The sequence below is a fragment of the Stomoxys calcitrans genome, chromosome 1 (assembly GCF_963082655.1).
Source record: "Stomoxys calcitrans chromosome 1, idStoCalc2.1, whole genome shotgun sequence".
NCBI lineage: Eukaryota > Metazoa > Arthropoda > Insecta > Diptera > Muscidae > Stomoxys > Stomoxys calcitrans.
Window position 1 is genome coordinate 49503953 of NC_081552.1, and position 72089 is coordinate 49576041.

A 72089-nucleotide genomic window follows, 5' to 3' on the forward strand; every position below is an offset into this window, starting at 1 on the left:
TCATAGTTTATAGGGCCAATACCCCAAACCGGACATATATGAGAATATAGCACATTGCTGATATATTTTTAGGGATTAGAATTTGGGCGACCACCCCAATCCCCAAAACACCCCTAAATCAGGCATAATTACCCACCATGACAATGTGGGGTTTAATTGAAAGGTATTGGGGGGTAGAACATGAATTGATACCCATTTTCGGGACCAATTTTCTGGGGGTCTATCACTTTCCTAAAATACCCTACAAACAGCAATTTTTTAGTGACCATCGCAGTATGGGGCTGAAATAAACGCATTTGGGAGTAGAATACGAATTTGATATCCAAATGTTGGACCATGTATTTAGGACATCATCCCTTTCCCAAAACACCCCCAAAGAGAAAAAAAATTTCGACCATACCAAAATGTGGCTCAGATTAGAAAACGAATTTGATAACCTATTTTGGAGCCATGTGTTTGGGGGACGCCTCATCCTGTTAACTCCTCTTGGCAATATGGGGTTTAAATATATGGTATTTGAGAAAAGAGCACGATGCTGATGTTTTTTTAGGGCCAAGTACCTTGGGGACCACCTTTCCCCCGAAAACACCACAAAACCAGACATCATGAGAATATCGGGCTAAAATGAAGTATTTTATTGAAGTATTTCTTACATCCAAAATTCGTAGACCAATAAAGATCATATGGGATTCAGATAAAGGCACTTATATTGTTAAACTGTTAGTCAAGCTATATATTGGGTTGCCCAAAAAGTAATTGCGGATTTTTTAAAAGAAAGTAAATGCATTTTTAATAAAACTTTACACTTTTTTTACACTTTTTTTCTAAAGCAAGCTAAAAGTAACAGCTGATAACTGACAGAAGAAAGAATGCAATTACAGAGTCACATGCTGTGAAAAAATTTGTCAACGCCGACTATATGAAAAATCCGCAATTACTTTTTGGGCAACCCAATACTATTTTCGCAGCATGGTATTTCACTAAAAGCTCTTTAATTGTCGAAAATAAATATTCCAAGGAAACTTTTGTTCCATATAAAGTAAAAGAAGGCGCAGCGGAGCGGGCCCAGGTCAGTTAGTGTTGTATAAAAATAAAATTTTTTTGACTTTTATGAAATTTTTCAAAAATTAATTAAAAAAAATTTCTACAAAAATAAAAGTTTGGCAAAATTTGCTATAGAAATAAAACTTTGAAAAAAAATTTATAGAAATACATAAACTCGGCGTAATTTTTCATGAAATTTTGTTTTCTTTGTGTCAATAATTTTTTGATTCTTAAACTTCCAATTAAAATCATCTATCTTATCAAAATTTTTCTCATAATTTGTCCTCGCTTTTTCATTTTGAATGTTTGTTTTATTAGATGCCTTAAATCATGATTACGAATGAAATAATTCTTTTTACAAAATGTCATAAATTTGAAAGAGCAAAAGATTAACAGCAGCAAGGGACAAAAGCAAAAGAAAAAAAAAGCATGCATTTTTATTTATTTGTCTCAAGAAGGAGGCTATGAATCAAGCAACTGCAAACGACAAATAATCTGAAAGAAAATGCAAAAGAGTTGCATGTCCCATAAATAAACAGAGCGAACAGAAACCTAAAAAGGGCAACATGGTCAACATGGTATGCAAAAGTTCCAGGGCCATTAAAGGACGAAAAGTTGCAGACGTAGAATACACTCTGCATATTGCCTTGCCCTCGTAGTTGATGTGGTTAAGAAGAAACAAAATAGTGACAGAATTTTAAATTAACCAAAAGAATGTTTTTTTGTTTTTGTTTTTAATTTTCCTTCACTGAGATTTCTTTAATTTTAACGTAATTCCCATACACCTTTACCACATGCCACATGCAAAGGGAATAAAATTGATGAAACGAAAACTTTAATATGTGGGACGATATGAAAAAACTATCTTCAGTGGCCATAAGTCAAAGACAGGGAAATTTTATGTTGCATTACAGCAAGCCATTGCAGCATACAATTTGAATGGTGGCTGGTGATTGCCAATGTTAAGTCATGCTTGTGTGCTGCTTCCAAAAGTCCCAGTCATCTTCCCATATCTTCAGTCTGAACGTTAACTCGGTGACCCACATGGCAATGATGATTTAAATATGGTGTCATATTACAATGTGAAAATTATTCCTTCACACGTCCTTTAGTAGGTCCTTTCTTTTAACTCCGACTATAAGAAAGCATCTGGGCATTACTAAGGAGAGATTGAAAATGCTTCTTTACTAAGACAGTGGTCTTAAAGAATTCGAAAGGAGGCTTAGGAAATCTAAAGTTTTGTATGAAAATTATATTTTAAGCTAAATTTCTATAGACCCAAATAAAGGTTTGAAAAAAAATTTCCATAGAAAAAGAATTTTGAAAAATTTTTACGGAAATCAAATATGAAAAAAATTGGCAAAATTTCTATTTCTAAAAGATTTTATAAAATTATAAGATTTTACTTAAAATTTCCACAGAAATAAAATTTTGACAATGTTTTCTTTAGAAATAAAATTTGCGTAATCTTATGAGAAAAATAAAAATATTTTTTCTTAAAAATAAACTTTTTGAAATATTGGGCTTTTGTGAACAGCAGGCGGTGGGATTTGTCTAATTTGCGGTATACCCATGAAAATGCTGTGTAAGTATATATCTTCTTACCGCAATTGATGCGGTGTTATGACCATCACACAGATATGAGTGGCGATCGTATGAATATTCGTTTGCTTCATCTACCACCGCATTAAACCTGATTATGACGAAAGGTGGTTTACTTATATACCCGAGTTGGAAGGTATCCAAAGTACAAATTTCGGCTAAATCAGACAACAAGTGTGCCTGTTATGGGCCCAAGACTTTAATCGAGATATTATCGGTCTATATGGCAGTAATATCCAAATGTGGACCGATTTGGGCCAAGATCCAGAAACATGTCGTAGAGCTCAACACAACTAACTGTTCCAAAATTCGGCGATATCTGACAATAAATGCACCTTTTATGGGCCCAACACCTTAAATCGAGAGATCGGTCTATATGACAGCTATGTCCAAATCTGGAGCGATCTGAATCAAATTGAAGAAAAATGTCGATGGGCCTAACATAACTCACTGTCCCAAATTTCGGTTACATCAGACAATAAGTGCGCCTTTTATGAGCCCAAAACCTTAAATCGAGAGATCGGTCTATATGGCAGTTATATCCAAATCTGGGCCGAACTGGGCCAAATTGCAGAAAGATATCGAGGTGCCTAACGCAACTCACTGTCCCAAATTTCAGGAAAATCAAATAATAACTGTGGCTTTTATGGGTCCAAGACCCTAAAGCGGCGGATCCGTAATATGGGGGCTATATCAAGATATAGTCCGATATAGCCCATCTTCGAACTTAACCTGCTTATGGAAACAATAATCTGTGCAAAGTTTCAGCTCAATATCTCTATTTTTAAATACTGTACCATGATTTCAACAGACAGACGAACAGACTTACAGACATGGCTAGATCGTCTTAGATTTTTACGCTGATCAAGAATATATATATTTTATAGGGTCGGAAATGGATATTTCGAGGTGTTGCAAACGGAATGACAAAAAGAATATACCCCTATCCTTCGGTGGTGGGTATAAAAATAAATTTGCGGTGCATAGCAAATGTAATACACCACTGCAGATCTCTATTCGCTGCAACCTTAAGGGGCTTTTTGGAAAACTTTTCATTGAACATTATGAAGCCGGTTCCTAGGGATATGTATCCTTCTCGAATCTTCGTTACACATCTGTTTTTATACCCTCCACCATAGGATGGGAGGTATACTTATTTCGTCATTCTGTTTGTAACTACTCGAAATATTCGTCTGAGACCCCATAAAGTATATATATTCTTGATCGTCGTGACATTTTATGTCGATCTAGCCATGTCCGTCCGTCCGTCCGTCTGTCTGTCGAAAGAACGCTAACTTCCGAAGGAGTAAAGCTAGCCACATGAAATTTTGCACAAATACTTCTTATTAGGGTACGTCGGTTGGTATTGCAAATGGGCCATATTGGTCCATGTTTTGATATAGCTACCATATAAACCGATCTTGGGTCTTGACTTTTTGAGCCTCTAGAGTGCGCAATTCTTATCCGATTGGAATGAAATTTTGCACGACGTGTTTTGTTACGATATCCAACAACTGCGCCAAGTATGGTTCAAATCGGTCCATAACCTGATATAGCTGCCATATAAACCGATCTTGGGTCTTGATTTTTGAGCCTCTAGAGTGCGCAATTCTTATCCGATTGGAATGAAATTTTGCACGACGTGTTTTGTTATGACATCCAACAACTGTGCCAAGTATGGTTCGAATCGGTCCATGACCTGATATAGCTGTCATATGAACGGATCTTGAGTCTTGACTTCTTGAGCCTCCAGAGGGTGCTATTCTTATCGGATTAAAATGAAATTTTGCACGACTTGTTTTGTTATTATATCCAACAACTGTGCCAAGTATGGTTCAAATCGGTCCATAACCTGATATTGCCGTCATATAAACCGATCTTGGGTCTTGACTTCTTGGGCCTCTAGAAGGCGCAATTCTTATCCGATTGGAATGAAATTTTGCACGACGTGTTTTGTTATGGTATCCAACAACTGTGCCAAGTATGGTTCAAATCGGTCCATAACCTGATATAGCTGCCATATAAACCGATCTTGGGTCTTGACTTCTTGAGCCTCTAGAGGGCACAATTCTTATCCGATTTGAATGAATTTTTGCAAGAAGTATTTCGTTATGATATCCAAAAACTGTGCCAAGTATGGTTGAAATCGGTCCATAACCTGATATAGCTGTCATATAAACAGATCTGGGGATTTGACTTCTTGAGCTTCTAGAGGCCGCAATTCCTATCCGATTTGGCTGAAATTTTGCATGACGTATTTTATTTTTACTTTCAACAGCTGTGTCAAATAAGGTTCAAATCGGTTCATAACCTGATATAGCTGCCATATAAACCGATCTGGGATCTTGACTTCTTGACCCCTAGAGGTCGCAATTATTATCCGATATGCCTGAAATTTTGTACGACGGATCCTCTCATGATCATCAACAAACGTGTTTATTATGGTCTGAATCGGTCTATAGCCCGATACAGATCCCATATAAATCGCCCTATGGGCGCAATTCTTATACGAATTGGCTGAAATTTTACACAGGTCTCCAACATATAATTTAATTGTGGTCTGAACCGGACCATATCTTGATATAGTTTTAATAACGGAGCAACTCTTTTCTTATATCCTTTTTTGCCTAAGAAGAGATGCCGGGAAAAGAACTCGACAAATGCGATCCATGGTGGAGGGTATATAAGATTCGGCCCGGCCGAACTTAGCACGCTTTTACTTGTTTTTCTTTACTATTCTTTGAATAGAAAGCATTAAACATTGGTTTAAAGCCGGACAATGTTCTGCAAGATATATTTTTAATAAGACATTTTCTAAACACAAAATTTTAAGAACATTTTCTGAGACATTATTTCAAAGAAATTTGTAAAGACAACATTTTATTGATATTTTTCTTAAAATTATCTAAAGACAAAATTTTAACGAGATTTTGTTTAAAAAGACAACATTTTCTTAAGATAATGTTTTTTATAAAACTTTTTTTTTAAATTTTAATGACATTTTTGTGAAAAATATTATTGAAAAATTCTTTAAGCACAACACATCGATAAAATTTTCTTTAAAAACTATATTTCCATAAAAGTTTCTCTAGGAAAAATTTTCCTGAAATTTTGCTTCTTGTATTTTCTTATTTTTTCTGTTTCCAATTCAAGCTCGGTGTCATTCTGTTTTTATACGCTCTACCATCGAGAAAATTATCTCGACTCCGACTCCGGGTAAAATTGTTCGACTCCAAGACTCCGACTCTCACTTCGACTCCGCAACCCTGCCCCTATCATATGGCGGTGGGTATTAAAGTGGCGCAAAAACAAATGAAACAAAATTATGATGAAATAGTCCCTAGAAATAAAATGTAGAACATTTTTACACCTACCACCATAGGATAGTTAGAGGTAAACTAATCCAGTCATTTCGTTTGTAACACCTAAAAATATTGATCTAAGACCCATAAAGTATATATTGGGTTGCCCAAAAAGTAATTGCGGATTTTTCATATAGTCGGCGTTGACAAATTTTTTTACAGCTTGTGACTCTTTAATTGCATTCTTTCTTCTGTCAGTTATCAGCTGTTACTTTTAGCTTGCTTTGGAAAAAAAGTGTAAAAAAAGTATATTTGATTAAAGTTCATTCTAAGTTTTATTAAAAGTGCATTTTCTTTCTTTTAAAAAATCCGCAATTACTTTTTGGGCAACCCAATATATTCCTGATCGTTTCGACATTCTGAGTCGATCTAGCTATGTCCGTCTGTCAAAATCACGAAAGCGGTTGAACGCACAAAGTTATCTGATTGAAAATTTGCATAGATACTTATTATTGCTGTAGGTCGTTAGGGATTGCAAATGGGCCATATCGGTTCAAATTTGGATATAACTCCCATAAAAACCGATCTTCCGATTTGATTTCTTGAGCCCCTGGAAGCCAAAAATGTTGTCCGATTTAGCTACAATTTTGCAGATAGTATGCTGTTATGACTTTCAACAACTGTGTCGAGTACTGTCCAAACCAGTAATAACCTGATATAGCTCCCATATAAACCGATCTCCCGATTTGAGTTCTTGGGCCCCTGTAAGCCACAATATCTGACCGATATGGCTAAAATCTTGCAGATTGTGTTGTGTTATGACTTAACACAACTGTCTCAAGTACATCGGTATATAACCTGATATAGCACCCATATAAACCGTTCTCCCGATTTGACTTCTTGAGCCCCTGGAAGCCACTTTCAACAATTTCGCTAAGTTCGGTCCAAATCTGTCTATAACTTGATATAGCTCCCATATAAGCCGATCTCCCGACTTGATTTCTTTAGTCCTTACAAGCCGCAATTTTTGTCTGATTTGGCTAAAATAATGCATAAAGTGTTCTGTTGTCTTTCAACAACTTTACTGAGTTAAATTCAAATCGCTCTATAGCCTGGTATAGCTGCCATATTACCCAAATTTTTCCTACTTGGCTTAAATTTTGCAAGTAGTGTCCGAACAACTGCGCCAAGTACGGTCTTAATCAGTATTTAGTACTTAACCTCATATCAACCGATATCTCGATTATCCTTGTTCGGTTCCAAGAAGATTTAATTTTTGCTGGTTTGAGCGAAGATTGGTATGTAGAATAGCGAATCCATTGTGGTGGGTTCCCAAGGTTCGCCCGGCCGAACCCTTAGCTTGTTTGTGTTTACATTTTTCTCGATATTTTGTATTGTTACTAAAAAATTGCTGTGTTACTCTGTTGTCTTATCGTCGAAAACAACTGTCATGACACTATTTTTATACCCACCACCGAAGGATGGGGGTATATTCATTTTTTTGTCATTCCGTTTGCAACACATCGAAATATCCATTTCCGACCCTATAAAGTATATATATTCTTGATCAGCGTAAAAATCTAAGACGATCTAGACATGTCCGTCCGTCTGTCCGTCTGTCTGTTGAAATCACGCTACAGTCTTTAAAACTAGAGATATTGAGCTGAAATTTTGCACAGATTCTTGATTTGTCCATAAGCAGGTTAAGTTCGAAGATGGGCTATATCGGACTATATCTTGATATAGCCCCTATATAGACCGATCCGCCGATTTAGGGTCTTAGGCCCATAAAAGCCACATTTATTATCCGATTTTGTTGAAATATAAGACAGTGAGTTGTGTTAGGCCCTTCGACATCCTTCGTCAATTTGGCTCAGATCGGTCCAGATTTGGATATAGCTGCCATATAGACCGATCCTCCGATTAAGGGTCTAAGGCCCATAAAAGCCACATTTATTATCCGATTTCGCTGAAATTCGGGACAGTGAATTGTGTAAGGCCCATCGACATCCTTCGTTAAATTGACCTAGATCGGTTCAGATTTGTATATAGCTGCCATATAGACCGATCCGCCGATTTAGGGTCTTAGGCCCATAAAAGCCACATTTATTATCCGATTTTGTTGAAATATATGACAGTGAGTTGTGTTAGGCCCTTCGACATCCTTCGTCAATTTGGCTCAGATCGGTCCAGATTTGGATTAAGGGTCTAAGGCCCATAAAAGCCACATTTATTATCCGATTTCGCTGAAATTCGGGACAGTGAATTGTGTAAGGCCCATCGACATCCTTCGTTAAATTGGCCTAGATCGGTTCAGATTTGTATATAGCGGCCATATAGACCGATCCTCCGGTTTAGGATCTTAGGCCCACAAAAGCTACATTTATTATCCGATTTTGATGAAATTCGGGACAGTGAATTGTGCAAAGCCCATCGACATCCTTCGTTAATTTGGCTCAGATCGGTCCAGATTTGGATATAGCTGCCATAAAGATCGATCCTCCGATATATGGTATAAGGCCCATAAAAGCCACATTCATTATCCGATTTTACTGAAATTTGGGACAGTGAGTTGTGTTAAGCCCTTTGACATATTTCTTCAATTTGGTCCAGATCGGTTCAGATTTAGATATAGCTGCCATATTGACCGATTTCTTGATTTATGGTTTTGAGCCCATAAAATGCTCATTTATTGTCCGATGTCGCCGAAATTTGGAACAGGGAGTTAAGTTAAGCCCCTTGACATACTTCTACAATATCGCACAGATCGGTCCAGATTTTGATAAAACCGATATCTAGGTTTTAGGTTTTGGGGCCATAAAAGACGCATTTATTGTCCGATGTCGCTGAAATTTGAGACAGTGAGTTTGGTTAGGCTCTTCGACGTCCTTCTTCAATTTTGCCCAAATCGGTCCAGATTTGAATATAGCTGCCATATAGACCGATCTCTGGATTTAAGGTTTAGGTCCCATAAAAAATGCATTTATTGTCCGATTTCGCCGAAATTTGGGACAGTGCTTTGTGTTAGGCACTTCGACATGTTTATGCAACTTGGCCCAAATCGGTCCAGATTTGAATATAGCTGCTATGTAGACCGATATCTCGATTTAATGTCTTGGCCCCATAAAAGGCGCATTTATAATCCGATTGCACTGAAATTTGACACAGTGACTTATGTTCGGCTTTTCGACATCCATGTCGTATATAGTTCAGATCGGTATGAGGTATATGAGTATAAGGTATGAAATTTTCACCGAATTTTAATGAAAGTTGGTTTACATATATACCCGAGGTGGTGGGAATCCAAAGTTCGGCCCGGCCGAACTTAACGCCTTTTTACTTGTTTTTTTTTTTTTACTTCATTTTCACTTTACCATATATGTTATTTGAGGGACTGATACTATCGCTGTTGCATTCATTGAAGGCATTTTAGCAATTGCAAAAACTGTCCCCTTCTTTACAATACCTGCTTTGCGTTCTTTAAATCCTTGCCAGTGTCATTGGTCCATGTGTGTCTGCGTATCGCTGCATGCGTTTCACATTTCTCAGTTTGATTTACATTTGCCTTATTTCGCTTCTCTCTCCGCCCTGGAGAACTACAATATATTCGTTGCACACACTGAGGCCAAAGTGAAAAGTCTTGTTATTGCAACCAAAAGAATTCAAGTACTTTGAGGGGTCTCTGAATTACACATTTTCTTTGCAACCACGGAACTCTTTCGCTCTTCCTGTCGCTGCTTCAGCCACATTTCTTGGGTGTTTGTTTACTTGAGATTTTTCTTTTTGGCACTTTGGCCTTGCATCTTTGCTGGCAACCATTGTTGTAGTTGTCGCTATGACATATTGTTTGTTTTTCCCTGCCATATGCTGATTGCCATTTTAGCTCAGTTGGACTGCAACGTTGGTTGGTTGGTGATGATTGCAAGATTACCCAGTATGCGCCAGTATGTGCGTGCGTTTGTTGCATCCTATAACGTCATGCATTAATTTGTGCTGTAATGCATTAAAAAATTAATACATCATCATGTTGCACATTGCGTCTGCTTTTGCTTTAGCTGCTGTTGATGTTGATGTTAAGCTTCAATGAAATTGAGTAATTATTTAATGGGCTTAACTTTCAGACCATGTGGCCCTGTTTAAAGTGGGGATTTTAAGATTGAATGCTATTCCCGCCCCACTCTTGTTTGGGGGGAAATAAAGGACTATCAAGCTATGCGGCTTTGAATGTCTTGATGGGCTGTGTAGTGCGGTGATGCAGAACTTTAGCTAAAATAAATGTTAAAATATTTTCGAAAATTTTTTAAAATTTAGTTTTTAAGCTTTTTGAAACCAATTTCGCCGCTATAATCCTCTATTGTTATGAAAAAATTAAGTGTTATTTGGACATATGCATTTGAGCGACATATCGATACGGATGCATATTATCATTATTTTGACATGTGGCAGAACTTTAGATAAACTTTTAAAATATTTTTTGTAGTTTTTGTACAGTTTTGTACCCTAGGATGAGGGTGGAGGGTATAAACACATTGAAATAATTGGTCTAAGACCCCATAAAGTATATATATTCTTGATCGCCAGAAAATTTAATTTCGTTCTTGTCATGTCTGTCCGTCAGTCTGTGGAAAGCATGCCAACTTTTGAAGGAATAAAGCTTGGCGCTTGAAATTTTGCAAAAAATATTTCCTATTAGTGTAGGTCGGTTGGGATTGTAAATGGACCATACCGGTCCATGTTTTGATATAGCTGTCATGTAAACCGATCTTCGATGTGGACCTCTTGAGCCTCTAGACGGCACAAGTCTTTTCTGATTTCGCTGAAATTTAGTTTGAGGTATTTTGTCATGACTACTAATAACCGTGCTAAGGTCCTAATCGATTCATTACCTGATATATCTACCATATAAACTCATCTCCCGATTATACTTCTTGATCCTCTGGAGGACGCAATTCTTATCCAATTTAGCTGAAATCTGGTACAACGACTTCTCCTATGACCTCCAATATGACTGCCAAATTTGTTCGAATCGGTTCGTTACCTGATATAGCACCCGTATAAACCCATATCCTGATTATACTTTTTGAGCCCATATATTGGGTTGCCCAAAAAGTATCTGCGGATTTTTTAAAAGAAAGTAAATGCATTTTTAATAAAACTTAGAATGAACTTTAATCAAATATACATTTTTACACTTTTTTTCTAAAGCAAGCTAAAAGTAACAGCTGATAACTGACAGAAGAAAGAATGCAATTACAGAGTCACAAGCTGTGAAAAAATTTGTCAACGCCGACTATATGAAAAATCCGCAATTACTTTTTGGGCAGCCCAATAGAATGCATTTCTTATCATTATCCTCTGTTTGCCTATGAAGAGATGCCGGGCACAAATACTTCTTATTAGTGTAGGTCGGTTGGGATTGTAGATGGGCCATATCGGTCCATGTTTTGATATAGCTGCCATATAAACCGATCTTGGGTCTTGACTTCTTTAGCCTCTAGAGGGCGCAATTCTTATCCGATTGCAATGAAATTTTGCACGACGTGTTTCGCTATGACTTTCAACAACTGTGCCGAATAAGTTTCAAATCGGTTCATAACCTGCTATAGCTGTCATATAAACCGATCTTGGGACTTGACTACTTGAGCCTCTAAAGGTCGCAATTATTATCCGGTGTGCCTGAAATTTCCACGAGATGCCCGGACTACCTAGGGCTTTGAAATTTTGCACAAGATCCCGATAACACATCAGCTCTAACCATTTCAAATTTATTTCTCCATCCTCATATGACATATTTTTTTAAAATCATTCACATTATCTTCCCAACATACTATCACCTGCAACACCGATTTTGCTTGTGTGATAGCCTTGTCATCTCACGATATGGATTAACCCATAGGATTTTGGACGTCCCACCGATAGTTTCGCTGTTCCACAGTGTTACATGCGCAATCGTCGCTCACGCCTTAAACTCGGACTGCGTCGCCACAAAAGACTTCGGATTTGCCAAAATTATTAACGACAACCCTCTGGCCTCTGCCGCCAAATCTTCTGCTATTTTATTCCCCTTTACTCTAAAGCCCGGCGGAGGCCACGGTAGCGCAGAGGTTAACATGTCCGCCTATGACGCTGAACGCCTGGGGTCGAATCCTGGCAAGACCATCAGGAAAAAATGTCAGCGGTGGTTTTCCCCTCTTAATGCTGGCATCATTTTTATACCCTCCACCGTTTGTAACTATTCGAAATATTCGTCTGAGACCCCATAAAATATATATATACTTGATCGTCGCGACATTTTATGTCGATCGCAATTCTTATCCGATTGGAATGAAAATTTGCACGAAGTATTCTGTTATGATATCCAACAGCTGTGCTAAGTATGGTTCAAATTGGTCCATGTTTTGATATAGCTGCCATATAAACCGATCTTGGGTCTTGACTTCTTAAGCCTCTAGAGTGCGCAAATCTTATCCGATTGGAATGAAGTTTTGCACGAAGTATTTTGTTATGATATCCAACAACTGTGCCAGGTATGGTTCAAATCGGTTCATAACCTGATATAGCTGTCATATAAACAGTTCTGAGGACTTGACTTCTAGAGGGCGCTATTCCTATCCGATATGTCTGAAATTTTGCATGACGTATTTTATTCTTACTTTCAACAACTGTGTCGAATAAGGTTCAAATCGGTTCTGAACTTGATATAGTTGCCACATAAACCAATCTGGGATCTTGACTTCTTGAGAAAGAGAGATGCCGGGAAAAGAACTCGACAAATGCGATCCATGGTGGAGGGTATATAAGATTCGGCCCGGCCGAACTGCTATGTGAGAAGTTTGCCTCTGTTCCTTAATGGAATGTTCACGCAATACAATGCTGATCGTACCTTTCTCAAAGAAGTCGTTAGTCTCCTTCTTATATTTTGTGACTTTACCGTCTTGTTATTATTGCCCCGATGGGCAATAAAGATATTGATGCTCGACGGCCTCGAGTTTACACCTTACCAACTCACGCATTCCGTGGTGACCCAGATCTCCGCCTGCAGGACCGTATTATGGCTCGGCAGTTGGAAACATATTTCAGCCCCTGGGTTCTTAATGTAGAACGCAGGCAAACTCTATCCTCTAGCTTTGATGCATGCGTGTAGCATAAATTTCACACGGCAACACCAGAGATTGCGTCAATCCTAGACTGGGACGATGGACACAGTGCCTCCACTCGCTCGAGTGGACTATCCTCGGATTCCGGCCCTATTACGAGCGTACAGTTTTTCTATGAAGTATCCAACACTTCTTCTTGGTACGGTGCCGAATGTGCCTCTCCCAAGTAATTGACCTTTTCGGATATCGAAATCGTTTTGTGAGGAAACGTGGGTCGTTAAATTTGCTCACATTCCTCTTTCTTGCAAACAGACAGATTTTAGTCTTCTCTGGGTTACAATAGAGAGGCCAAGGTCTACTGCAAATGAAATGCAAATACAAATTTGCCCATGAACATTCCATTAAGGAACAGGGGCAAACTTCTCACCAATCAATGCATGCTGTCCGATTCAAGTTTTAAGCTCAATGATAAGGGGCCTCCTTTTTATAGCCAAATCCGAACGGCGTGCCGCAGAGCGACACCTCTTTGGGGAGAAGTTTTTACATGGCAAAGTGCCTCACAAATGTCGCCAGTATTAGGAGGGGTTAACCACCGCTGAAAATGTTTCTGATGTTCACGTCGGGATTTGACCCATCATTTGACCATCGGCATAATAGGCGGGCATACTAACCTCTGCGCTACGGTGGGCTCCCCTAGGTCTACTACTACTAGTAAATTTAACATGAACATTAAGCAACAAAGGATATGAGAGAAATCAATGAGAGCAGTCCGATTACATTTTAAGCTCAATGATAAGGGGTCTCCTTTTTTATGCCGAGTACTAACGGCGTACCGCTTGGTAGAGAAGTTATATCATGGCAGGATACCTCACAAATATAGCCAGCATTAGTAAGAAGATAACCAACGCCGACAATTTTTCCGATATTCAAGTCGGGATATGGACCCATGCTTACCTCTGTTGTCTTTGCTCTCACTTCTTTGTCTTCTACTAATGTTGCAGTTTCGACCAGGGGTTTGAGAGAAACTTTTTCATCTTGTCGACCTGTTCGCAGTAAAGCTTTCAGGAGGAACGTTTTGCCACTCTGATCTTCTTATTGTTGTCTTCGAGCCGTGTGTAAAACACAACCCGTCTATTGGACGCTCTTTTAACGATGTGCTCTATTATAAAGTCCCAGCGAACCAAATGTCGGATGTCAAACAAATCTGAACAAATTGTAAGTTGTTTCGACAAGTGGATATAGCTTCCATATATAAGTTCGTCCGATTTGGACTAAAATTTCAATTATATTGTCATTTGTAAAGTGATTCACACGAAATTTTGCACGACGGGTTCCATTATAAGCCCCGATATTATTGATGAATTTCATAGAAATCGGCTCAGATTTAGATATATCCAATTATATCGTCAAATTGCAATTATATCGTCATTTGTATACCGATTCTCACGAAACTTGGCACTAGTGATTCTCTTACAAGTCTCGACATTATTAGTGAATTTCTTGGAAATCGTCTGAAATTAAGATATAGCTCCCATATATACGATATAGCTCCCATATATATGTTTTGGACCTGTATTGCAATAATTTGGTAATTTGTAAACCGATTTACACCAAAATTGGCCCAAAGATTCCCTTATGACTCCCAGTATTGACAGTAAAGACAGAATTTCCATTATTTCTGTACCAACCACCACAGAATGGTAGTATACTAATTTAGTTATTCCGTTTGTAACACCTGGAAATACTCGTCCATAAAGTATATATATTCTTGATCGTTTCGACGTTCTGAGTCGACCAAGCCATGTCCGTCCGTCTGTCTGTCAAAATCACGATAGCGGTCGAACGCGCTAGCCGCTTGAAATTTTGCACTTAATATATATGTAGGTCGTTAGGAATTGCAACTGGGATATCGGTTCAGATTTAGATATAGCTCCCAGATTTAGATATAGCTCTCATTTTAACCGATCTCCCGATTTAACTTCTTTAGCCTTGGAGCCGCAATTTTTTCCGCTTTAGCTGAAAATTTGCATGTAGTATTCCGTAAAGACTTTCTATAATTGTGTCAAGTACAGTCCTAATTCTAAACAAGTAAAAGCGTGCTAAGTTCGGCCGGGCCGAATCTTATATACCCTCCATCATGGATCGCATTTGTCAAGTTCTTTTCCCGGCATCTCTTCTTAGGCAAAAAAAGGATCAACAAAAAGACTTGCTCTGCTATTAGAGCAATATCAAGATATGATCCGGTTCGGACCACAATTAAATTATACGTTGTAGACCTGTGTAAAATGTCAGCCAATCCGAATAAGAATTGCGCCCTTTGGGGGCTCAAGAAGTAAAATAGAGAGATCGACTTATATGGGAGCTGTATCGGGCTATAGACCGATTCAGATCATAATAAACACGTATGTTGATGGTCATGAGAGGATCCGTAGTACAAAATTTCAGGCAAATCGGATAATAATTGCGACCTCTAGAGGTTCAAGAAGTCAAGATCCCAGATCGGTTTATATGGCAGCTATATCTGGTTATGAACCGATTTGAACCATACTTGGCACAGTTGTTGGATATCATAGCAAAACACGTCGTGCAAATTTTCATTCCAATCGGATAAGAATTGCGCAATCTAGAGGCTCAAGAAGTCAAGACCCAAGATCGGTTTATATGGCAGCTATATCAAAACATGGACCGACCGTTTACAATAACAACCGACCTACACTAATAAAAAGTATTTGTGCAAAATTTCAAGCGGCTAGCTTTACTCCTTTAGAAGTTAGCGTGCTTTCGACAGACAGACGGACGGACGGACGGACATGGTTGGATCGACATAAAATGTCGCGACGATCAAGAATATATATACTTTATGGGGTCTCAGACGAATATTTCGAGTAGTTACAAACAGAATGACGAAATTAATATACCCCCCATTTTATGGTGGAGGGTATTAAAAATATATTTCAGAAATCGATAAAACAAGTCAGAGAACACATCCGTATTCATTAGGACTCAATATCAGATTTCGGTAAGAAGTCTTAACGACAACTCTAAATTCCCTTTCGAATTTCCCATAATCAGAAACCTCGGCAGAAACATCAACTTCAACTTTTGCCCTTGAACATTCCACTAAGGAACAGGGGCAAACTTCGCACATATCAATGAGTGCAGTCCGATTCAAGTTTTAAGCTCAATGATAAGGGGCCTCATTTCTATAGTCGAGTCCGAACGGCGTGCCGCAGTGCGACATCTCTTTCCAGAAAAGTTTTATATGGCATAGTACCTCACAAATGTTGCCAGCATTAGGAGGGAAAAACCACCGTTGAAAATTTTTTCTGATGGTCTCGCCAGGATTCGAACCCAGGCGTTCAGCATCATAGGCGGACATGCTAACCTCTGCGCTACGGTGGCCTCCGATACCTGTAAAAAGTACTACGTACACTAGGTGGTGTAGGGTGTTTTATAGTCGGCTCCGCCCGACTTTTGCCTTTCCTTACTCGTTTTTTATCTAAATCTGAATTCTACGGCTCTTTTAAAATATTTTTATTTAGTTTGTGTGTCTTTTGTATTTTTTCTACCTTTTTTGTGGATTTTCATTAAATTTCTGCAAATATTACCAAGGAAAATTTTTCTGCCTACCTCATTACTTTCATGATGATAGATGACCATGTAGATGGAATTTTCAGCTTGGTATATTTTCAAGGAAAACTAAATGCAAGCGTGAACTCTTAAGAAATTCTCTGAAATACTTCAAATTATCATCACTACCGCCACCCACCTAAGAGCCACTTTATATGCACTCTGCACCCTTAACCAAGGCACTTTTGTAACACCAGCATTGCAGTGAGGCTGAGTCATGGCTGAGTGTGCAAATTATGCGCACTCACAATCCATGGCAAGATGTTGAAGGTGGTAAATGGCAAACTTCTCTATAAAATAGCAAATGCAGATCTTTGACTCTGGCTGCTACATTGCATAGATAGTTGCTGCTGAGGGTTTGCCATTTGCCGCCTTATTATTGTCGCTGTTTTAGCTTTAAATTATTAATGACCCCTTAACGTTCATGCGTGGCAAGGCGTCATAATTCATTTTGATCATAAACCTCTGCACAACGAAACGAACATTTGTATTTAAAATTAAAAATATGGTTTGGTTTGCTTCTACAATCTCTTACGAGTATTGTGCTTTGGAAATTTTTTTTTTGAAATACTTTTGTTTTTTATTATTTGTCTCATCAAGTTTCATGTTGTTGAACATTGGTACATATTTTTAATTTCCTGTGCCACAGTTTGCATATCGCTTTGCCTCTTTTTATTTTAATCTGCAACATATGTTGCCCCAATACAGCCAGGGTACAGATATTGAACGAGAATGAAGGACCAAACAGACAACCATTCGGCCAACCAAACCAACTCTTTTGAGGAACAGCACACAAAAATTTATGAACACATCCATCTGTGTTGCTCTCGACTGAGGGAATGCCTTTTTTATATTCCAACAGAAAAACATAAATATAAATGAAATCAAAATTTTTAAGCATTTTTCTGACAATCAGTGGAATATTTTGCATTCCCAATGCACACACTATAGCAAAGAGGGGAAGTATGAGCAATTTGGAAAAATAAATGCAAAATTTAAGTTTTTCTTAAAAAAAAAAAAAAAAACTTAAATTTAGCCAGTCTGAATTGAAGATTTCCTGCAGCCAGGTTGAATTGCAGTTTTCCTGTAGAAAACCCAATTCAGCAAGGCTTAATTGATGTTTTCCTATAGCGAACCCAATTCAGCCAGGCTGAATTGAAGTTTTCCTATAGAAAACCCAATTCAGCCAGGCTGAATTGAAGTTTTCCTATAGAAAACCCAATTCAGCCAGGCTGAATTGAAGTTTTCCTATAGAAAACCCAATTTAGCCAGGCTGAATTAAATTTTTCCTATAGAAAACCCAATTCAGCCAGGCTGAATTGAAGTTTTCCTATAGAAAACCCAATTCAGCCAGGCTGAATTGAAGTTTTCCTATAGAAAACCCAATTCAGCCAGGCTGAATTGAAGTTTTCCTATAGAAAACCCAATTCAGCCAGGCTGAATTGAAGTTTTCCTATAGAAAACCCAATTCAGCCAGGCTGAATTGAAGTTTTCCTATAGAAAACCCAATTCAGCCAGGCTGAATTGAAGTTTTCCTATAGAAAACCCAATTCAGCCAGGCTGAATTGAAGTTTTCCTATAGAAAACCCAATTCAGCCAGGCTGAATTGAAGTTTTCCTATAGAAAACCCAATTCAGCCAGGCTGAATTGAAGTTTTCCTATAGAAAACCCAAAACAGCCAGGCTGAATTGAAGTTTTCCTATAGAAAACCCAATTCAGCCAGGCTGAATTAAAGTTTTCCTATAGAAAACCCAATTGAAGTTTTCCTATAGAAAAGCCAATTCAGCCAGGCTGAATTGAAGTTTTCCTATAGAAAAGCCAATTCAGCCAGGCTGAATTGAAGTTTTGCTATAGAAAAGCCAATTCAGCCAGGCTGAATTGAAGTTTTCCTATAGAAAAGCCAATTCAGCCAGGCTGAATTGAAGTTTTCCTATAGAAAAGCCAATTCAGCCAGGCTGAATTGAAGTTTTCTTATAGAAAACCCAATTCAGCCAGACTGAATTGAAGTTTTTCTATAGAAAACCCAATTCAGCCAAGCTGATTTGAAGTTTTCCTATAGAAAACCCAATTCAGCCGGGCTGAATTGAAGTTTTCCTATAGAAACCACAATTCAGCCAGGCTGAATTGAAGATTTCCTACAGAAACCCCAATTCTTGTAGAAAACCTAGTTCAGCCGAGCTGAATTGAAGTTTTCAGCCTTTCTATACTCACCACCGAAGGATGGTGGTGTACTCATTTTGTCATTCCGTTTGCAATACATCGAAATATCCATTTCCGACCCTATAAAGTAGATATATTCTTGATCGTAGGAGATATTTAAGACGATCTAATCATGTCCGTCCGTCTGTCTGTTGAAATCACGATACAGTCTTTATAAGTAGAGATATTGAGCTGAAGTTCTTTTTGTCCCTAGGCAGGTTAATTTCGAAGTTGGACTATATCGAAGATAGACTATATAGCCCATTGCCCCATATAAACCGATCCGTCGATTTGAGGTCTTATGCCCATGAAAGCTACATTTATTATCCGATTTTACAGAAATTTGAGACAGTAAGTTGAGTTAGGCCACTCGACATCCTTCTAGGCCCGATCGGTCCAGATTTGCATATATCTGCCATGTAGACCGATCACAAGATTTAAGGATTTAGCCCCATAAAAGGCGGTATTTTTTGTCTGATGTCGCTGAAATTTGGAACAGTGGCCCCTCGACATCTGTCCAGTTTTGCATATAGCTGCCATATAGACCGATCTCTCGATTTAAGGTCTTGGGCCCATAAAAGGCGCATTTATTGTCCGATCTCACCGAAATTTGAGACAGTGAGTTCTGTTAGGCCCCTTCACATATTTTTGCAATTTGTCCCAGATCGGTCTAGATTTGGATATAGCTGCCTTATAGACCAATCTCTCGATTTCAGGTGTTTTAGGCCACTCGACATCCTTCTTCATCCTTCTGGGCCCGATCGGTCCAGATTTGCATATAGCTGCCATATAGACCGTTCACACGATTTAAGGATTTGGTCCCATAAAAGGCGGAATTTATTGTCTGATGTCGCCGAAATTTGGAGTTGCGTTTGGCCCTTCGACATCTTTCTGCAATTTGGCCCACATCGAACCAGATTTTGATATAGCTGCCATATAGACCGATCTCTCGAATTATGGTCTTACGCCCATAAAAGCCGCGTTTATTATCCGATTTTCCCTGAAATTTGGGACCGTAAGTTGTGTTAGGCCACTCAACATCCTTCTTCAATTTGGACCAAATCGGTCCAGATTTGGATATAGCTGCCATATACACCGACCACTCGATTTAAAGTCTTAGCCCCATAAAAGACGCATGTATAATCCGATTTCGCTGAAATTTTACACTGTGTCTTATGTTAGGCCTCTCGACATCCATATCGTATATGGTTCAGATCGGTCTATATTTGGATATAGCTACCAAAAAGACCAATAATTTGTTCTAATTTGTCCGTACTGAATTTGGTTCAAATCGGACCATATTTCGATATAGCTGCTATGGGGGCATACGATATGCATTTTTCACCGGATTATGACGAAAAGTGGTTTACATATATAGCCGAGGTGTTGGCCCGATCGAACTTTCCGCCTATTAAATTGTTCAATTTCATTATTTTTCTAGCCTTTGCATTCCCTTTACGTACATCTTGTGCATCAGCTTAATATTTCTAAGGCAGACGGAGGCGGTTTTCAGTTGCTGCTCTTTGGTGTACCTTTTAAGAGGCTATTAATTTCTGTCCTCGATTGTCTTGAGCTGCCTACTATGTCTTTTTTAACATCGAAAAGCTGTCATGTTTGGCTTTCGTTTTCATTCGCAGCCTTCTTTTGAATCATTTGGTCTTTGAAATTTCTAAGAAGCTTGCAAGGGACTACAGCGGTTTAAGCAACAACATTTTTAATATCGTATGAGCTTTGTTTCTGCAGTTTTTGTTTTTCTATGGCATGGCATAAATTAAGTCAGAATTTCTTGTTGTTTTTTTATGCGAAATTTTGACTTTGTGTTGCGTGTTGATTTGTTGTCGATGTTATTTGAGATGGGTCTTCTTCTCGTCTACAATGGATGGGATTTGCTACAATGTTAAGATTTTAAGGCGTGTTTTTAATCATTTTAGTTGGTGTGTTTTTCGCCTTTCTTATTAATACAAAATGACTCATTTTAAATTTTTATGGGCATTTTAATGGGAAATTTTTATTTTCAATTTATTTTATGACTGGTTAAGAAAAGCCCCTGTTGGATATTGAGGCTAGTACAAAAGGATAAGCAATAATTTGTGGAACATAAACGATTTCAAAAAACCTAAACAATTGAATAACTAACATAAATCTTAGCTCAAATTGTTATAACATAAATGTTTTGTATTTTTTTTTTTTTTTGTTTTTTTGCTAATGTGCCATTTTTTTTTTTATTTTTAGGTAAGCGAAACTAAGTCCTGAACGGGGTAAGGTTATTGATAGAAAAAAAAAAACATTTTGGAGTTTAATTTATACTCCAACAAACCTTATTCAGGGTGAGTAACAGATTTCCTATAAAAAAAACCCTTTTCTTTACTTTACCTTTCTTTACTTTTACTTTTTGGGCAACCCAATAAATTCAAGGTTACCCACACCGATAAAAAATTTTTACGAAACGTGCCTACTTTGATACCATACAGTATTGATGGTGAAGCAATACCGTATCGTATCAAACCAGTACCGCCTGGTGTATATCAAATTGTTAATGGCTTTAGTATCAGACCGAGATTATTTTTAATACCATTGTCGTTATGACATTAACTTTATATACCCTAATGGGTCCAAACAAATACCATTAAGACCATACCATAATTTGTATACCCTGAGCCACTACTGTGGTTCAGGGTATTATAACTTAGTGCATCTGTTTGTAACACACAGAAGGAAGAGTGATAGACCTATTGAAAAGTACACCGATCGACTCAGAATCACTTTCTGATTTGATTTGGCTATGTCCATCTGTCTGTCTGTCCATGTTAATTTGTGTACAAAGTATAGGTCGCAGTTTTCATCCGAACGTTTTCAAATTTGGTTAAGTACGATTTGCAGTAATAATGCATAAAATATTCATTTGTTAGCCGATTCTCTTGAAATTTGGCAGGAAGGTATTTCTTATGACTCTCGGCATTACTGGTGAATTTCATGGAAATCAGTTCGGATTTCGATATAGCTGCCATATATATATCGCCCGATTTTCACTTCTAGAGTCAATGCAAGCGCCGGGCGTCCGGCTGTTTAATCACGGTACAACCTTCAGAAATTGATATATTGATCTGAAATTTGTCACAAATTCGTATTTCCTCTACACGTGGATCATATTTGGATGTAGATGTCATATACACCTATCTGCCGACTTAGGGTCATAACTGCTGTATTTATTATCCGATTTCGCTGAAACAGTGACTGACTGACTGACTAAAAAAATGGCTCAGATGGGAGTGTATTTAGATATAGCTGTCATAAAGGCCGATCTACTGATTTGGAATCTTATGCCCGTAAAAGCCGCCTTTAGTACCGATTTCGCTGAAATATGAAACAATAAGTTGTTATAAGCCTCCTGTTATCCGGCCATAATATGGCTCAGATCAGCCATATCTTGATCTTCCAATTTAGTGTCTAATTTTAGTGAAAAATTAAAGCTTCTACGAACCGAACAAGAATAACCGAGAGACCGGTTTATATGGGAGCTATATCAGGTTATAGACTTATTTGGACCGTTCTTGGCACAGTTGATGGAAGTCGTAACAAAACACCGCATGCAAAATTTCAGCCAAATCGGACAAAAATTGCGGCTTGTTAGGACTCAAGAAATCAAAGTCATCGGCTTATATGAGAGCTATATCAGGTTATAGACCAGTTTGGACCGTACAAGGTAGTCGCAACAAAATACTACGTGCTCAATTTCAGTCAAATCGGACAAAAATTGCGGCTTCCAGGTGCTTAAAAAGTCAAATCGGGAGATCGGTTTATATGGGAGCTATATCAGGTTATAGACCGATTCAGACCGTTCTTGGCACAGTTTCTGAAAGTCATAACAGAACACCGCATGCAAAATTTCAGCCATCGGACAAAAACTGCGGCTTCCAGGTAAAGCTGGCAAACTATCGATAATCGCAACATTCGATATTTTCGATAGTTTTTATAATAAATATCGATAGTATTGATACTATCGTTAATTTTCCATCACCTTTAGTTCAAAATGAGAAGAGAAGAAAATGAGAAGTAAAAATCAGGAAATCGATTTATATATATAGGCAATATCAAAGCATAGATCAAATAAAACCAAGATTAATAAAAACAGTTGGAAGGCGCAAAGTTTCTTAAAGGATGCATTCAATGTCGGATCATTTATTATACCCTCCACCATAAGATGGGTGGTATAGAAATTTCGTCATTCTGATTGTAACTACTCGAAATATTCGTCTGAGACCCTATAAAGTATATATATTCTTGATCGTCGTGAAATTTTATGTCGATCTAGCCATGTCCGTCCGTCTGTCCGTCCGTCCGTCTGTCTGTCGAAAGCACGCTAACTTCCGAAGGAGTAAAGCTAGCCGCTTGAAATTTTGCACAAATACTTCTTATCAGTGTAGGTCGGTTGGTATTGTAAATGAGCCATATCGGTCCATGTTTTGATATAGCTGCCATATAAACCGATCTTGGGTCTTGACTTCTTGAGCCTCTAGAGTGCGCAATTCTTATCCGATTGGAATGAAATTTTGCACGAAGTGTTTCGTTATTATATCCAACAACTGTGCCAAGTATGGTTCAAATCGGTCCATAACCTGATACAGCTGCCATATAAACCGATCTTGGGTCATGACTTCTTGAGCCTCTAGAGGGCGCAATTCTTATCCAATTTGAATGAATTTTGGCACGTAGTATTTTGTTATGATATCCAACAACTGTGCCAAATATGGTTCAAATCGGTTTATAACCTGATATAGCTGCCGTATAAACCGATCTGGGATCTTGACTTCTTGAGCCTGTAGAGGTCGCAATTATTATCCGATTTGCCTGAAATTTTGTACGACGGATTCTCTCATGACCATTAACATACGTGTTTATTATGGTCTGAATCGATTTATAGCCTGATATAGCTCCCATATAAATCGATCTCTTTATTTTACTTCTTGAGCTCACAAAGGGCGCAATTCTTATTCGAGTTGGCTGACATTTTACACAGGTCTCCAACATATAATTTAATTGTGGTCCAAACCGGACCATATCTTGATATCGCTCTTATATCCTTTTTTTGCCTAAGTAGAGATGCCGGGAAAAGAACTCGACATATGCGATCCATGGTGGAGGGTATATAAGATTCGGCCCGGCCGAACTTTGCACGCTTTTACTTGTTTTTTCTTCTTTTTTGCTAATGTGCTATTTTTGTTTTTTTTTTTTATTTATAGGTAAGCGAAACTAAGTCCTGAACGGGGCAAGGTTATTGTTAAAAGAAAAAAACATTTTTGAGTTCAATTTATACTCCAACAAACCTTATTCAGGGTGAGTAACAGATTTCCTATAAAAAAACCTTTTTCTTTACTTTACTTTTCTTTACTTTTAATTTTTGGGCAACCCAATAAATTCAAGGTTACCGGTCAACGATAGAACATTTTTACGAAACGTGCCTACTTTGATACCATACAGTATTGATGGTGAAGCAATACCGTATGGTATCAAACCAGTACCGCCTGGTGTATATCAAATTGTTAATGGCTTTAGTATCAGACCGAGATTATTTTTAATACCATTGTCGTTATGACATTAACTTTATATACCCTAATGGGTCCAAACAAATACCATTAAGACCATACCATAATTTGTATACCCTGAGCCACTACTGTGGTTCAGGGTATTATAACTTAGTGCATCTGTTTGTAACACACAGAAGGAAGAGTGATAGACCTATTGAAAAGTACACCGATCGACTCAGAATCACTTTCTGATTTGATTTGGCTATGTCCATCTGTCTGTCTGTCCATGTTAATTTGTGTACAAAGTAGAGGTCGCAGTTTTCATCAGAACGTCTTCAAATTTGGTTAAGTACGATTTGCAGTAATAATGCGTAAAATATTCATTTGTTTGCCGATTCTCTAGAAATTTGGCAGGAAGGTATTTCTTATGACTCTCGGCATTTCTGGTGAATTTCATGGAAATCGGTTCATATTTAAGTATAGCTCTCATATATATATATATTGGGTTGCCCAAAAAGTAATTGCGGATTTTTTAAAAGAAAGTAAATGCATTTTTAACAAAAATTTGAAATAAACTTTAATCAAATATACTTTTTTTACACTTTTTTTCTAAAGCAAGCTAATAGCAACAGCTGATAACTGACAGAAGAAAGAATGCAATTACAGAGTCACAAGCTGTGAAAAAATTTGTCAAGGCCGACTTTATGAAAAATCCGCAATTACTTTTTGGGCAACCCAATATATCACCCGATTTTCACTCCTAGAGCCACAACAAGTGCATTTATTGACCAATCTTCCCGAAACTTTGTACAACGCCTATAAAGTTTACTCGAAATCGGTTCAGATTTAGATAGAGCTCCCATATATATATATATGTTCGTCCGATTTGCAGTTATATTGCAATGAAATGGTCATTTGTAAACCGATTCTCTAGAAATTTTGGCAGGAAAGATTTTCTCTTGACTCTCGACACTACTGGTAAATTTCATGGAAATTAGTTCGGATTTCGATATAGCTGACATATAAAGGGTAATTTTTTTGAGGTTTGGATTTTCATGCATTAGTATTTGACAGATCACGTGGGATTTCAGACATGGTGTCAAAGAGAAAGATGCTCAGTATGCTTTGACATTTCATCATGAATAGACTTACGCGCTTGCAACGCTTGCAAATCATTGAATTTTATTACCAAAATCAGTGTTCGGTTCGAAATGTGTTCAAATTTTGACAAATTTTGTTCAGCGATGAGGCTCATTTCTGGTTGAATGGCTACGTAAATAAGCAAAATTGCCGCATTTGGAGTGAAGAGCAACCAGAAGCCGTTCAAGAACTGCCCATGCATCCCGAAAAATGCACTGTTTGGTGTGGTTTGTACGCTGGTGGAATCATTGGACCGTATTTTTTCAAAGATGCTGTTGGACGCAACGTTACGGTGAATGAACACATTTCGAACCGAACACTGATTTTGGTAATAAAATTCAATGATTTGCAAGCGTTGCTCGTTAGTAAGTCTATTCATGATGAAATGTCAAAGCATACTGAGCATCTTTCTCTTTGACACCATGTCTGAAATCCCACGTGATCTGTCAAATACTAATGCATGAAAATCCTAACCTCGAAAAAATCACCCTTTATATATATCTCCCGATTTTAACTTCTAGAGTCAATGCAAGCGCATATATTGACCAATCTTGCCAAAACTTTGCACAACGCTTTTCTCGACGTCTACCCCATTATCGAAGTTTGCTCGAAATCGGTACAGAATTAGATATAGCTCCCGTATATATGTTCGTCAGATTTTGGATAATTTGCAATAATGGTGTCATTTGACTACCGTAATCCATCTGAAAATATCTGGCGATTGGTTCAAAATTAGAGAAAGCTCCAACATTTTACTAATAGGTTAGGTGTAGAGTTCTATATAGTCGCCCGACTTTTGCCTTTCCTTACTGGTTTTATCTCGTTTTTTGTATTTATGTAAATTTTGTACATATACGAAGCTAAACACAAATTTTGCCGTCACTTTCCTATAGTCTCTTTAGTCTGGTATTGAATTAAGACCAAATGGTGTTTACGTTAGCATAAACGACCTTTTTTTATCAGTATAATGAAAAACTTTTACTGTCAAGTCGAATTGCAGTTTTTCTTTACAACCACCCTTTTATACCCACCGCTTTAGGATAGGGGGCATACTCATTTGGTCATTCCGTTTGCATCACATCGAATTTTCCATTTTCGACCCTATGAAGTATACATTTCGAATCTCCGTAAAAAGTGATCTAAAAAGACGAATACACGATGTCCGTGCGTCTGTCCGTCTGGGCGCCCGGCTGTTTAATCACGGTACAACCTTCAGAAATTGATATATTTATCTGAAATTTGTCAAAAATTCGTATTTCCTCTACACGTGGATCATATTTGGATGTAGGTGTCATACACATCTATCTGCCGACTTAGGGTCTAAAGCTCATAACTGCTGTATTTATTATCCGATTTCGCTGAAACAGTGAGCTGCTCTGAGCCTTCCGTCGACTGACTAAAAAATGGCTCAGATGGGAGTGTATTTAGATATAGCTGTCATAAAGGCCGATCTACTGATTTCGGATCTTATGCCCGTAAAAGCCGCCTTTAGTACCGATTTCGCTGAAATATGAAACAATAAGTTGTTATAAGCCTCCTGTTATCCGGCCATAATATGGCTCAGATCAGCCATATTTTGGCATGGCTGTCATATAGACTGATCTTCCAATTTAGTGTCTTAATCCTATGCAAAGCGGAAACTGTGGCTTTTATATGAGTTCTGAGACATCTGAATCAAAAACGATACAGACTAGCCCATATTTGCATTTAACTTTATATGTGTATAAGTAAAAGCGAGCTAAGTTCGGCCGGGCTGAATCTTGGGAACCCACCGCCATGGATTCTACAAGAAATTTATGCAACCCAAATTAAGCTGATGGGCATAATTTTATTCCACATACCAAACTTCTGTCAAACCAGAAAAATTAAAGCTTCTACGAACCGAACAAGAATAACCGAGAGACCGGTTTATATGGGAGCTATATCAGGTTATAGACTTATTTGGACCGTTCTTGGCACAGTTGATGGAAGTCGTAACAAAACACCGCATGCAAAATTTCAGCCAAATCGGACAAAAATTGCGGCTTGTTAGGACTCAAGAAATCAAAGTCATCGGCTTATATGAGAGCTATATCAGGTTATAGACCAGTTTGGATCGTACAAGGTAGTCATACCAAAATACTACGTGCTCAATTTCAGTCAAATCGGACAAAAATTGCGGCTTCCAGGTGCTTAAAAAGTCAAATCGGGAGATCGGTTTATATGGGAGCTATATCTGGTTATAGACCGGTTCGGACCGTACTTGGCACAGTTTCTGGAAGTCATAACAGAACACCGCATGCAAAATTTCAGCCATCGGACAAAAACTGCGGCTTCCAGGTAAAGCTGGCAAACTATCGATAATCGCAACATTCGATATTTTCGATAGTTTTTATAATAAATATCGATAGTATTGATACTATCGTTAATTTTCCATCACCTTTAGTTCAAAATGAGAAGAGAAGAAAATGAGAAGTAAAAATCAGGAAATCGATTTATATATAAGCAATATCAAAGCATAGATCAAATAAAACCAAGATTAATAAAAACAGTTGGAAGGCGCAAAGTTTCTTTAAGGATGCATTCAATGTCGGATCATTTATTATACCCTCCACCATAAGATGGGGGGTATACTAATTTCGTCATTCTGATTGTAACTACTCGAAATATTCGTCTGAGACCCTATAAAGTATATATATTCTTGATCGTCGTGAAATTTTATGTCGATCTAGCCATGTCTGTCCGTCTGTCCGTCCGTCCGTTCGTCTGTCCGTCCGTCCGTCTGTCTGTCGAAAGCACGCTAACTTCCGAAGGAGTAAAGCTAGCCGCTTGAAATTTTGCACAAATACTTCTTATTAGTGTAGGTCGGTTGGTATTGTAAATGGGCCATATCGGTCCATGTTTTGATATAGCTGCCATATAAACCGATCTTGGGTCTTGACTTCTCGAGCCTCTAGAGTGCGCAATTCTTATCCGATTGGAATGAAATTTTGCATGACGTGTTTTGTTTTGATAGCCAACAACTGTGCCAAGTATGGTTCAAATCAGTTTATAAACCGACAGCTATATCGGTTTATAAACTGATATAGCTGTCATATAAACCGATCTTGGGTCTTGACTTCTTAAGCCTCTAGAGTGCGCAATTCTTATCCGATTGGAATGAAATTTTGCACGACATTTTTTGTTATTTTTTCCAACAACTTTGCCAAGTATGGTTCAAATCGGTTCATAACCTGATATAGCTGCCATATAAACCGATCTGGGGTCTTGACTTCTTGAGCCTCTAGAGTGCTCAATTCTTATCCGATTGGAATAGAATTTTGCACCCCATGTTTTCTTATAATATCCAACAACTGTGCCAAGTATGGTTCAACTCGGTCCATAACCTGATATAGCTGCCATATAAACCGATCTTGGGTCTTGGCTTCTTGAGCCTCTAGAGGGCGCAATTCTTATCCGATTTGAATGAAATTTTGCACGACGTGTTTTGTTATGATATCCAACAACTTTGCCAAGTATGGTTCAAATTGGTCCATAACCTGATACAGCTGCCATATAAACCGATCTTGGGTGTTTTGTTATGATATCCAATAACTGTGCAAAGTATGGTTGAAATCGGTTCATAACCTGATATAGCTGTCATATAAACAGATCTGGGGACTTGACTTCTAGAGCTTCTAGAGGGCGCAATTCCTATCCGATTTGGCTGAAATTTTGCAAGACATTTTTTATTTTTACTTTCAACAACTATGTCAAATAAGGTACAAGTCGGTTCATAACCTGATATAGCTGTCATATAAACCGATCTGGGATCTTGACTTCTTGAGCCTCTAGAGGTCGCAATCATTATCCGATTTGCCTGAAATTTTGTACGACGGATTCTCTCATGACCATGAACATACGTTTTTATTATGGTCTGAATCGGTCTATATCCCGATACAGTTCCCATATAAATCAATCTCTCTTTATTACTTCTTGAGGCCACAAAAGGCGCAATTCTTATTCGAATTGGCTGACATTTTACACAGGTCTCCAACCTATAAATTTAATTGTGGTCCAAACCGGACCATATCTTGATATCGCTCTAAAAGCAGAGCAAATCATTTCTGATATCATTTTTTTTTGCCTAAAAAGAGATGCCCGGAAAAGAACTTGACGAATGCGATCCATGGTGGAGGGTATATAAGATTCGGCCCCGCCGAACTTAGCACGCTTTTACTTGTTTTTGTCTAATTTTGCAAAAAAAAAATCAACTTTCCTATAGCATCCAACTGAAAAATATCTATCGATATTCAGTCAAAAAATTAAATATCGATTGTGGCATTGATATTTTGCCAGCTCTACCTCCAGGGGCTCAAAGGGCTCATATGGGAGCTATATCTAAGTCTGAACCGATATGGCCCATTCGCAATCCCCAATGACCTTCATCAATATTAAGTATCTGTGCAAAATTTCAAGCGGGTAGCTTTACGCGTTCGACCGCTATCGTGATTTCGACAGACAGACGGACATGGCTAGATGGGCTAAGAGCGTCGAGACGATTAAGAACATAGATACCTTATGAGGTCTTAGACGCATATTTCGGGGTGTTAAAAATGGAATGACGAAATTACTATACCCCCCATTCTATGGTGGAGTGTATGAAAAGGATGATAAATGTATCCATGGCGGTGGGTATGAATTGTTCGACACGGAAGAACATAAAACCTTTTTTACTTGCTTTCAATATTTTTTCAATAATAATTTTCGATTCCTCCAATATTTAAAATTTTTATTAATTTGCTCATTTGTTGCCTCTACCATACAGCAATTTAAACCAGTAGCCTATGTCAACATTCCTTAAACAGCTTTAACCGCCTTATCATTAATTCTAAGCTTAAAATCTCAATCATCCTCCTACTCACCGCCGCATAATGTTACTCTCCTTGGAAGCCGTTAATGATGACAGATTTCCAAATCTATAATCGCCAGTAAAGGCTCTGCAGACTAACGCCATCGGTGTTTGGCACATCATTAAAAAGACGAGAGGAATAATCATTTTTCAAAAATTCTAATATTCTGTGCAGCCTTTTACGGTCGTGGTTTTTTCTTCGTTTTCGAGCCCCAAGTCCATTAATTTATAACCCAGCATTAGTAACAACCACCGCAAGTTCTGTGAAAGAGTACGAGGAGCAGTGCAGGTCACCAATGCCCGCTGACAGTTTCTTGGTGTTCAATGAATGGGCGGGAGAAACAAAACAAAAATTTTCAAACTGTCAACAAAACGATGTTAATTTTTAACAGCTTAATGTGTCATTCATTCATAAGAACAGAACGAGTTCGGCCGCCACAACCATCAAGCATTTAAAACAAAAGCGGCGAAAGTTTTTTTCTTTGACATATGGAATACGACTTTTATTTAGGGCTACCAAAAAAAAAAATGGGAATAATGAATACATGGAATCTTCATCATTATTTTCTGATAGCCTTTTTTAAATGGACTTAAGTCCACAGTTAAGCCTCATCAACGAAGGGGCTTAAATCTTTGAGAGACGTCAAGCATAGGAAATAAAGCATTAAGGGGTTATTAAACTTCCGTTCAGAGTGAAGAATAGTAAATAGCTAAGATGAAATAAACACCAAAATTGATGTTTCCCACACATTTCAAATTAAACAAGTAACAAGTAAAAAGGCGTTAAGTTCGGCCGGGCCCAACTTTGGATACCCACCACCTCGGGTATATATATATATATACCCCCTTCGTCACAATCCGGTGAAAATTGGATAGGTTAAGTTAGGTTGACATATATCTTGACATATACCGAAGCCAGTAATTGGATAACTTATGCACCCAAATTCGGGACGGACATTGAGTGGTCTAATAAATATAAGTCACTGTTGAATTTTCTAGAACAAATTATTGGTCTTTTTGGCAGCTATATCCAAATCGGGACCGATCTGGACCAAATTAAATAAGGATATAATAATCATTATATATTTATACCCACCACCGAAGGACACATCGAAATATCCATTTCCGACCCTATAAAGTATATATATTCTTAATCAGAGTAAAAATCTTAGACGATCTAGACATGTCCGTCCGTCTGTCTGTCTGTCTGTTGAAATCACGCTACAGTCTTTAAAAATAGAGATATTGAGCTGATATTTTGCACAGACTCTTTTTTTGTCCATAAGCAGGTTAAGTTCGAAGATGGGCTATATCGGATTATATCTTGATATAGCCCCCATATAGACCGATCCGCCGATTTGAGGTCTTAGGACCATAAAAGCCACATTTATTATCCGATTTTGCTAAAATTTGGGACAGTGAGTTGCGTTAGACCCTTCAACATCCTTTGTCAATTTGGCCCAGATGGATCCAAATTTGGATATAGCTGCCATATAGACCGATCCTCCGATTTAGGGTCTTAGGCCCATAAAAGCCACATTTATTATCCGATTTTGCTGAAATTTGGGACAGTGAGTTGTGTTAGATCCTTCGACATCCTTCATCAATTTGGTTCAGATCGGTCCAAAGTTGGATATAGCTCCCATATGGACCGATCCTCCGATTTAGGGTGTTAGGCCCATAAAAGCCACATTTATTATTCGATTTTGCTGAAATATGGGACAGTGAGTTACGTTGGGCCCTTCGACATCCTCCGTCAATTTGGCCCAGATCGGTCCAAATTTGGATATAGCTGCCATATAGACCGATCCTCCGATTTAGGGTGTTAGGCCCATAAAAGCCACAATTATTATCCGATTTTGCTGAAAAATGGGACAGTGAGTTACGTTGAGCCCTTCGACATCCTCCGTCAATTTGGCCCAGATCGGTCCAAATTTGGATATAGCTGCCATATAGACCGATCCTCCGATTTAAGGTCTTAGGCCCATAAAAGCCACATTTATTATTAGATTTTGCTGAAATTTAGGACAGTGAGTTGTGTTGGGCCCTTCGACATCTTTCGTCATTTTGGCCCAGATCGGTCCAGATTTGGATTTAGCTGCCATATAGACCGATCCTCCGATTTAGGGTCTTAGGCCCATAAAAGCCACATTTATTATCTGATTTTGCTGAAATATGGGACAGTGAGTTACGTTGAGCCCTTCGACATCCTCCGTCAATTTGGCCCAGATCGGTCCAAATTTGGATATAGCTGCCATATAGACCGATCCTCAGATTTAGGGTCTTAGGCCCATTAAAGCCGCATTTATTATCCGATTTTGCTGAAACTTGGGACAGTGAGTTGCCTTAGGTCCTTCGACATCCTCCGTCAATTTGGCCCAGATCGGTCCAAATTTGGATATAGCTGCCATATAGACCGATCGTCAGATTTAGGGTCTTAGGCCCATTAAAGCCGCATTTATTATCCGATTTTGCTGAAATTTGGGTCAGTGAGTTGCCTTAGACCCTTCGACATCTTTCTTCAATTTGGCACTGATCGGTTCAGATTTGGATATAGCTGTCATATAGACGATCTCTCGATTTAAGGTTTTGGGCCCATAAAAAGCGCATTTATTGTCCGATGTCGCCGAAATTTGGGACAGTGAGGTGTGTTGGGCTCTTCGATGTTGGTCTTCAATTTGGCCCAGATCGAACCAGATTTAGATATAGCTGCCATATAGACCGATCTCTCGGTTAAACAATGACTTGTACTTATAAGCATATGGTCTAAATCGTTTGAAATGTCTATATAGCTGTTATGGTGCATAAGGTATGCATTTTTCACTGGATTTTGACGAAAGGTTGTTCACATATATACCCGAGGTGGTGGGTATCCAAAGTTCGGCCCGGCCTAACTTAACGCCTTTTTACTTGTTATACCCTACACCACTACTGTAGTGAATTTTTTTATAACATCCAGAAGGAAAAGGGATAGACCCATTGATAAATATACCGATAGACTAAGAAACACTTTCAGATTCTTTTGTCCGTCTGTCTGTCTGTCCATGTTAAGTACAAAGAACAGGTTGCAATTTACATCCGATCCTCTTCAAATTTGAAATTAAAACAAGTAAAAAGTCGTTAAGTTCGGCCGGGCCGAACTTTGGATTCCCACCACCTCGGGTATATATGTAAACCAACTTTCATCAAAATTCGGTGAAAATTTCATACCTTATACTCATATACCTCATACCGATCTGAACTATATACGACACGGATGTCGAAAAGCCGAACATAAGTCACTGGGTCAAATTTCAGTGAAATCGGATTATAAATGCGCCTTTTATAGGGCCAAGACTTTAAATCGAGATATCGGTCTACATGGCAGCTATATCCAAATCTGGACTGATTTGGGCCAAGTTGTAGAAAAATGTCGAGGAGCCTAACACAACGCACTGCCCCAAATTTCGACGAAATTTGACAATAAATGCGCTTTTTGTGGGCACAAACCTTAAATCGAGAGATCGGTCTATATCGCAGCTATATTCAAATCTGGACCAATCTGGGCCAAATTGAAGAAGGACGTCGAAGAGCCTAACCAAACTAACTGTGTCAAATTTCAGCGATATCGGACAATAAATGCGCCTTTTATGGCCCCAAAACCTAAAACCGAGAGATTGGTCTATATGGCAGCTATATCCAAATCTGGACCGATGTGCGATATTGCAGAAGTATGTCAAGGGGCTTAATTTAACTCACTGTTCCAAATTTCGGCGACATCGGACAATAAATGAGAATTTTATGGGCCCAAAACCATAAATCAAGAAATCGGTCTATATGGCAGCTATATCCAAATCTGAACCGATCTGGACCAAATTGAAGAAATCTGTCAAAGGGCCTAACACAACTCACTGTCCCAAATTTCAGCAAAATCGGATAATGAATGTGGCTTTTATGGGCCTTACACCATAAATCGGAGGATCAATCTATATGGCAGCTATATCCAAATCTGGACCGATCTGAGCCAAATTAACGAAGGATGTCGAAGGGCCTCACATAATTCACTGTCCCGAATTTCATCATAATCGGATAATAAATGTGGCTTTTGTGGGCCTAAGACCCTTAACCGGAGGATCGGTCTATATGGCAGCTATATCCAAATCTAAACCGATCTGGGCCAAATTGACAAAGAATGTAGATGGGCCTAACACAACTCACTGTTCCAAATTTCAGCGAAATCAGATAATAAATGTGGCTTTTATGGGCCTAAGACACTAAATCGGAGGATCGGTCTATATGGCAACTATATCCAAATCTGGACCGATCTGAGCCAAATTGACGAAGAATGTCAAATGGCCTAACACAACTCACTGCATCAAATTTCAACAAAATCGGATAATAAATGTGGCTTTTATGGGCCTAAGACCCTAAATCGGCGGATCAGTCTATATGGGGGCTATATCAAGATATAGTCCGATATAGCCCATCTTCGAACTTAACCTGCTTATGGACAACAAAAGAATCTGTGCAAAATTTCAGCTCAATATCTCTTTTTTTAAAGACTGCAGCGTGATTTCAACAGACAGACGGACAGACGGACGGACATGTCTAGATCGTCTTAGATTTTTACGCTGATCAAGAATATATATACTTTATAGGGTCGGAAATGGATATTTCGATGTGTTGCAAACGGAATGACAAAATGAATATACCCCCATCCTTCGGTGGTGGGCATAAAAAAATCGGTTTAGATTTGAATATAGCTCCCATATATATGTTCTTCCGATTTGCAGTAATAATCCAATACAATGGTCATGTGTTAATTGATTCTAACGGTTAACAAAGGAAGGAGTTTCTCTTGACTTTCAACATTACTGGTTCATGGAAATGGGTTCAGATTTAGATTTAGCTACCATATATATGGTCGTCCAATTTGCAGTAATAATGCAATAAGGTGCTCATTTGTTAACCTATTCTCGCGTTATTTGGCAGGAGGGATTTTCGTATGACTTCCGACATTACTGGTGAATTTCATTGAAATCAGTTCAGATACAGACACAGTATGACTTCCGACATTATTGGTGAATTCCATCGAAATCGGTTCAGATATAGACACAGACGCCATATATGTATGTCTCCCGATTTTCACTTCTAGAGGCACTACAAATTCATTGGTCCATAGACCAAGTATGAAAAAAACTTTGTATAACGCTTTTCTCGTCAAATGCCACCATATCTGAGAAGTTTGGTTGAGATTTAGGTATAGCTCCCATATATATATTCGTCCGATATTGCAATAAAGCGCTCATTTGTTAATAGATTCTCTCGAAATTTGGCAGGAAGGATTTTCTTATGACTCTCGACATTACTGGTGAACTTCATGGAAATCAGTCCTGATTAAGATATACCTGCGATATGTGTATATCGCCTGATTTTCACTCCAAGAGCCACAGCAAGCGCATTTATTGCCCAATCTTATCACAATTTTGAACAACGCTTTCCTCGACGACTACCAAAATATTTGTAAGCTTTAAATCGGTTCAGATTTAGATATAGCTCCCATATATATGTTCGTCAGATCTTCGGTATTTTGCATTAATGTTATCATTTGTCAATCGTAGTTGTTACGGTTTGTATTGTACAACTTCCTGTTTCAAATTTCAGCGAAATCTGACAAAATCGAGATTTTTAGGGACTTAGACCCTGAATCGGCAGATCGGTCTATATGGCAGCTATATCTATATACAGTCCGACTTGGCCCGTTCAAGAACATAACCAGCGTATAGAATATAACAATTCGCCGACGTCCACCAAAATTGGTTCAGAATTGTATATAAAGGGTGATTTTTTGGAGGTTAGGATTTTCATGCATTAGTATTTGACAGATTACGTGGGATTTCAGACATGGTGTCAAAGAGAAAGATGCTCAGTATGCTTTGACATTTCATCATGAATAGACTTACTAACGAGCAACGCTTGCAAATCATTGAATTTTATTACCAAAATCAGTGTTCGGTTCGAAATGTGTTCATTCACCGTAACGTTGCGTCCAACAGCATCTTTGAAAAAATACGGTCCAATGATTCCACCAGCGTACAAACCACACCAACAGTCGATACCGCCCGACTATTGCTCTTCCTTACTGGTTTTATTACAACTCCACTACTATATCCGTAGTTTAGGTCGCGCGAACTCATATACAAGTATCATTTTCAGGCAATAAATCTGCTTTTTATAGGATTAAGACCCTAAATTGAAAGATCGGTCTATATGGCAGCTATTGGGTTGACCAAAAAATAATTGCGGATTTTTTAAAAGAAAGTAAATGCATTTTTAATAAAACTTAGAATGAACTTTAATCAAATATACTTTCTTACACTTTTTTTCTAAAGCAAGCTAAAAGTAACAGCTGATAACTGACAGAAGAAAGTTATATATAATATATATATATATATATATATATATATATATATATATATATATATATATATATATATATATATATATATATATATATATATATATATGAGAGCTATATCTAAAACTGAACCGATTTTTTGCAATTTCAATAGGCTTCGTCTCAAGGCCAAAAAAACATGCCTGTACCAAATTTGATCGGATGAAAATTGCGACCTGTAATTTGTACACTATTTAACATGGACCGATGGACAGACAGACGGTCAAAGCTAAATCAAATCAGAAAGTGATTCTGAGTCGATCGGTATACTTATCAATGGGTCTATCCCTCTTCCTTCTGGGTGTTACAAACACATTCACTAAGTTACCACAGTAGTGATGTCAGCCACCTGGGGAATTGGGTTTTCTAAAGGAGAACTTTAATTCAGCCGCCAGGATGAATTGGGTTTCCTTTGTAAAACTTCAATTCAGCAACCTGGCAGAATTGGGGTTTCTGTAGGAAAACTTCAACTCAGCCATCAAGCTGTATTGGGTTCTCTATAGGAAAACTTCAACTCAGCCATCAAGCTGTATTGGGTTTTCTACAGGAAATCTTCAGTTCTGCCACCTATCTGATTTGTGTTTTCAATATGAAAACTTCAATTAAGCCACCTAGCTGAATTAGGTTTTCTAAAGGAAAACTGCAACTTACACCTGGGGAATTGGGTTTTCTGTAGGAAAACTTCAATTCAGCCACCAGCCACCTGGCTAAACTGGGTTTGCTGTAGGAAAACTTAAATTCAGTCACCTGGCTGATATTGGGTTTTCTATTCAGTCATCTGGGTTCTCAACTCACCTTCTGGCTGAATTGGGTTTTCTATAGAAAAACTTCAATTCAGCCACCTCGCTGTATTCTATTTTTATAGAAAAACTTCTCTGCTTGACTGAATTGGGTTTTCTTAAGGAAAGCTTTAAATCTGTCTGGCTGATTTGGTTTTCTAAAGAAAACTTAATTCTGCCTGGTTGAATTGGCCTTTGTATAGGAAAACTTCAATTCTGCTTGACTAAATTGGCTTTTCTTTAGAAAAACTTCAATTCTGCCTGGTTGAATTGGCTTTTCCATAAGAAAACTTCAATTCTGCTTGACTGAATTGGCTTTTCTATAGAAAAACTTCAATTCTGCCTGGTTGAATTGGCTTTTCTATAGGAAAACTTCAATTCAGCCTGGCTGAATTGGCTTTTCTATAGGAAAACGTCAAGACAGCGCGGTTGAATTGAGGGTTTCTATAGGAAAACTTCAAGTCAGCCTGGCTGAATTGGGATTTCTATCATAAAACTTTCAATCAGCCTGGCTGAATTGGAGTTTCTATTAAAAAAAACTTTTAATCAGGAAAACTTCAATTCAGCCTGGCTGAATTGGGTTTTCTGAAGGAAAACTTTAATTCAGCTTGGCTGAATCGGGTTTTCTATAGGAAAACTCCAATTCAGCTTGGCTGACTTGGCTTTTCTATAGGAAAACTTCAATTCAGCCTGGCTGAATTGGCTTTTCTATAGGAAAACGTCAAGACAGCGCGGTTGAATTGAGGGTTTCTATAGGAAAACTTCAAGTCAGCCTGGCTGAATTGGGATTTCTATCATAAAACTTTCAATCAGCCTGGCTGAATTGGAGTTTCTATTAAAAAAAACTTTTAATCAGCCTGACTGAATATGGGCAATCTCTTGTTCTGATTTTCTTTCCTTTTTTGTGGAATGGGGCTTCAAGACTCTGTTTTTCCTATTTTTGTACTGAATTTTAATTTCCGTTTCCTAAGCAGTGTTAACACAATTTAATTAAAAAAATGTTTACCCAAAAATTAACTGCAATCTTCATCCCATTAAAACATATTAAATGCTTAATATAAATTTTATTTTCTTAATCGCTTGCTTTATGAACTTTTTCCCCCCTTCCCTCCTTCTGTAACGTCGTTAACGAGGGTTAACTGTCCAGATATTATCTAAGGGAAAATATCAGCAAATTCACCGATTTTGGGCCTATCTGAAAAATAAAACGCCTGCATGTGCCTTTAGTTAACAAAAACAGAAAATTCACATCATCATCCCTCTCATGAGCAGAGAGGGAGCTTTAGAGGGTGAAGGGTGCAGTTGGCAGTTGGCAGGGCACAAGCAATACAAGCTGGAAACAGCTTAGAAGAATCAAAGAGAAAAAAAATAAAAGAAAACCCATAAACCGATGAAAATAATTTTAAATAACTCAAAGCAACGAAAAAATTGTAATCAGTTTAATCGGGGCAATAAAACGACGCCTTTTCTGTACAAATAAGCTCTTTTTAATAAAGCTGATGAAGCCGCCTGCCTTGCTATAATAATGACGATGATGTTGTTGTTATTCGTTTTGGTGTTGGGGAGGGGCACAACGGATGAGTAATGAGTCTTAAAAGATTTGAAAGTAATAAAAAACTTGTATGTCTTTTTTTTTCTTAGAGGGGAAGAAGTAGAGGCCCCCTGAGGTTCTCATACAGACCTACAATGTCGTTTTAGCTTAGCTCCCTGTTTTTGTTGTTGTGTTTGCTTTTCGGCGCAACATATAACACAACTTTGCTACACATCTTTTATGGCCAGCTCCCGCAAATAAAAAAGACTTTAAGACGATTTTGTTGGTTGAGCCCCAAGTAAAGACAAACAAACAAAGCAAACTCGAAAAAAGGCCAAACAAAAACTCAGAGGTGACAATTTTTGAAGGGATTAAAGTACCAATCAGACAAGTAGAACAAAAGCCACAATCAAAATGACCAAAAAAAGGAAAATACCCCAAAAAGAAGAGAGGCAAGGCAAAAGGGTTTCCCATCTCTAACTTTTTGTGAGAGGAGGAGTGAAAAAAAAAACAATAAAACATTTAAACCCCAACACGTTGGTTGAAGCAAAATAAAAATAAAAGGAAACAAAACTGCTCCAATTGTAAGTGCTTCTATGGTTTTTGGTAACCAACTTAACCCTCGCTTTTTCCCTCTCCTCCAATTCCAACACCAATGATGTCAATAATGATGACGTTCTCCCATGCCCACAACATCACACATAAATTGAACAAAGCCATATAAACAGCCAAATAAAACTCCACCCCAGTAAGATGAACACTTTGTTGTACTTCTCTTAACCAGAAATTGGGAAAAGTATTTTGCCAAAGTTTTTTTTTCTCTCTCCTTGTCTTTGTTACCCACGAAATTGAAATCCGCTTAACATTTCTTGGTGTTTTTTTTTTCTTCTTCAATTCATTGTTGGCAGTTTTACTCCATCGCAAAGAAACCCAAACAAACAATTTTAGAAACTCAACTCAAGTTTTATTTCTATGCCAAGTTAAGCCTTTACTCCTTTAAAGTTCTTTTTCTTACCAAAATCACCACATAGTAAGAAACGAATTAAAGAATTTCTAATACAAAAGTTTAAAAGTTTATGCTTTCGGAAACGCATGTTGAGACAACAAAACAAGATTTCTATATAAGAAAATTTAAAAAATTTAAAATATACTGGAATGCTGCTACCAGGAACAGTACAAGAGGTCGAGGCATTGGTGGCCAATTATATGGAGTACGCAGCGATTTAGAAAGGAATGGTTTTAAGCATGTTTTTACTCGAAGAGGGGGCCAAGATATACTTCAATGCGAGTTTAACTCGGTCCGGTTCGAAATTTTACCAGTATACCTGAGAGGTGCTGATTGGGCTCAAGATTTCGATAATTTAAAATCGGCGGTTGAGAGTAGTAAAGGAAGCAAAATTGTTATCGGAGATCACAATATTCGGATCGGAGAGGAGCAAGAGGTACCTACAGAGATGCTAGAAAATTGCCTCAGCACCAGGCAGTCAAATGATAAAAATATTAATTCGAATGGGAAAAAATATTTGGAATTTTGTAATGATAATGGCCTAGTAATTTTGAATGGACGAACGCCAGGTGATGAAGAAGGCAGGTTTACATTTACAAACAAAAATGGTAGCTCCGTGATCGACTTGTGTGCTGTTACGTTAGAAACTCTGGGATACATAAGGACTCTCAGAGTTGACGATCAGATTTGGTCTGACCATTTCCCGTTAGTCCTAACTGTATCCTTACCAAGTACGAGTCTGAACACACTGGACAGATTAAACTTATTGCCAAAATTGATATGGAAAGACACAAATAAAATCAGTTACCAGAGTTCTTTGAATCGAAATCTTCGCAGCCTACCACTAAATCCAAAGCTAGGAGATTTAACGAAGACCATATACGAGTCTTATCCGAAGAACTCAAACTCACAAAAAGTGCGTTTTAAAAATAAGTGGTTTGACACAGAATGTCTGAAAGACAGAAAGAAGACAATGGGGTTGCTCTCCAAGCTCAGGAGATCTGGGTCAGCAAAAGACAGAAACGCCTATATGGAACAAAAGAAATCTTATGATAATTTATGTAAAGCCAAAAAGTCAAACTATTATACCCAGATAGAGAGGAAGCTAGACGTTACTTCCGATAGTAAGGCATGGTGGTCGCTGGCGAAGGAACTCAGACAGCATAATAATGATGTTTCCTGTCATATATCAGTAGAAACATTAAAAAACTACTTTAAGTGCCTGCTAAACCCTGTATGCAAAACTCTACCAATTTTTTATGCACCCAACAATGTAACGGATTTCGTTCTGGATAGAGATTTTACAGTCGGAGAAATTAAACTGCAACTAAAAAATGTTAAATCAAATAAAGCGCCTGGGGAAGATCGAGTCCCCTATGAGTTTTTTATCCACGCTTCAGATGACTACTTGCGAACATTATGCGAGGGTTTTAACAAGATTTTGGATGGCTTCGACGACTTCGAAACATTTCGCGTCGGCGTAATATTTCCAATACACAAGAAAGGAGACCCAAACGATGTAAACAACTTTCGGGGCATCACGTTCATGAATTGTATTGGAAAACTCATGATTGGAATGATCAATGGTAGAATAACAGAATGGGTAAACAGATACCAAATATTAAATGAGTACCAGGCGGGTTTCAGAAAAGGCTATTCTACAGTCGATAATATCTTTAACCTAGCAGCAATAGTCAATCTTAAATTAAACGAAAACAAAAAGGTTTATGCGTACTTCGTAGACTTTAAAGCAGCTTTTGATAGAGTGCCAAGAAACCTCCTTATATACAAGCTTCATGATATAGGACTGTCGTCAAAAATCATCGGTTTTGTAGAGAAGATCTATGGAAACACAAAGTCCGCAGTATGGTCAGGCACCGAAATGTCGGAGTATTTTGATACTTGTACTGGCGTAAAACAAGGTTGCTTATTGTCGCCAGTTCTATTTGCTATATATCTAAATGATTTACATAGCCATCTTGAGGGCGGTCTTTTCGTAGAGGAAACAAACATTCGTCTTTTAATGTACGCGGATGACATAGTTATAATGGCTGATAGCCCAATGATTTTGCAGCGGATGATAGACAACCTAGAATCGTATTGCGACAGATGGGGGATGGAAGTGAACCACACCAAGTCCGAAATAATGGTTTTTAGAAGAGGAGGAAAGTTATCTGCAAATGAAAAATGGACATTTAAAGGAGAAAGCATAAGAATAGTAAACGAATATAAATACTTGGGAATTATATTAACACCCAAATTATCTTTTACTAAACACCTATTGAAAAAGGAAGAAGCTACGAAAATGGCAATAAATTCAACGTGGAGAAATTTTATTTCTAAACCCTCTGTAAATCTGACGGCGAAATGGAAGATGTTTTTGGCTGTTTGTCGTTCGATCCATAGTTACGGAGCACAGATATGGGGGAATTCCCATTTTAGTGAGGTTGAAAAATTGTATCGTTATTTTATAAAAAGAATTCTGAAACTACCAGAGTCTACTCCAAATTACGTCCTTGCCTTGGATACCGGATACGAGCCGGGGTATATATATACGTATTCTCTACATCTACAATACCTGGCAAAAGTACTATTTGATCTGGAGAGTCACAGACTACCACATATACTTGCCAAGAGACTTTCAGATAAAAACTTAAGCTGTTTTAAGGAGTTTTCTTGCCAACTAACAGAGCATAATATCCAGAGCAGTAATGTAAAATTGAATAAGAACTGTTGGATGGCTGCAGTTAAAAAACTTTTGACGGAAATAAAAAGCAAGGCTTATATTGAATTTATACAACATGCGGAGCGAAGTGAGAGACGAATTTTTAAATTCCTTGACTTTAGTGCTGGCCCACTTTACTGCAATGATAATTACGGTCAAGAGCAAATAACCTTGATAATGAAAGCTAGAGGAGATCTTCTTTGGCTGAATTCTAATAAAAACGGAACTGCAGATGAACAAAGATGCTCTCTGTGTAACCTTGGAGAAGCAGAAACATTGGAACATTTCATGGGTTGCTGCCCAATACTTAAAAGTATTCGCGAGCGATATTTCAATAAAATATTTTTGTCCCGAAATGAAATTATTAATATCCTAAATGGTGGGGAAGTTTTTAGCTGGCTAAGCCTGTACAAATTCTTGAAAGAAGCACTTAAATATAGAAATGTTCTTATAGAAGAGTTCAACTACTAATTATTTAAAATAAGTTCATTAGAAATAATAAAAAAAAAAAAAAAAAAAAAACTCAATTTTCCGGCAGACGGTTTGAATAAAACCATGCTGTATAATTCTTTATTGCTAATAAGTTAACATTTGTAAATTTCTATACCTTTTATAACGTTACATGAAAATAAAGAACAATTGAATTGAATTGAAAATACAAAAGTTTAAAAGAAAACATACGACTTAAGGCCCAGAGTGGTTTGAGAACTGGCAACACTAGGACAACAAAATAGAGAAAATACAATGGACAAATCAGTGGTAAATCAATATGACTTTTTATACCCACCACCACTATAGGATGGGGGCCGACGCTCGCCTAAATTCGGATTCCGTGAAGGTCATCCAAAAACGGCTGTTGTACCAGAGAACATTAATGCCTTGTGTGAACGTACAATGCAAGATCGCCATGTGAAATGCCGTGATAAAGAGGCATCCTTGGGCATTTCTTCCATTAGCATACTTTCGATTTTACATAAACACTTTGCCGAAAAAAAGGTTTGTTCTTTTTTGGTTCCGATTTGTCAATATCTCAAAAGAGGCTTGTGTCGATTGGTGCGAAGAACTGTTAAGAAAGCAAGTAAAACAAGTAAAAAGGCGTTAAGTTCGGCCGGGCCGAACTTTGGATACCCACCACCTTGGGTATATATGTAAACCTCATTTCATCAAAATTCGGTGAAAATTTCATACCTTATGTCCCATATCAGTTATATCAAATTATGTTCCGATTTGGACCAAATACTAATAAGTACACTAGCAATATCTAAAAATAAACCGATCTGAACCATATACGACACGGATGTCGAAAAGCCTAACATAAGTCACTGTGTCAAATTTCAGTGAAATCGGATTATAAATGCGCCTTTTATGGGGCCAAGACTTTAAATCGAGATATCGGTTTACATGGCAGCTATATCCAAATCTTGTTGCATAAAAGTGTCGAAGAGCCTAACACAAAGCACTGTCCCAAATTTCGGACAATAAATGACTCTTTTATGGGCCCAAAACCTTAGATCAAGAGATCGGTCTATATGACAGCTATATTGAAATCTGGACCGATCTGGGCCAAATTGAAGAAGGACGTCGAAGAGCCTAACCAAACTCACTGTCTCAAATTTCAGCGACATCGGACAATAAATGCGTTTTTATGGCCCCAAAACCTAAAATCTAGATATCGGTCTATATGGCAGCTATATCCAACTCTGGACCGATCTGTGCGATATTGCAGAAGTATGTCAAGGGGCTTAACTTAACTCACTGTCTTAAATTTCGGCGACATCGGACAATAAATGAGCATTTTATGGGCCCAAAACAATAAATCGGTCTATATGGCAGCTATATCCAAATCTGAACCGATCTGGATCAAATTGAAGAAAGACGTCGAAGGGCTTAACACAACTCACTGTCCCAAATTTCAGCAAAATCGGACAATAAATGTGGCTTTTATGGACCTAACACCATAAATCGGAGGATCGGTCTATATGCCAGCTATATCCAAATCTGAACCGATCTGAACCAAATTAACGTAGGATGTCGACGGGCCTTACACAATTCACTGTCCCGAATTTCATCAAAATCGGATAATAAATGTGGCTTTTGTGGGCCTAAGACCCTAAACCGGAGGATCGGTCTATATGGCAGATATATCCAAATCTGAACCGATCTGGATCAAATTGAAGAAAGACGTCGAAGGGCTTAACACAACTCATTGTTCCAAATTTCAGCAAAATCGGATAATAAATATGGCTTTTATGGGCCTAAGACTTTAAATCGGCGGATCGGTCTATATGGGGGCTATATCAAGATATAGTCCGATATAGCCCATCTTCGAACTTAACCTGCTTATGGACAAAAAAAGAATCTGTGCAAAATTTCAGCTCAATATCTCTATTTTTAAAGGCTGTAGCGTGATTTCAACAGACAGACGGACGGACATGTCTAGATCGTCTTAGATTTTCACGCTGATCAAGAATATATATACTTTATAGGGTCGGAAATGGATATTTCGATGTGTTGCAAACGGAATGACAAAATGAATATACCCCCATCCTTCGGTGGTGGGTATAAAAAATGAATGACTTTTTCCGAAAGATAAACACCAGTCATAAAAAAACACCACCTCCAAAATTTCAGGCAAATCGAGTAATAATTGCACCCTCCAGAAGCTCAAACTGGGAAGTCGGTTTATATGGTATCTATATCAGGTTATATACCGATTTAGACCATACTTGGAACAGTTGTTGGAAGTCATACCAAAACGACATATGCAAAATTTCAACAGTACTGGATAAGAATTGCGCCCTCTAGAAGCCCAAGAAGTTTAATAGGGAGATCGGTTTATATGGCCGCTATATCAGGATATGGACTGATTTAGACCATACCTGGCACAGTGGTTGGAAATCAAAATAAAACACTTTATGCAAAATTTCGGATAAGAATTGCGCTCATTAGAAGCTCAAGAAGTCAAGACCCAGGCGGTTTATATGGCGGCTAAAGCCAAATTTCGAGCGGTTAGCTTTATTCCTTCGAAAGTTAGCGTTCTTTCGGCAGACAAACGGACGGACGGACAGACGGACTGTCATGGCTAGATCGACTTAAAATGTCATGATGATCAAGAATATATATATTAGGTTGCCCAAAAAGTAATTGCGGATTTTTCATATAGTCGGCGTTGGCAAATTTTTTCACAGCTTGTGACTCTGTAATTGCATTCTTTCTTCTGTCAGTTATCAGCTGTTACTTTTAGCTTGCTTTAGAAAAAAAAGTGTAAAAAAAAGTATATTTGATTAAAGTTCATTCTAAGTTTTATTAAAAATGCATTTACTTTCTTTTAAAAAATCCGTAATTACTTTTTGGGCAACCAATATATAGGATTTGAAGAAATTTAGCATACGTACAAGGACGTCAAATAACACATCTTATACAAAATTTTGTAAAGATCGGAGCAAAATTGTGGCTACTACAGCCTTAGAAGGCCATATCGGATGATAAATATATATGGGAGCTATAGCTAAATCGGATCCGATTTTTTTGATACTTCGAAATTTCGCACGCGTATTGGGCCATCAAATAAAGCATCTCGTGCTACATTTTCTAAAGATCGAATCACAATTGTGGCAACTACGGCCTTCATATCAGTTCATATCGGATTAAAGATATATGTGAGAGCTATATCTAAATCTGATTCGATTTGTTGCCAAACCAATAGCGTTCGTACTTGGACCGACAAAATTACTAGTGCAAAATTTCATGAAAATCGAACAACAAATGCGACCTGTACCTTGATCAAAAAAATACATGGACAGACGGAAATCGAATCAGAAGACGATTCTAAGGCGATCGGAATACTTATCAGTGGGTCTAGCTCTTCTCCTTCATATACATAACAAAACTTTGATTTATTAAAGGAATTGTTTGACATAACCAAGATAATAGGCGAAGGGATATTCAAGGAAGATGAGAACTTCCACAAACTACATACAAGTTGAGAATAAATCCCGCTTTGGCTATTCCAGCGGCAAACCTGCTGGTGCCAATACCATCCACCCATTCAAGCCAAAGAGGGCAATGTCGACTGCTTCCACACTTACCAACGGGAGTTTAAATCCCAACCCCATGACAGTCCGGAATCCACATGGCCTTGTACAAGGAAGCTGTTCGGGTGAAAGAGTACTTGATAAGTATGGTTTCTTTTGCAAAGGTGGATCATCCACTTTGACGACAAACACCTGGAGAGTTTTAAATATCAGGCCGTGGTCCTAAAGAATCAATCGAAATAAATAAAGTTGACTGCGATCAAATTCAAAGATGGGAAAGCTCAAACAATCGCAGCAAGACCACAGAATGTGTTGGATGAGCTCAACCAGTTGGCATCAATTGTGATGATTGTTGCCTCTACCACAAGCGTGAATAGCGGCAAAAAGACAGGCATTTTAGTTCGACTGCAGCAGATCTTCGAAGAGAGAGGTCAACACACACCCAAGGTCCCCAGTTGCCAGCACCATGTGCTCACGTTTTGTAAACTTTTGCAGGAATTGTTGAAGCAATTCATTGAAATGCCAACCGAAATTTGGGTTAATATGACTTTGTTAACCAACCACACACAGTTACAGTTGTCAGGCATTCAGGATATAAAAGTTTCATATTTAGCCGTTGCTGGGGATTTGAATCCCAAAAACAAAAGAAAATCACTTTGTATTGGGGAGAGAAATCTGAAAATAATTTAATTTCAAAAACTTTGAAAAGGACCAAAGCAAGCAGGGAGAGTCAGACGCTACGACATATGCATTCGTATGCAAGCCGTCCAAAAAACAAACAAAAAAAATCCCAGCAAATTGTGAATTTGCTTTAGCAAAAAGAGGCGATGCGACAAAAATCCCTTGAAAGACAAGAACAGAGACAAAAGAAAGAAACGCAACTCACATAGAGAAAACGTGCTGCTCTATAAAAAAAAAACAGTTGCAAAACATTTTCAAAGCCGAACAAAAGGATGTTTCCAAACAATTTGGACTAAACAAATCGCAGCAAAGGCAGCAATAACAACTTCGCCCAACATCGGCAGAATGCTGATGATGAAGATGTGCCCAGAATGTGTCCTGGAAATTGACAAACGACAGACATTTGCACCAAAAAAAGTGAGAAAAAAAGCAACGAGTACATGAAAATAACATCCAATGCTTGCTATGCTCCAAACACTTCTTTTGAAGGCAGGCAGCTTGTGCCTTCTTTGCTGTCATCGTTATTATACTGTCTTCATATTCTTGCTCGCTTGCCTTGTTGTATGTCCTTCTAGCTGTCTGTCTGTCTGTCTGTTGCTGTGTCTATTTTGCTGTTGCCAAGCAAGACATAGTTAAATTTGATTTAAATTGAGTTTTGGGTGAAAATCACAATGTTGATTTGTTACAGACGACAATAAATACAACATGGCAAATAAACCAAATGCAAACGTAGCATCACCATAGATGACAGAGCCAGAAAAAAAAACCGACAGACCCATAGAGGTAGTAGTAGAAGTATGAGCAGAAAAGGTTCTCGTATTTCTCACATTGCCACAAGTATTTGGCATGTGTCAAGAACAAGAACTTGAAAGAAGATTTTGGATTTATATGCTTCATGTGTCATTCTGTATTCAAAAATTTCAAAACTTTAAAACTCGAAGGAAAAGTGCTGAACGTATTCTCAAAAAAAAAAATATTTTTTATATCAAAAAATCTAAATACTTTACTTCTATAGGATTTTTTTTTTAAATTAATATCTGCAAAACAAAATTTTAATTCTAAATAAATTGTTGCCAAAATTTCAGTTCAATAGAAAATTTTGAAAAAATTCGATTTCTATGGAATTTTTTGTCAAAATGTTATTTCATACAATCCGATATTGCCCGGCTGCAGATCATATGGTAGACTGTTTCTAGTACAAATAGAAAACAAGAAAACTTTTTTCAACTTTGGCAAAAAACGGGTTCTATATAAAATTTACTCAAAATTTTATTTCAATAGAAATTTTTGTCAAAATTTGTATTTCTATAGAAATTTTTGGCAAAATGTGTATTTCTATAGAAATTTTTGAAAAAATTTTATTTCTATGGAAAATGTTGTCAAAATTTTATTTCTATGGAATATTTTGTCAAAATTTTATTTCATTTTTCAAGTTTTTTGTCTGTTAGGGCGCGACCATTAGCTTTTACAATTTTTGTTTGTTTCTCTTTCGAGACAAGCTCAATGATCGGATATGCTAATGCCAAAGATAGCAACACACACCAACCACATATAAGGTGTGATGGCTTCAAGGGCCGTGCGTTGGTATGTTGTATGTGAATCGTATTAATAGCGAAAACGCATCTATGATACAATTACCACATTAACCACACTCGACAACCCTGTCTATTAGCTGTAATTCGGCAGAGTCCGGCCAGGATTCGAACCTGGGCACACGGAGCAACAGCGAGAGCCATTGCCGTTGTCTTAGCCATCAGTACAACTTCCAGCAGATGCACAAAATCATGTGTAGTACGGAAGAAGTGTAATTTGTCACAAAAAAAATGTCGGTCATTACACACAAAAACATGCATTGGGAAAAGTACAGCTGTTAGACAGGGTTGTTGAGCATGGCTAATGTAATTCGGCAGAGCCCGCCCAGGATTCGAACCTGGACACACGGAGCAACAGCGAGAGCCGTTGCCGTTGTCTTAGCGTTCGAAGCCATCAGTACAACTTCCAGCAGATGCACAAAATCATGTGTAGTACGGAAGAAGTGTAATTTGTCATTACTCAAAAATACATGCATTGGGAAAAGTACAGCTGCTAGACAGGTTGTTGAGCATTGTATCATAGATGTGTTTTCGCTATTAATACGATTCAAATACAACATACCAACGCACGGCCCTTGAAGCCATCACACCTAATATAGTTGAAAAATCTTCCAAGCAAAGACGAAACGCGTCCCATATTGGTTGATATTTTTGGCTTTTCTTTTCCATTTTCATCTCCAATCATTGAGCTCGACTCGAAAGAAAAACAAACAAAAACTATAAAATTTAATTTCTATAGAAAACTTTGTCAACATTTTACTTCTATATAACAATTTGTCAAAATTTTATTTCTGTAGAAAATTTTGTCCAAAAAACTCCAAGTCATATTCAATGCTTTCTATTCAAAGACTAAAATGGCAAAATATTTATAAAAGTTAAGCATGTGTGTGCATTGTTATTCAAAAATTTTACTGGTGTGGTGCATCGCGATTTCTGATACTCCATGTATCTTTATCAACACCTACGTCAAATTGATCGAAATTTGTCAATATATTTATTTCTATAAGAAACTAGCCGAACACGACCCGCTCCGCTGCCCTTCTTTTTAGGGTGGGGACACTTTGCACTGAATGTGGATATCGAATTGTCACTGTAGCCCATTTTCGCGTATGACACTGAACACCTGCGTTCGAACCCTGGCGAGAACATCGGAAAAAAATTAGAGCGGCGAAATTTGCGAGGTATGGGCTCCAATGAGGACTGGGCTATAAAAAAGGTCCCTCATCATTGAGTTCAAACTTGAATCGGAAAGCACTCATTGATGTGTGAGAAGTTTGCCCTTGCTTAGTTCATGGGCAAAATGTTACTCTACTCCCAAATGCATTTCTTTTGAATCCCATATTACCAATTTGGTAAATATTTCCTGTTTACGGGGTATTCCGGGGGTGGAGTGGCCCTTAAAGTAAATATAAGGTTCATGCTCCACTTTCAAATACATTTTATATGGGCCCCAAATTGGCATAATCGGTAAATAAATTCTGTTTGAGGGTGGGGTGCACCCCAGGGCCTTTGTCCCGAAAATGAGTATCAATTTCCCGAAAATCAATCAATTTCCACATCAAATAGCTTTTATATAATGGGGAGGTATTTTCGAGTGAGACAGTTCCCCAAACACATGGCTCTTCAATTGGATACCAAATTAATATTCTTCTCTCAACCTGCTTTCGTTTGAGCTCTATATTGTCGTGATTGGTCTATAATTTGGTGGGTTTTGGACGGCTCTTAAAGCTTCCGACCCCAACAATAGAAACCATGTTTTGTTTTGACTGTGGCAGTGCAAAAAAAAAAAATCGAACGTAACCCATTACCAATCTCCGAGATCTGGTGTTTTAGGGTAGAGAAAGTGCTTTTAAGGGGAGGGATGGTACCTCAAACATTTCAAATCAAATATGGATATCAAATTAGTGTTCCACTCCCAAAGCGCTTCAATTTGAGCCCCATATTGCCATGGTCGGTAAATATGAAGCGTTTGGAGAGTGCTTTTGGGACAGGGGCGTCCACCGGCACTTTGCCTTGAAAATAGATATCAAATTCGATCTTTACTCCCAAATACCGTTGATCTGAGCTCCATGTTGCCATAATCGGAAATCAAGGTCATTTTAGGGGGTGTACCCCCAAACACTTGGCTCCAAAATTGTATATTAAATTCGTTTTCTACTCTCAAATACATTTTATTTCAGTCCCATTTTGTCATAATGGGTCAATCAACCTATTGGACTTATTTTTGGATGAAAAAGCGCCACCTAGACTTGTAGACTTGAATGCAAATGTTAATATCATATTCGTAATCTACTTCCAAGTACCTTTCATTTGAGTCCCATATTTGGGGGTGGGACGACCTCCCATTACTTGGACCTATTATTTTATGACATATTTGTAATCTTCTGCCGAATACTTGTCTTTTGAGTCTCATATTGATGGGAACTTTGAATATATCTGTTTAGGGAACCATTGGGGATGGGGCGGTCCGCTGGGTACTTGGACCCAAAATTTAATACGATATTCAATTTCTAGGCTCCAATACCTTTCATTTGAAACTCTTTTTGTGCCTATTGGTCCACTTTTGTTTTTGGGTGGCGTTTTTGGGATAAGGGGAGGGTCCGCCACTATATCGATATTAAAAATTTATATAAACTATGTTTCCTTCCAGACCAACCTACACAATTGGTGAAAATTTCCAGATAATCGGTTCAGCCGTTTTTGAGTCTATACGTAGATTAATTTGTTCTTTTAATACACCTTCTACCCATCAATAAGTACACGCTTCTCATATAAAAATTTCCTAAAGAGGATTTTTTGGCCATAAAATTATTTTGCGTGCAACATGACATTCTTAGTGTCACCACTTCCCCCAAACCTCCTGTTGGTTTGCTCTTATTGTTGTTTGTTTGTTATTTTTTAATATTTTTATTGTGGCGATTTTTATAACTTTATTAAGAAATTTAAGTCATAAAATTGTTATAATAAACGAAGCGAAAACATCGGTTCTATCATGACAAAGCCGCCACCACCACCACCATTGACACATGAAAAAAATATCCTAAACAAGTAAAAGCGTGCTAAGTTCGTCCGGGCCGAATCTTATATACCCTCCACCATGGAGCGCATTTGTCTTAGGCGCATCTCTTCTTAGGCAAAAAATGATATAAGAACAGAGTTGCTCTGCTATTAGAGCGATATGAATATATGGTCCGGCTTGGACCACAATTAAATTATATGTTTCAGACCTGTGTAAAATGTCAGCCAATTCGAATAAGAATTGCGCCCTTTGGGGGATCATGAAGTAAAATAGAGAGATAGATTTATATGGAGCTGTATCGGGGTATAGACCGATTCAGATCATAATAAACACGTATGTTGATTGTCAAGAGAGGATCCGTCGTACAAAATTTCAGGCAAATCGGATAATAATGGCGAACTGTTAAGGCTCAAGAAGTCAATGTCCCAGATCGGTTTATATGACAGCTATATCAGGTTATGAACTGATTTGAACCATACTTGGCGCAGTTGTTGGATATCATAACAAAATACGTGGTGCAAAATTTCATTCAAATCGGATAAGAATTGCGCACTCTAGAGGCTCAAGAAGTCAAGACCCAAGAGCGGTTTATATGGCAGCTATATCAAAACATGAACCAAATTTACAATACCAACCGACCTACACTAATAAGAAGTATTCGTGCAAAATTTCAAGCGGCTAGCTTTACTCCTTCGGAAGTTAGCGTGCTTTCGACAGACAGACGGACGGACGGACATGGCTAGATCGACACAAAATGTCGCGACGATCAAGTGTATATATACTTTATGGGGTTTCAGACGAATATGTCGAGTAGTTACAAACAGAATGACGAAATTAGTATACCCCCCATCTTATGGTGGAGGGTATAAAAATCAATTTGTGTTTGTGTGTTCCTTATAGACTCAGAAACGGCTGAACCGATTTTCTTGAAATTTTCACAGATGGTGCATAATGACCCCGTGGTGAGAACAGGGTACTAAATTTTTTTAATCTGAAGGGGGGGGCGGACCCTCCCCTTACCCTAATTTTCAGAAACGCCAAATCTCGGAGATGGGTGGTACGATTTAAACGAAATTTTGTGTGCTCTCATATAGTACCCTAAAAATAAAAATTTGGTATCCAAATTTCGGATGGGGTACCTAGGGGGGCTGCCCCACCCTAAAACCTACCAAACATATATTTAGACCAATCACGACAATATGGGACTCAAATGAAAGGAATTTAGGATAAGAAAACGTATCTGATATCCAATTGTCGGACCAAGTGCTAAAGGGACCACCCCAAGCCCCAAAACAACCCTAAATCGGACATATTTACCGACCATGGCAATATGGGACTCAAATGAAAAATATTTGCGAGTAGAATACGAATCTGATATCCAAAAGTGGGATCACGTTTCTGGGGGTCCACCCCTTTCCCAAAACACCCCCCAAACACGACTTACTGACCATGGCAATATGGGGCTTAAATAAAAGGTATTTGAATGTAGAATACGAATCTGATATCCAAATATGGGACCAAGTGTTTGGGGGCCGTCTCTCACCAAAAACATAGCAATATGGGGCTCAAAAAAATTTTTTCGGGAGTAAAGCACGAATTTGATATCAATATTCGGGAAAAGTGTCTATGGGGCCACCTCACCCCCACAGCACCACCCAAATAGTAGGTATTTGCTGACAATTGCAATATGAGGCTCAAATAAGAGGGTTTTTAAAGTGGAACACGAATCAGATATATATTTTCAAGGCCTCCCATCCCACAAAACACCCCCCAAGCTGGTCATGTTTGCCAACTATGGAAATATGGGGCTCAAATGAAAGGTATGTGGGAGTAGACCACGTACCTGATATCAACATTAGGGGCCAACTGTCTAGCGGACGTCCCACCACCATAACAACCCTCAAGTAGGACGTATTGGTTCACCAAGACAATTTGGGTCTTCAAGACAATGGAACTAAATATTCATAGTTTTTAAGGTCAATACCTCAAACCTGACATATTTGCTGACTTTTGCAATAAGGAGTTTAAATGAGATTAGAAAACGAATTTGATATCCAATATTGAGGGCAATGGCAATATGGGGTTCAAATAAATGACACATAGATATATGAGATATATATATGCTGATATATTTTCCGGGCTTAGTGTTTGGGGGACCACACCAATCCCCAAAACACCCCTAAATCGGCCATATCTACCGACCATGTCAATGTGGAGCTTTAATGAAAGGAATTTGGTGGTAAAGCAAGAATTGATACCCATTCTCGGGACCAATTTTCTGGGGGTCTACCCCTTTCCCAAAATACCCCATAAACAGCTATTTTTTAGTGACCATCACAATATGGATCTCAAAAAAGTTATTTGGGAGTAGAATACGTATTTGATATCCAAATTTAGGACCATGTTCGTAGGGCATCACCCCTTTTCCAAAACACCCCCAAAGGAAAAAAAAATTTTCGACCATGCCAATATGTGGCTCAAATGAAAGGTTTTTATGATTAGAAAACGAATTTGATAACCTACAATATTTTGGGGCCATGTGTTTGGGGGACGCCTCATTCTGTAAACTCCTCTTAAACCAATGGCAATATGGGGTTTAAATAAATGATATTTGAGAGAAGAGGACGATGGTGATATTTTTCAGGGCCAAGTATCTGGGGAACCACCTCTCCCCCGAAAAAACCACTAAATCAGACATCATGAGAATATGGGGCTGAAATTAAGTATTTTAAGAATGGGGTACACCTCACATTCAAACTTAAATTCGTAGACCAATAAAGATCATTTGGGGTTCAGATAAAAGCACTTATATTGTTAAACTGTTAGTCAAGCGATATACTATTTTCGTAGCAGGGTATTTCACTAAAAGATATTTAATTGTCGAAAATAAATATTCCAAGGAAACTTTTGTTCCATATAAAGTAAAAGAAAGCGCAGCGGAGCGGGCCCGTGTCAGCTAGTATATAATAAAATAAACTAGTTAGCGAAGTAAACAAAAAGATTTTTTCATTAAAAAGAGAACTTGTCCCATCTTTTGAAGTGAATAATGTTGATAAAACTTATTTAATTTTTTCTAAAATTAATATTTATTTTTATAAGCTGTTACCTAGTCACTATTATGATTATGGTCTATCCTTCCACCATTGATATTATTTTTGTCCTTAAGTCTTTCAATCAATGCCGGCAAAGTTATTTAGAGTTCATAGCCCTCTTTCTCACCACCAACCTGAAATGAAACTACGCTCAAAGTGGCCATATAGAGATATAATTTAGTACTTGTGTCCATTAAACACGTGCCACAAACCATCTGCAAATATTTACCCCATATATCTTAAAACCCTTTGGTTGACCTCTGACTCTCTAATGCTCAGTCTCTCTCTCTCTCTCTCTCTCCCTCTCTTTCTCCAATGAATATAATTTACACTTAATGTTTTCTAAACTGAAGCTGTTAGTTAATAACAACAAAAACAATGTTGTTTGGCCTCGTTCATTTCGGTGTTTTGTATTTGTGTTTGTTTGACTGCACTTATTAAAATTTTGTCCCATCCGTTCCGTTTGCCATCGCTTTGCATTGTGGCCGGCCATTCGCATCGGTCACTGTTGTATGCAAATGTGTACACAGTTGCCTCTCTGTCAGGCTCGTAGCCTTCACAAAGTTTGCATTAGAATTTATGCTTGCATATGTATGTATGTGAAAGAAGTTGTGGGGGCTGAGTGCGTCTATTTAGAGTCATTTATGTGATACTCTGTCTACACTTAATAATTTATATTTGACATTTTTGACTGATTTATAGATTTTGCAAATATGTATGAATAAAGACTAAAACCATGGAGTTGCAAAAGTCTTCACACTCACATATTTGAGTTGAGTCACACATTGAATTCATAATAGGCGGCATATTAAGGTGGTTACGGAAGATGTATAAGAAACGATTGATATAAAATTTCATTTTTATGAAATTTTCAATGGAAACTAAATTTTGAAAAATTTTTTGTAGAAATAAAACATAGGCAAACTTTTCTGTGAAATAACTCTTGGACTAAATTTTCTACAAAACTAAAAGTTTTAAAAAATTTTCTATAAAACTAAAATTTTTAAGAAAATTTCTCCCTCCCCCTAACCCTTATTTTCAGAAACCCCAGATCTCGGTGATGGGTGGTGCGATTTAAGCGAAATTTTGTGTGCCCTATTATAGTAACCTAAAAATAAAAATTTGGTATCCAAATTTCGGATAGGGTACTTAGGGGGGCCGCCCCTCCCTCAAAATCCACCAAATATATATTTAGAACAACCACGACAATATGGGACTCAAATGAAAGGTATTTAGGATAAGAAAAACGTATCTGATATTCGATTGTCGAACCAAATGTTAGGGGGACCAACCCAACCCCCAAAACACCCCTAAATCGGACATATGTACCAACCATGGCAACATGAGACTCAAATGAAAGGTATTTGCGAGTAGAATACAAATCTGATATCCAAATGTGGGACCACGTTTCTGGGGGTCCACCCCTTTCCCAAAACATCCCCCAAACAGGACTTATTTACTGACCATGGGAAAATGGGGCTTAAATAAAAGGTATTTGAGTGTAGAATACGAATCTGATATCCAAATATGGGACCAAGTGTTTGGCCCCCAAAGGGGAAAAATTTACGACCCCAGCAATATGGTGATCAAATGAAAGGTCTTTGGGAGTAAAGCACGAATTTGATATCAATATTCGGGAAAAGTGTCTATGGGGCCACCCCACCCCCACAACACCACCCATATATTAAGTATTTTCTGACTATTCCAATATGAGGCTCGAATAAGAAAGGTTTTAAAGTGGAACACGAACCCGATATATATTTTCAATGCCAACTCACTGAGTGGCCGCCCATCCCCCAAAACACCCCAGCCCACCCCTGGAGCCAGCGGGCGGTCTAGCGGACGTCCCACCACCATAACAACCCCCCCCCCCCCATATAGAACGTATTTGCTCACCAAGACAATTTGGGTCTTAAAGAGAGTGGAACTAAATATTCATAGTTTTTAGGGCCAATACCCCAAACCGGAGATATTTGCAGACTTTTACAATAAGGAGTTTAAATGAGATTAGAAAACAAATTTGATATCGAATTTTGAGGGCAATTGGATTATGGGTTTCAAATAAATGATATATGAGAATAGAGCACGTTGCTGATATATTTTCAGGGCTTAGTGCTTGGGTGACCACACCAATCCCCAAAACACCCCTAAATCGGGCATATTTACCGACCATATCAATATGGAGCTTAAATGAAAGGTATTGGGGGGTAGAGCAAGAATTGATACCCATTTTCGGGACCAATTTTCTGGGGGTCTTCCCCTTTCCCAAAATACCCCATAAACAGCAATTTTTTAGTGACCATCGCAATATGGAGCTCAAATAAAGATATTTGGGAGTAGAATACGAGTTTGATAACCAAATGTAGGACCATGTATTTAGGGCATCACCCCTTTCCCAAAACACCCCCAAAGGGAAAAAATTTCTCGACCACGCCAATATGTGGCTCAAATGAAAGGTATTTGAGATTAGAAAACGAATTTGATAACGTATTTTGGGGCCATGTGTTTGAGTGACGCCTCATCCTGTAAACTCCTCTTAAGCCAATGGCAATATGGGGTTTAAATAAATGGAATTTGGGAGAAGAGCACGATGCTGATATTTTTTCAGGGCCAAGTATCTGGGGGACCACCTCTCCCCCGAAAAAACCACTAAATCAGACATCATGAGAATATCGGGCTGAAATTAAGTATTTTAAGAATGGGGTACACCTTACATCCAAACTTAAATTCGTAGACCAATAAAGTTCATGTGGGATTCAGATAAAGGCACTTATATTGTTAAACTGTTAGTCAAGTTAGCATGGTATATCACTAAAAGATCTTTAATTGTCGAAAATAAATATTCCAAGGAAACTTTTGTTCCATATAAAGTTAAAGAAGGAGCAGCGGAGCGGGCCCGGGTCAGCTAGTTTCATAATAAAAGATGGGTCCAAGTTCCTGGGGGGCTGCCCAAGCCCCAAAACCCCTTTAAATAGGTTTTATTGGACGATCACAACAATATGGGTCTCAAATGAAAGGTATTCGGGAGTATATAACGAATCTGGCAAACAAATTCATGCCGAAGTAAAGGGGATCACTCCACCCCCACAAAAACGCCCGAAATGGGTACATTAGCCAATCACGGATATATGGGACTCGGTTTGTTTGTTCCGTATAGACTTAAAAAACGGCAGAACCAACTTTCTCGAAAATTTCGCACAGATCAACCTGGAAGGAAACATAGGCAATATAATTTTTCGGTATCGGAAGAGGGACGGACTCTCCTCCTTATGCCAAAAAAACAACCGAAAATCAAAAGTGGACCGATCGGAACAATAAAGGTGTCAAATAAAAGGTACTGGAAAGTAGAATACGAATGTAGGCCCAATTGGGCCGCCCCAATCCCAAAACTTCCCTAAACACACATATTGGACGTTCATTTCAATATGGGGCTCAAATGGAAGGTATTCGGGAGTAGATTTCGAATTTGGCATACAAAATTCGATGGAAGTATAGGGAATCACGACACCCCTTAAAAACGCCATTAGACCCATTATGACTATATGACACTTGGCTGAACCGATTTTCGTAAATTTTTAGACATAGGGTGGAGACGGACGCTCCCCCTTACCCCAAAAACGCCTCCCAATCCCGAAAGTGGTCCGATGGGCACAACAAGGTTATCAAATGAAAGGTATTGGAGACCAGAAAACAAATATGGTATAAAAACTTGGGTCCAAGTACCCAGCGGGCCCCCCAACCCCAAAACTCTTCTAAGCAGATATATTTGAAATTTGTGTCAATAGGGGACTCAAATGAAAAGTATTAGGCAGTAGATTAGGTCCAAGTAATGGAAGGTCGCCCACCCCCAAATGGGCACATTAGACGACCATGGCTATATCGGACTCAAATGAAAGGTATTTGGGAGTAAATCCATTGGGTCCAATATGGGTCTCAAATGGAAGGTTTTTTGAGAATGGAAAACGTATTTGATATACAGTTTTGGAGCCAAGTGTTTTGAAGTACGCCCTAAAGCACCCCCTTAACTTAATTTAAGAACGAATTTGATATATGTTTTCAGTGTAAAGTGTCGGTTGCCGCCCCAGCCCCAAAACACCGTCCAAATGGTTCGTATTTACCGACCATGGCAATATGGGATCAAATTAAAGGGATTTGAAAGTGCAGCACGAATTTGATATCCATATTTTAGTCGAAATGTTTGAGGTGCCATCCCTCCCCTTAAAAGCACTTCTCATTTCACCGCGAACCAAGCAGGGGCAAACTTCTCACACATCAATGAGTCCTTTCCGATTCAAGTTTAAACTCAATGATAAGGGACCTTTTTTTATAGCCGAGTCCGAATGACGTCCCGCAGGGCGACACCTTTTTGGGGGAAATTTTTTCAAATTACCATGTATGGCATTGTACCTTGAAAATGTCGCTAACCACAGCTTTGTCCGATGTTCACGCCAGGATTCGAACGCGTCATATCTACAATGGCACGAATTCAATATCCACAACCAAGGCGGAGTGTTTCCACCCTAAAAAAAATATTAGAGAGTTAAAGAAGGCACCGCGGAGCGGGCCCTATTCGGCCAGTTTTCTATAGAAATAAAATTTTTGACAAAATTTTCTATAGAAATAAAAATTTGACAAAATTTTTTATAGAAATAAAATTTTTGACAAAATTTTCTGAAGAAATGAGTTTTGTACTAAATTTTCTTTAGCAATAAAATTCTGGCAGAATTTTCTGTAGAAATAAAATTTTGAGAAATTTGTTTTAAATAAAATATGTTGTTGAAACCTCCAATGCTCATGAGCCACCTTACGATCATTCATTCGGAGAACAAAGTTAACCACAAAACATTTCTAAAAACGCATATAACGATTTAGTTCCTACTTCTGTAGATGGTTCGTGGATTTAACATTTTCATCATAGAAATACGAGCTCCACTCAAGCAGAAGGTGAAATTTCTTAAAAGAATTATTTTGAAAAGTTTTATTTCTATTAAAAGTAAAAAAATTTAATTTCTATAGAAAAATTTCGCAAAATTGTATTTCTGCAGAAAATAAAAATTAAAAACAAATTTGTCAGCAAATTATTTCTTCAGAAAAATGTTGTAAAAATGGTATTATTCAAAGTATTTCTTCAGTCTCGAGGGTATTCTTTTGGTTCTTAAAACAGCTGTCTGAATGCGCTGTAAGGCCAACAAAAAATTGCTTTATGTCCTGATTCTGACTGCATGTGGTCGTGCTGCAAATAGTCGCAGCTCCTTTTCGGTGACAATCATACCAAAATTTTGAAATCTAAAGGAAAACGCCCTCTATTGTATTGGACATTTTTTGTTTGTTTAGTTTGCAAACTAGAATTTGATTTGCCCATTGCTTGTTAACAAAATTTCAAGCAAGCAAAAAAAAAAAAAAACATGGTCACTGTTAGCTTAAATAGTTGGAACTATTGTTCCTAACTTTGGCTTCTTGCAGAGCACGGCGGCAAAAAGAGCAACGTGGACATCAAGAAACACATACAAATCATTTTGTTTTAGTTTGTCACTCAAGTCAAACGAACTGGCACGACACTGGGCGCTGTGAGATACAAAGATTTATGGGCCCTGTCCAAAAGGTCTGAGGTATGTTTCCCTGACACTGTCGTTGGAGTTATTTTAATATTCAATATGTCACTGACAATTCGTAGGACTTGGAGGTTTGGACAACTAAGCCACCCAAATTGGGTGATGGTGGAGTTGTGGAGATATTGGAGTAGTGAAATACGTATTGCCACTACGAAAATAAGACAAAATCTAACAAAAATTCATTGAATTGTTATGAATAGACTTTCTGAACAACACCTTTAAAGCATAAATTTTTTTTTGAATTTTTATTTTTATCAAATTTGTAAAATTTGTTTGTAAAATTTTTTGAAATTGTCATTAAGATATTTTTATACCCTCCACCATAGGATGGTCGTGACATTTTATGTCGATCTAGCCATGCCCGTCCGTCTATCCGTCCGTCTGTCTGTCTGTCGAAAGCACGCTTATTTCCGAAGGAGTAAAGCTAGCCGCTTGAAATTTTGCACAAATACTTCTTATTAGTATAGGTCGGTTGGTATTGTAAATGGGCCATATCGGTCCATGTTTTGATATAGCTGCCATATAAACCGATCTTGGGTCTTGACTTCTTGAGCCTCTAGAGTACGGAATTCTTATGCGATCGGAATGAAATCTTGCACGACGTGTTTTGTTATGATATCCAACAACTGTGCCAAGTATGGTTCAAATCGGTCCTTAACCTGATATAGCTGTCATATAAACCGATCTTGCGTCTTGACTTCTTGAGCCTCTAGAGGGCGCAATTCTCATCCGATTTGAATGAAATTTTGCACGACGTGTTTTGTTATGATATCCAACAACTGTGCCAAGTATGGTTCAAATCGGTCCATAACCTGATATAGCTGTCATATAAACAGATCTTGGGTTTTGACTTCTTGAGCCTCTAGAGAGCGCAATTCTCATCCGATTTGAATGAATTTTGGCACGACTTGTTTTGTTATAATATCCAATAACTGTGCCAAGTATGGTTCAAATCGGTCCATAACCTGATATAACTGTCATATAAACAGATCTTGGGTCTTGACTTCTTAAGCCTCTAGAGAGCGCAATTCTCATCCGATTTGAATGAATTTTGTACGACGGATTCTCTCATGACCATCAACAAACGTGTTTATTTTGGTCAGAATCGGTCTATAGCCTGATACAGCTCCCATATAAATCAATCTCTCTATTTTACTTCTTGAGCCCCCAAAGGGTGCAATTCTTATTCGAATTGGCTGACATTTTGCACAGGTCTCCAACATATAATTTAATTGTGGTCCAAACCGGACCATATCTTGATATCGCTCTAATAGCAGAGCAAATCTTTTCTTATATCCTTTTTTTGCCTAAGAAGAGATGCGAGGAAAAGAACTCGACAAATGCGATCCATGGTGGAGGGTATTTAAGACGCTTTTACTTGTTTATACTTATATCCCCTGCTCTAAAGATCTACTTCTGTCTTGCACGGATTTATAAAGAGACCACTTGTTAACTTCGGTTTTGCCTTATTGAAAGCACCTTCAATGTCAAAAAATGCTACCATTGTATATTCCTTGACAGCTAGAAAACCCTCTATGAAGCCGACTACGTCATGAAGGGCTGTGTGACTGGATTTACCATTACTATATGCATGTTGCTGCCACGACAGGCGATTTCCAGGGATCTTTACCCTAAGATATGTTTCTATCAACCTCTCAAGAGTCTACAGCATAAAGCCTGACAGACTAGGAAGCAAATCTCTCGCCTTCTTGTGGTACGATTTAACTGCTTTCAGAATTAAAATGACCCTCGTATCCCTCCATCCCACAGGTATATATGACATGCTGATACAAGCAGAGTATATCTCCCTAAGTCAGGGAACCAGTCTATCAGACACAGCTTGTAATTCAACCGGTGATACATCTTCAGGGCCTGGCGACTTAAAGGAGTCGAAACTTCTTATCGCCCGAAGGATTTTCGGTTCCGACACAATTTCCTTAATAGTATCCGACAAATGCATACCAGTGACAAGCTTTTCTGGCGCCACGTTATCCGTTGGAGAATTTCCCGGGAAATGTGTATCAACGAGTAGCTCTAGTGTTTCCTCACTAGACATTGTCCATACATTCTCTGACTTCTGAATATACACCACCGTAATAGGTCTAGGGGATAGAATCTTCCTTAGGATTTGTTGTGAGCCTTTCTCAGCTGAACTTAATCACCCAGTGGTCTTGTGGCTCTGTTGAAGAGTTTTCTCCAGTCCTTCCTTAGACCAACCAGCCCAGGGGTCCACCCTTGACTTGACAGTAGGGCATGCTGACACAAGGGAGTCATTCAGGGCCATTATGTCTATATATACTCTGCAGTTTCCACCTCCTTTTCTGGTCTAGAAGGGATAGAAGTGCAGAATTTGTGCCGAAATTTATCCCAATCCGCATTTCTTCTGTTTAGCCGAGGACCACTTCTGCAGTATTTTCTCCAAAGCTGAAACTGGTATAACAATGATGAGAGAAGCTGTGGTCATCCAACACTTCTCAGTCGCATATCCTTGCGCTTATATCTTCCGATACAAAGATAATATCTAATACCTCCTGCCTTTTCTGGTCATAGAGGTCGGTTTATCACTTTTATTGCAAATCGCCAGATTGCAACTTACAATATATTCGATAAGTAGCTCACACTTTCGTTGACATCCGAACTTCCCCATATCTGGTGATGTGTATTAGCAACACTTCCTACAATGAGGCTCCTCTTCCCTGCAGAAGCGGCTTCAACCAGCAACGTAAGGCTTGAAGGCGGCATCTCTGAATCGTGTGCCATATTCAGGGAAGCCAGCCAGTGTAAAGGTGTTACAAACGGAATGACGAAATTAGTATACCCCCATTCTACGGTGGACGACATAAAAATAAACACATCACAGAATTTTTATACCCACCAACATAGGATGGGGGTATACTAATCCAGTCATTCCCTTTGTAACACATCGCAATATTGATCTAGGACCTCATAAAGTATATATATATATATTCTTGATCGTCCCGACATTTTGAGTCGAACTAACCATGTCCGTCCGTCTGTCGAAATCACGATAGTGGTCGAACGCGTAAAGCTAGCAGCTTGAAATTTTGCACAGACACTTTATATTGATGTAGGTCGTTGGAGATTGCAAATGGGCCATATCGATTCAGATTAGGATATAGCTCCCATATAAACCGATCTCCCGATATGACTTCTTGAGCCCTTTGAAGGCGCTATTTTTGCCCGATTTGACTGACATTTTACATGTGGTGTTCTGTTATGACTCCTAACCTAACAATTGTGCCTAGTACGGTCTAAATCGGTCAAGAACCTCATATAGCTTCCATAAGAACCGATCTCCCAATTTCATTTCTTCAGCCTCGGGATGCCTCAATTTCCATCCGATTTTGCTGAAATTTTGTACATTATGTTTCGTTGCGACTTTCAACAACTGTGTTAAGTACGATCCAAATCGGTCAAGAACCTGATATAGCTCCCATATAAACCGATCTCCAGATTGGATTTCTTGAGCCTCCGATCTGGCTGAAATTTTGTACATGGTGTTTTGTTGTAACATCCAACAACTATGTTAGGTTAGGTAAGAGAAGCAGTTCTTTACAGACTCACTTAGACCACAGTGATACCACAGTAGCGACAGACCAAGGCTTCTGGCGGGAATCGAACCCACGACCCCTGCACTGTTAATCCAAGCACGCTACCAACTCGGCTACCGGGTTGGACCGTACTTAATGACAATGTTAAGTACGGTCAAAATCAGTCAAGAACATGATTTAGCTTCCATATAAACTGATCTCGCGATTTGATTTTTTGAGCCCTTAAAATAGGCGATTTTTATCCGATTTTGCTGCAATTTTGCATATAGTGTGCTGTAATGACTCTCAACAACTGCGCAAAGTACGGTTCAATTCGGTCTATAACCAGATATAGCTCCCATATTTTAGCAGAATCCATGGTGGTTTCGGCCCGTACGAACTTAGCACGCTGTTACTTGTTATTTAAAAACTGATTTTAAATTTGTCCCCAGTTTTGTTAAACGGTTTAAGATATAGCGGCAACACTGCTTGTAAATTGACAATTGAAAAATAAAGGGTGATTTTTTTGAGGTTAGGATTTTCATGCATTAGTATTTGACAGATCACGTGGGATTTCAGACATGGTGTCAAAGAGAAAGATGCTCAGTATGCTTTGACATTTCATCATGAATAGACTTACTAACGAGCAACGCTTGCAAATCATTGAATTTTATTACCAAAATCAGTGTTCGGTTCGAAATGTGTTCATTCACCGTAACGTTGCGTCCAACAGCATCTTTGAAAAAATACGGTCCAATGATTCCACCAGCGTACAAACCACACCAAACAGTGCATTTTTCGGGATGCATGGGCAGTTCTTGAATGGCTTCTGGTTGCTCTTCACTCCAAATGCGGCAATTTTGCTTATTTACGTAGCCATTCATCCAGAAATGAGCCTCATCGCTGAACAAAATTTGTCAAAATTTGAACACATTTCGAACCGAACACTGATTTTGGTAATAAAATTCAATGATTTGCAAGCGTTGCTCGTTAGTAAGTCTATTCATGATGAAATGTCAAAGCATACTGAGCATCTTTCTCTTTGACACCATGTCTGAAATCCCACGTGATCTGTCAAATACTAATGCATGAAAAACCTAACCTCAAAAAAATCACCCTTTAAATGCAGCCTACCCATTGCCCATTGGCCTCCCTCCTAAGCCATTTTGCCGCCACTGAGTGTCTTGAGTGTTTGAAAACATTTGCATAATCCTAATCTATGCACTGCAATTGCTTAAGGATTTCGGTGTTAATATACTCCAGAAAGTTGACAAAGTAATGGCAATATCCTGCTTTCTAGGCGTTTACGAATTTTTAAGCGTAATGTAACGCTTCTCATACCTTCCTGCGCCACAGCTACCAACTTGGTTGCACTTTTTTCGATACTTTTTCCCCCATGTCATAATCTTCTACGTTTCACTATTTGCAACTTTGAGTTTATTTACAATTCAAATCCATTTAAATCTCTGCCAACTCAGACTTGCAAACACACAACTTTCACGATGAGGGAAGTAAACTGAAATTTTCTTTTCAAGAAGAATGCATACATGCAGAAAATTTTGTTAAAATTTTTAATGTTTTGTTTTAATTCTGTCAAAACTTTATTTGTATAGACAACTAGATGAAGCGGACCCGCTCCGCTCTGCCTTTTACAATATATGGAAAAATGTATCTTTGAACATTTATTTTCGACAGTTAAAGAGCTCTTTGTGAAATACCATGCTGCGATAGTTGTATATGTATGTCGCTTGACTAACAGTCATTTGAGTTTGGATGTTAGATGTACTCCGAGCCCGTTATTGCCATTGAGATTTTGGGAGTGGGACGACCCTGCTGTCATTTCGCCTCTAAATTGGATATAAAATTCGTTCTATACTTCCAAATACCTTTCATTTGAATCCCTTATTTTCTATAATTAGCAAAAGTGTCCAGTTTGTGGGTGTTGAGAGGGTGGGGCGGCCACCCATAAAATAAACCCTGAAAAAATATCAGCATCGTACTCTACTCTCTAATGCCATGTACTTGTACCCCATATTGTAATTGGCAAACGCCCCTTAGTTTGAGAGATGAGGCGTCCCCCAAACACTTGGCCCTTAATATTGAATATAAAATTTGTTATACTCTGCACAACTTCTGTGTTACAGGGTATTATAACTTCGTGCAGTTGTATGCAACACCCAGAAGGAAGAGAGCTAGATCAATTGATAAGTATACCGATCAACTCAGAATCACTTTCTAATTCGATTTAGCTATGTCCGTCTGTCTGTCTGTCCATGTTAATTTGTGAACAAAGTGCAGGTCGCAATCCAATCATTTTTATACCCTCCACCATAAGATGGGGGGTATACTAATTTCGTCATTCTGATTGTAACTACTCGAAATATTCGTCTGAGACCCCATAAAGTATATATATTCTTGATCGTCGTGAAATTTTATGTCCATCTAGCCATGTCCGTCCGTCTGTCCGTCCGTCTGTCCGTCCGTCCGTCCGTCTGTCTGTCGAAAGCACGCTAACTTCCGAAGGAGTAAAGCTAGCCGCTTGAAATTTTGCACAAATACTTCTTATTAGTGTAGGTCGGTTGGTATTGTAAATGGGCCATATCGGTCCATGTTTTGATATAGCTGCCATATAAACCGATCTTGGGTCTTGACTTCTTGAGCCTCTAGAGTGCGCAATTCTTATCCGATTGGGATGAAATTTTGCACGACGTGTTTTGTTATGATATCCAACAATTGTGTCAAGTATGGTTCAAATCGGTTCATAACCTTATATAGCTGTCATATAAACCGATCTTGGGTCTTGACTTCTTGAGCCTCTAGAGTGCGCAATTCTTATCCAATTTGAATGAATTTTGGCACGTAGTATTTTGTTATGATATCCAAAAACTGTGCCAAGTATGGTTCAAATCGGTCCATGTTTTGATATAGCTGCCATATAAACCGATCTTGGGTCTTGACTTCTTGAGCCTCTAGAGTGCGCAATTCTTATCCGATTGGGATGAAATTTTGCACGACCTGTTTTGTTATGATATCCAACAATTGTGTCAAGTATGGTTCAAATCGGTCTATAACCTGATATAGCTGCCATATAAACCGATCTGGGATCTGGAATTCTTGAGCCTCTAGAGGTCGCAATTATTATCCGATTTGCCTGAAATTTTGTACGACGGATTCCCTCATGACCATTAGCATACGTGTTTATTATGGTCTGAATCGGTATATAGCCCGATACAACTCCCATATAAATCGATCTCTCTATTTTACTTCTTGAATCCACAAAGGGCGCAATTCTTATTCGAATTGGCAGACATTTTACACAGGTCTCCAACACATAATTTAATTGTGGTCCAAACCGGACCATATCTTGATATCGCTCTAATAGCAGAGCAAATCTTTTCTTATATGCTTTTTTTTGCCTAAGAAGAGATGCCGGGAAAAGAACTCGACAAATGCTATCCATGGTGGAGGGTTTTGGAGGGATTCGGCCCGGCCGAACTTTGCACGCTTTTACTTGTTAAATTTGGCACCCGCATTTCTTCAAATCAGTTCAGATTTAAACTTTTATACCCTCTACTATAAGATGGGAGTATACTAATTTCGTCATTCTGTTTGTAGCACCTCGAAATATGTGTCTGAGACCCCATAAACTATTGGGTTGCCCAAAAAGTAATTGCGGATTTTTTAAAAGAAAGTAAATCGGTAGATTCTCTAATATAGCTGCCAAAAAAACCAATCTGGGATCTTGACTTCTTGAGCCTCTAGAGGGAGCAATTCTCATTCGATTTGGCAGAAATTTTGTACAACGGCTTCTCTCATGACCTTCAACATACGTGTCCAATATGGACTGAATAGCTTGATACAGCTCCAATAAAAACCTATCTCCCGATTTTGCTTCTTGAGCCCCTACAAGGCGCAATTCTTATCCGAATGAACTGAAGTATTACACAATGACTTCTACAATGTTCAGCATTCATTTATGATCCAAATCGGACTATAACTTGATATAGGTCCAATAGCATAACAGTTCTTATTCAATATTCTTTGTTTGCCTAAAAAGAGATACCGTGGATAGAACTCGACTAATGCGATCCATGGTGGAGGGTTACTTGTTTTACTTTAATTGGCTATGACAGAATGTTTGCCCCATTAGGGGAAGTCAGAAAAGCTTTACAAGCGCCTCAATTTTTTACGCTCCTTCTAAAATCTATCACACCAAGTTATGAGGTGTCTCCCACCACTTGATCTTTCCATCGGACTTTTGGTCGCCCCGGTTCGCGTGTACCACCGTTTTTGCCTTCAAAAGACTTCTTTGCTGGAGCTTCTTAGCTTAGCCAACACAGCCGATGTGTTTTGATATGTGTAATTATGCTATCGTCGTCATACAGCTCGTGGTTCATTCGACGCGTGTATTCTCCATTAACGCAAACTGATGCACATATTTTATGAAGAATCTTTCTCTCAAACACTCCAAGCACTGCCGCACAGTTAGTATCAGTGTATTGTACAGTGTGATCTACGTCTGTCGAGAGGTGGCATATTATTATTTCGAAACTGGTGTCATTCGTTTTTTTCGGTTACGGCGGTGAAGAGGTAGTTGAATTTGCTGACTTTCTCAAAGTTGTTCCCAACTTTCTCGATTTTCTTTATCTGCTCAGTTGTACAAGGCGTTTTGGGAGTTGAAACCATCCATTTCGTCGTTTCTCCATTTGCTGCCAGACCCATTTTCACTGACTCTCTTTCGATTCTTTCAAAGGCTGCTGTTACTAGTTCCGGTGACCGACCTATGATGTCGATGTCGTCGGCATAGGCGAGTAGCATGTGTTCTCTTGTGATTAGTGTGCCATATCTAATCACATCAACATCTCGCATAATCTTCTCCAGCAGGACATTAAAGAGATCACACCATAGGCTGTCTCCTTGTCTGAAACCTCGTTTGATATTGAATGGTCCGGAGAGATTCTTTCCCATTCTTACTGAGGAACGCGTATCAGCAAATGTCATCCTGCAGGGTCCTATTAATTTTGCAGGGATATCAAAATCAGACATGGCTTGAAATACATTTGAATGTATGCAAATGCAAAATTACCCATGAACTTTCCATTAAGGAAAAGGGGCAAATTTCTCACAAATCAATGAGTGCTGTGCGGTTCAAGTTTAAGCTCAATGCTGAGGGGCCTCCTTTTTATAGCCGAATCCGGATGGTGTTTTGCAGGGCGACATCTCCTAGTGGAGAAATTTTTACATAGCTGCCACTTCAAAGGGTACAGTACCTTACAACTGCCGCCAGTATCGGTAAACATGGACGTTTCGGTGGGTGAGGGGATAAACACCACTAAAAATTTTCTGATGTTGCCGCTGGGATTCGAACCAAAGCGTTCAACGTCATAGGCGGACATGCAAACCTATGTACTACGTTGGCCTCCCGTATGGTAGCATTCACTAAGTTTATAACCAACTCCATAGGATGGGGGTATACTAAACTAACCTCGAAATATTCGTCTAAGACCCCATAAAGTTAAATATTCTTGATCGTCTCGACGTTCCTAGTCTATCTAGCCATGTCCATCCGATGGTCGTCGAACGCGTAAAGCTAGCCACTTGAAATTTTACACAGATACTTAATATTGATGTAGGTAGTTGGGGAATTAAAAATGGGCCATATTAGTTCAGATGTTGATATAGCTCCTATATAAACCGATCTTCCGATTTGACTTTTTCAACCTCCGAAGTTGCAACGATTTTGTACGATTTGCAAAACATGTAATGTTCAGTTATGTCTTCCCATAACTATGTTAAGTACCGTCCGAATCGGTCTATAACCTGATATAGTAGCTCATATATAAACCGATCTCCGGATTTGACTTATTGAGCCTATTAAAGCTGCAATTTTTGTCCGATTTGGCTGAAATTTTGCATGTATTGTGCCGTTATGACCTCCAACAACTGTGCCAAGTACGGTCCAAATCGGTCTATAACTTGATATAGATTTGATTTCTTGAGCTCTTATACAAGCTGCAATTTTTGTCCGTTTTGGCTGAAACTTTGCATATATTGCTCTGTTATGACTTCATGCCATATAAACCGGTCTCTCGGTTATCCTTGTTCGGTTCCCAGAAGCTATAATTTTTGCTGGTTTGACGGAAGCTTTGTATGTAAAATAAAATTATGACATTCCACTAAATTTAGTAGATAAATTTTTTTGCAGAATCCATGGTGGTGGGTTCCCAAGATTCGGACCGGCCGAACTCAGCACGCAATTACTTGTTGTAGAACTTACCATGTTACCAGTTCGTATAATATATCGATTTTTTTCAAAATTCTTGTTTTTATAGAAAATTTTGTTCAAGACAGCTTATTGTGAAGGCTTGACCCAATGTAGTAGGGTTTAAAAAACCGGAAACATTTAAAGTTAAGTTCCTATATTTTATTTATTCGCTGGACAGACAACTTGTCAAAAGAGTGGTAAAAAGCATATGATCAACTATGAACACTCTCCGATTTTACGCTCTCTCTCTCTCTCCCTCTCTCTACTTCTTTGCTAAGATCGGTCAATTAGCCTTTTTGCCGTGGTTTTAGAAACAGAACCTACCCCCAGATGCTTGGACCTTAAATTTATTGCCATACTGTTAAGATCAGTCAATATGTCTGCTATGGGGTGTTCGGAGGTTTGGACGGCCCCATGGACCCTTGGACCGAAAATTTACTATCAATTTCGTATTCTACTACAAAACAAGTAAAAAGGCGTCATGTTCGGCCGGGCCGAACTTTGGATACCCACCACCTCGGGTATATATGTAAAACACCTTTCGTCAAAATCCGGTGAAAAATGCATACCTTATGCCCCATAGCAGCTATATCGAAATATGTTCCGATTTGGACCAAATACTTATAAGTACAAGTCATTTTTCAATTGCGTATAACAAAATATTGGTCTTTTAAGTAGCTATATCTAAAATTAAACCGATTTGAACCATGTAGTAAACGGATGTCGAAATGCTTAGCATAAGTCACTGTGTAAAATTTAGGTGAAATCGGATTATAAATGCGACTTTATGGGACCAAGACTATAAATCGGAATATCTATCTATCTATATATATAGCATATTTGGACGGATCCGGATCAAATTTAAAAAGGATATCGAAGGGCCTAACACAACTCACCGTCCCAAATTTCGGCGTCATCCGACAATAAACGCGCCTTTTATGACCCCAAAACCTTAGATCGAGAGATCGGGCTATATGGCAGCTATATCCAAATCTGAACCGATCTGTGCCATATTGCAGAAGTATGTCGAGGGGCTTAATTTAACCCACTGTCCCCAATTTCGGCCACATCGGACAATAAATGCGCCTTTTATGGGCCCAAAACCTTTAATCGAGAGATCGGTCTATATGGCAGCTATATCCAAATCAGGACCGATATGAGCCAAATTGACAAGGAATGTCAAAGGGCCAAACTCTACTCACTGTCTCAAATTTCAACAAAATCGGGTAATAAATGTGGCTTTTATGGGCCTAAAACCCTAAATCAGGGGATCGGTCTATATGGCAGCTATATCCAAATTTGGACTGATCTGGGCCAAATTGACGAAGGATGTCGAGGGGCCTAACACAACTCACTG